Genomic DNA, 72,089 nt, shown 5'->3' with positions numbered 1-72,089 from the left:
CTTTTGACCTTCTGAGCCCTTTCTGAGCTCGTCTGCTCTTGGTGCATGCAACTCAAACAGATGCTTCCAGGGCTTGTGATCTTATAGTGAAAACTATAAAATCTGCTTGCATTTTGACTGATCTTGCCATTTGACCTTGAGCAGTGGCACACTGTTTTTGCAGTCTTACTCATTTATCCCAAATATTTTGAGGCTGGGTGAAGATTTAATCACAGCTACAATAGTACTCTTTCCTACGGTTCTTTACTATGCCTTCCTACATGCTGCTCTGTGGGTTTTTTTCCAGTGAAAGTCCTGGCTGTGCAAGATCAGGAGGCAGAGGGTAAAGTACACACAGAAGGAAACAGGCATACTTTAGACTTTTTAGACATAGTCCAATGAAGCCATACTAGTAATATGAAGGCTTGTAATTGATCAACTCCACATTGTTCATACTGCCTGCAAGAACTGGAGCACCAGAACCGCATTTGACAAGAAATTTCACCTATGTGCAAGAAACTGCCAAAAGCTTAAGCTAGATAAACAGAGAAACCTCTGAGAATGATTAGTAACTTTAACATCCTGTTGTTTGTTGTGAGATTAAGATTTTCCCACTTTGTCATGCCCATCCTTTCCTATGTAATGCCTACTCTGTTCTGTTTAACTTTCAGATTGAACAATTCAATAAAATACACAGTTATTGGCAGAATTCATTCTTCATTTGTGAGATAAAGTAAAAAAGCAATTTGCAAACAGCCTTTTCAAATTAAGCTTGTTCTGAATTTCTGGCAAATTGTTGACTCTCACAAACCCTGAGTAGTGCTTTGGAAATATGGAAGTTCTGTGAGTACAGAAGAAGAAGAAACAATATTTTACTGTAGCTCAGGATCACTTTCTTCTATAATCTTCTTTCCCAGTCACCTGTGGAGAGAATCTGAGCAGGAAGCTGTGATACAATATTGTCTTCTGTGACCTCTTTTGTTTTCAGCCTACAAAATATGTGCCAGCTGAAAAGGAAGAAGCACTCTGCAGATTCTATTATTAAGCTAATACATCACAAGATTATACATAGGAAAGGGAGGAGAGTATATTTTCCATTTGGACCTTAATCTGTAGCTCAATAGTGATAAACAGTTGTTCTAATTCTTGTGAGGTGCTTCCTCTTTCATAATTTTCATTCAGAATTTCATACTGAGCATAGGAAAGAAGGACTCACAAAAATCCAAGGCAAACATCCAGAGTGCAATGCAGGATTGTGGCCATTTCATAGAATCATAGAATCATAGAATCATAGAATCATAGAATCATAGAATCAACCAGGTTGGAAGAGACCTCCAAGATCATCCAGTCCAACCTATCCCCCAGCCCTAGCCAGTCAACTAGACCATGGCACTAAGTGTCTCATCCAGTCCCTTGAACACCTCAAGGAATGGTGCCTCCACCACCTCCCTGGGCATATAGATGTAGAGAATAAAAATCAACATCCAATATAACATAATACATTAACATTTAGCACTATGATGTTAACACTGACTTCACAGTAAAGTCTGCGGGGGCTTTTTTCGATCAAAAGCATTGAATATTGCTTGTACTGCCAAGCTCAACTTAGAAAGAGCATGTTGTGTAAGAACCAGCTGTAACTGATGGAGGAGGTGAGAGACAAGTTCATGTATATATGCAGACCTGATCTGCCTGCCTGGGGCTAGCACTGAAATGACTTTTTCAATGTGATGCAGGAATAGGTACAGGGCTAGGACTAAAGCCTCTCTCCCTTTCAGCCTATCATTGTGTAAATATTGTCTCTGTGCATTAACCAACAGGTCAGTTCACACACAGCCTTAAAAGTGAATACTGGGCTTCTGCGCTGCCTGAAGCACAGATGCCTCCTTAGGTGAGTGAATGTTGCAGGGACACTTAGCATAGGTAATATCTGGTGCCCTGTGGAGCACACCATATGCTCTGCACAGCAGCGATGGCACAGTGTTTTCCGTACTGCCCATTCTTTAATTTGCAATAGCAGGGGGAAAAGGATACTGCTCATACATAAGTAAAAAATATAAGGAATTTCACAGCAATGTTTTGCCTTTTTTGTTCCCCTTGTGTCAGCAACATCCAACTTAATGCATGTTTGGGTGTGTGCAGTGGGCTCAGCAAAGCTGAACCCTGCTGGGTCTGGAACAACACTTTTATTCCCAGACTGTTCCTAGGAGAAGGGAAAGTGATCTAAGTGACTCAAGTGGCAATTCAGATTCCATGACAATCACAAAAGCAAGTAAGGCGGTTTTTTCTTTTAGACAATTGACATTATTGTACACAATTGTTTTTTAAAATAGTTTCTTAAATTTCCCTGCAGTGTGCCTTCATCTCAGTCCAGAATTTGAAGACATACTACTGTGGAATTGTTAAACAGTGCTTTATTCTTTACTTAGAATCATAGAATCATAGAACCAGCCAGGTTGGAAGAGACCTCCAAGATCATCCTGTCCAACCTAGCACCCAGCCCTATCCAATCAACTAGACCATGGCACTAAGTGCCTCTTCCAGGCTTTTCTTGAACACCCCCAGGGACAGTGACTCCACCACCTCCCTGGGCAGCCCATTCCAATGCCAATCACTCTCTCTGGCAACAACTTCCTCCTAACATCCAGCCTATACTTCCCCCAGCACAACTTGAGACTGTGCCCCCTTGTTCTATTGCTGGTTGCCTGGGAGAAGAAACCAACTCCCACCTGGCTATAACCTCCCCTCAGGTAGTTGTAGACAGCAATGAGGACACCCCTGAGCCTCCTCTTCTCCAGGCTAAACAACCCCAGCTCCCTCAGCCTCTCCTCATAGGGTTTGTGTGCTTGATGCAGTGTATGCAGACATACACTGGGCCCAGCTGAGACTGGAGAAAGAAGGCTAGGAAGAGAAGCAAGACCTTAATTCTGTGAAAACATTAAGTAACCTCATATTTGCACTTTTGCTTTATTGCTGTAGGAGGGTATACTGTGGAAAGAAGAGGGAATATAGAGAAAGAGGGTTATACATTGGTTTGGAATATCTACTTCCTATGTATGTAGTTTATAAAGAAGTTTGTTACAGGAATAGCAGCAAAGAAGAGTTCTAAGCCTTCGATTTAGATCTACAAGGGTTTCAATGTAGTATCACAAAGTCACATTTGTCAGACTATTTGATGTCTTTATTCTCTTGCACAATATATGTTCTTTGGGTGTCTCCGATGCTATCCCATATCGCCTTGAGGTTATATCTATCCATTTCTCAGTATCTGGGCAAAAGGGCCTTCATTTTCAGTAGCAGGGAGCTACTTCTTTGCAGGCAAACTGATGAGTGACTTCATTCATATATGTCATTCATATAACTCAACCTAGACAACTATGCCTGTGTTAGCTGCTCTATACAATACAGTCAAGGATGGCAAATGGGAAATCAGTCCAAATTTCTGATGTGGGCACTTCAATTCCAGACCCTCATGTTAGTTTAGCTTCAAGGAAACTTAAATACAGTCTAAAAATCTGTATTAATCACTCAGAACAATTTAAGACTGCCAGATGAAGGCTGTTAGAGTAATCAAACTCCATCACATTAAAAACAAATTCCTTGGAGTGGTGTATTTGTACAACATTAGTGTATTAAACACTTAAACTGGTGTATTCTTAGTGTGTAGGTTCTCATCGAAGCTCACCATCTGTTAGGTTGTAAAGCTATTTGCTCTTCAACCAAATTACTCACTTGAGAGACTTTGTAATAGAAAAAGAACTATTTTTTCCATAAAATCATGTACCCTAATAGTGATAAAAAACAATTAGGGGTGTATTTAGCACAGAGAACTGTTGGGAAAAGCCACCATTTCTAGTTGCATGCTTTTTGTATATTCTAAATGTTTTACCTCACTTATTTTAAGGCCAGACTGGATGGGATTCTGAGCAACCTGATCTAATGTGAGGTGTCCCTGTCCATGGCAAGAGGGCTGGAACTAGATGATCCTCGAAGTCCCTTCCAGCCCTGAAAATTCTATTATTCTGTTATTTCCATTATAATTTCTCACAAAACATCATAACCAAAACATTCCTGTACAGGCCTTTTTCTGTCAGACATAAGCACTAGTTATGTATCTTTCCGTTTATCTTTGCTTATCTTCTTTCAGCTTCATTCATATATCAGATGCTTCCAATACAGTTCCAAATTATGAATTACCTGTGTGATTCATAATACTTGATAGATATCTGTGTTTTGGGTGGAGGTTGTTTGTGTTTCAGACACCTAGTTCCATAAATGACTGAAAATATCCTGCACTTCTATAAACTGAAAGCTGACTGTTGTGATCACTAATTTAAAGGGAAGTCTAAATCACAAGAGAAGAAATAAATGCATATATTTTCTCCCCATTTTTTGGAGAAAGTATGTGAATACTGCTGTCTCTGCTTTTATTGAGGAGGGGTATTCTCAGCACCTACGCCGGATTTGGCAGAGGAGAGAAATTAATTGGGGTGAGATAAATTTATATAAAAATATTATTTATTAGTCTCAATATTCTGAACTCTCGCCACCCCCAACCACTGTATATTAATATTAATATTTGTTTCATGGTTATGAAAACATTCTAGGATAAAATGTGTACAGGGACTTATTAATTAACTAGCAAACATTCAAACTATAAACAGAGAGATGAGTTTTCCCTGTGGCAAATACATTTTGCGGTCTATATGCTATCTGCCCAGGGCTGGGCTGAAACTGATTCTGCTCTATGGCAGAGGCAACAGTTATTTACAGAGGTTTTAAAGCATTTACTCACAACTCTTATTAATCATTAATCACCCTCCAGGCTATGTCACAGCCTGTGCCTAGTGTCCAAACTTCAGGGGATCTCTGTCCATGGACTTTGAGGCTGGAATCCTCCCAGCTTGAGGAGAAAGAATGAATCTTCCCAGCTTCTGGGGAAATGGTTGTCTCTGACCTTTTCTTCTGGCGAGGATGCAATCTCTGCCTTTGGGCTGCTGGCTTCTTCTGGATGCTTCTGACCAGGAATTCTGAGCTGGCAGGATCTCAGGTATAGGAAGAGAATATTGTACTGTCTCTGGCATGGTTCTTCACAGCTAGCAAGCCGTGTATGTGCGGACAATCCAGAGTCTGCTTCCTGGTTATCTCAGCGGCAGTGGCGCTTACCAGGCAATGATAGGCAGTGGGCATGCAGGATGTGCGCAGCTGCTGGGAGTCTGAGCTCTGTAGGTGAATGTAAGCAATGCAGGAACTGGTCCTGATAACATAGTGGTGTGCAGATGTGCACAGCTGGCTTAGAAGACTATAGGCTCCTCCTATATATATAAGCAGGCTTAAGTTAGCTCTGCAAGAAAGGTACGTAGACAGGTGAGCTGCAAGTGAGGTCAAAGAATGAGGGGCTGAGACTCTGAGCTATCAAGGTAGAATCTGAGTGTCTGAGTGTGGGTCTGAGCGGCTGAGCACTTTGTTTACCTGTGCACCCCTATTTATTGAATGTGGGCTGAGATTAATGGGCTCTTTGGCCACTAGAATGACCAATCAGGTTGGCAGTCTGCCAAACCTTACCATAATAGGCAAAAGGTACTTGCCTGGACTTCCCCAGATGTGGGGATCACATGGGATTACCCCAGGGAGACATGAGCCGGGTGTATGGGGCTTATACAACCTGTTTACAAACAGGGGTCCTGGCAGAAAACATGTCCAGGCAAGGCAAGGCATAAATAAGCCTCTTTTTGGGCCTATAGGCCCTCCACAACAACTTTTTTAGCAGGTGTATTTTTATAGAAAACTTTGCAGAGATATTGTACATAGGTAACAGTTCCAAGACATCTTCTGTGATAACTGTAGAGTGAATTCTGTCTGCGTAGAAACCCATTTAACAGAAAATGAGTTTGCAGTCCTAGCAAACTTGTAGCCAACAGACTGAAGGAAGAGGGCACTTCTCTCCACCCAGCACTCATTACATCACAGCTGGAATCTTTCATCAAGGTTCCCCTCTTTATGTAACAAAAAGTAATGAACTGGAGAGAAACCATTGCAGGGTCACCAAAACTATGAGGATAATGAAGTTCATTTTGTATTAGGAGAGGACAAGAAAGATGGGTTTGTTCAGACTGGAGAAAAAGACAATGAAGGATCCAATTTCAGTCTTTAATTACCAGAAAGGGACTATGGAGAAGATGAAGATGGACCTTTTTTAAGAGTGCATAGTACAAAGACTAGATGCAGTGGTTGCTAGCTGCAGCAAGAGAAATTTGAAATAGCCACAAACCATAAATATTTGCCATGAGGATAGCCAAACACTAGAATAGGTGACCAGAGAAATAATGGAACATCCATCATTGGTGATAACACAAAAATTGACCAAGAAAGGCCCTGAGCAATGGTAGTTTACTTTGAAGTGAGCCCTGCCTTGAGTTGAGGTCAAAGCTAGATGACTTCCTTTTTTTGCTTCTGGTCTGAATTACTTTACAGCTCAGAGCAACCCTAAGCTTGGCAAAAATAAGGAAATCTGGGAGAAATGGAAATCTCCAGGAGGAAACACAGTACTAATATACACAAATAAAGAAGGAAAGAAAGTTCCTGCAGTTTGACAGTGTTCCATTTAGCTTTGTTCCAGTCCTTCATTAGGAATGTCTGACAGATTGTAGTCCATTTGCTTGCCCTGCTGATGGAGATAAAATTCATGCGGTTTTATCACTGCATAAAGAAGCTTTTCATCAAAGGATAAGAACAAACCCTTTCACCAAATCAGGAAGAGAATCCACTATATGTCCTCAAAATTTGAGCTCAGAAGGTTATGAAGATCTCCCAGGAAGATGGTTTTGCAAAAGACCTTCTCTTTTCAATTCCTAGGAGTGGGACAGATCATTTTTCCTCTGTCTTCTGCCAAGCAGTTTACACCTAGTCTTTCACTGAACTTTTTCTTCCTTTGAATCTAGATTTACTTTTATTTTCCATGAAGCACTTTATTTTACTTTTTATTCATATATCAAAAAACATGTGAGCTTGGTGACACATTTGATTATCACGTCTGAACTTATTATTATTTAATACAATATAAAGATCATAGGCTCAGGAATTCTTTATTTCTTTTTAATTATCTCTGATCCTCCTGTTCCTTTATCAGTTTGAATTAGTTTTATCAGTTTCACACTAGCAATGAATAAAGCAGCAGTACATCTTAGAGATGAATCTAGTTATTAAAATACCCTGCAATATTATCTTTACCTAGAAAATCCATGTGCACCCTAAGGAAGCCCTAATATTTAAGGTAACTAATAAGAAGTTAGGGTCACAAGGATGGTCAGAGGGCTGGAGCACCCTTCCTATGAAGACAGACTGAGATAGATGGGGCTGTTCAGTCTGGAGAAGAGAAGGCTCCAAAGAGACCTCGTTGTGGCCTGCCGGTATCTGAAGGGGGCTGTCTACATTTTGTTTACAGAGCAGACAGATTTAGTTATATTACCTTTAAAAGGCAGTAAAGTAACAACACTCTTGCTGGATTGGAGAGGAATACAGAAAAGTGTATTTGAAGATGTACAGACAGAAAAATATACAGAATATACAAATCCTTAACACCTAATACAGATACAGGATACGTGATAATTTCCCCAAAAAACCTTATGTCCCACTCACCAAACCCCCAGTGTTTGTTTTCTCCCTCTCCATTGTCTCCCATTAGGCCCAAGCAGTCCTGATTGCACAGCTAGAAATTCACTGCAGCCTAGGAGGCCACAGGCAGGTTGCTGCCCCATTAGTTAGAATTTAGCTCAACCATAGAATCATAGAATCAACCAGGTTGGAAGAGACCTCCAAGAGCATCCAGTCCAACCTATCCCCGAGCCCTAGCCAGTCAAGTAGACCATATGTGCTAGTTTGAAGCAAGCTGGAATGTTTTGGTAAAAGAACTAGATAACGGGCAGTGAAATGAAAAACAATTGTGTCTCCTTCGCTCACAGTCACGCTGAGACCTCTGGGAAGAAGAAGTAAAACATTCTCCATTTTGTCACTCACTTTGCTTCTGGGCTTTGACGAAGCTACATCTCATTAACCTTGCTCCCACTAACCCTGCTCCCTAACCTCTTGGCTGCACCTCTCTTCTTCCTGAGAACTGGGGTAAGGTTGAGAGGGGCCGGGGAAGGTGTTGGGGTGGTTTGAGAGCCCTTCCTGGGGACTCAGGTTTCTGGGAGGGGAGTTGTGCTTCTGTATTGTTTATCCTTTGTATATTTCTGTCTATAACTGTATATAATGTAAATATCTGCTTGTATATTTGCTGATGCAAAATAAATAGCTTCATTTATATTCCCAGAGGCCATCTGAGTTAGCTGGGGCAAATCTCAAAAGTGTGGGGGAGCAGGTAAGAGCCCAAACCATCACACCATGGCACCAAATGCCTCATCCAGGCTTTTCTTGAACACCTCCAGGGACGGTGCCTCCACCACCTCCCTGGGCAGCCCATTCCAATGCCAATCACTCTCTCTGGCAAGAACTTCCTCCTAACATCGAGCCTAGACCTCCCTCGGAAGTAACCCAGATAAAACTCCCTCCAGAGAGTCAAAGATAGGGAGAGAAAAGAGAAAGATTTTACTTTGTTGCCTGCTTATAAAGTGATATCAGGATTATGGGATTGAAAAACAAAATTACTATTTCTGGACACAACCAGGTCTGTCTCCTGGGATGGGACTTTGTTGCTGTGGTCTTCTTAAAGGGAACCTGGGCCAACCTCCCCAGACTACCACAGGGGCCTACAAGAAAGTTGGTGAGTGAATTTTTAGGATGTTGGTCAGTGATAGGACGAGGGCAGAATGGAGCAAAATAAGAAGTAGGTAGATTCAGACTGGATGCTAAGAAGTTCTTCACCATGAGAGTGATGAGACACTGGGACAGGTTGTCCAGGGAGGTGGTGGAAGCCCAATCCCTGGAGGTTTTAAAGGCCAGGCTGGATGTCGCTCTGAGCAACCTGATGTAGTGTGAGGTGTCCCTGCCCACAGCAGGGAAGGAGAAGGTAGATGATCCTTGTGGCCCCTTCCAGCCCTGACAATTCTATGAATAGCCAGACAGAAAGGGACCTGGGGGTACTGGTAGATAGTAGGCTGAACATGAGCCAGCAGTGTGCCCAGGTGGCTAAGAGAGCCAATGGCATCCTGGCCTGTATCAGGAACAGTGTGGCCAGTAGGACAAGGGAGATTATTCCCTTGTACTCAACACTGGTCAGGCCACACCTTGAGTACTGTGTCCAGTTCTGGGCTCCTCAATTCAAGAGAGATGTTGAGATACTGGAACACGTCCAGAGAAGAGCGACAAAGCTGATGAGAGGCCTGGAACACAAACCCTATGAGGAGAGGCTGAAGGAGCTGGGGTTGTTTAGCCTGGCAAAGAGGAGGCTTAGGGGGGACCTCATTGCTGCCCACAACTACCTGAAGGGACACTGTAGCCAGGTGGGGGTTGGTCTCTTCTCCCAAGCAACCAGCAACAGAACAAGGGGACACAGTCTCAAGTTGTGCCAGGGGAGGTATAGGCTGGATGTTAGGAGGAAGTTCTTCCCAGAGAGAGTGATTGGCATTGGAATGGGCTGCCCAGGGAGGTGGTGGAGTCACTGTCTCTGGGGGTGTTCAAGAAGGGACGGGATGAGGCACTTAGTGCCATGGTCTAGTTGACTGGCTAGGGCTGGGTGCTAGGTTGGACTGGATGATCTTGGAGGTCTCTTCCAACCTGGTTGATTCTATGATTCTATGATTCTATTTAGATAACATTAAAACCTTTAGATATTTAGATATAGTTATGGATCCAGTTAGCCTAGGATCCTGACAATCTAGTGGCTATTTTATCTCTGTAAATGTCAAGCTTTTTAGATTTATTTAGAAAAACAGAAAGTATCTTCCCTTGTTCCTTCGTTTATTGTTTCCAAAAACTTTGTCATCTGCACACAATTTTACTCCCTTTTAGAGCATGAGTCACTATATATTATCCTTTCTTAGATGTGTGTATCATTTTCACTCTCCAGAAACCCCAAAGTAGGCACTGTATGGGAAGTGATGCCTACAGCAGGCCTTCTCAGAAGCGATAGAACTGTGGTGGTTGCAAACTCCTCTGCAGCCAATATCAACCAACACTAACAGGGTGGGAATCAAGAACCTCAATGAGCCATGAAAGGCCTTGCAGGTTTTATCCTCAGAGAATGCTGATTTTTTTTTTTTCAGGGAGCAGTAGAAGCTGCACATCCTTTAGAAAAATCATGAAATTTTAAAAAGCACTGTGAAAATCAGAGATTTTGTAAAGTGAAGTGAAAAATGGAGTGTTGAAACTCGGTATGCTGCCCCAGGCACAACAGAAATCCAGCTTGAGAGTCAGTTTCTGGATGTAGTGTTAGCTAATAAATATATGACTGATTTAATAATGACATAAAAAACAACACAAAACTTCATTTGACTTGCTTTTATCAAGTATTGAGTTTCACTACTGCCTATATAGACAGGCCAAGGATGGTAGGACTTGTCGATTCAAGAGGAATTACTCAGAGAGAGGGATCTGATGGAAGAAAGTAAAATCAGCAGGGAGTCTTCCACATGATTCTTCTCTTAGCAGCCTGTCCTACCTGTAGACTGCATGTCAAAACAATGAACGTGGGCTGGATACTGTTTAGATACTGACACAGGTAGAAAGAAATATTGGGTTTCTGGAAGCACTTTCCTATGCTTCCTAATTTCTAAACACTCTCATCTATGCTAACTACATTGTTGTTTCTAGATCACCCACATCTTATTATTTCTCCTGTGTTCTGTTTCTTGACAGTTAGATTAATACAGTATATGAGAAAGGTATTTTGGTTTTGGCACTTGTGAATGAACTTTTCCTAGGACACAGTTGCTTCCTTTCAAGATTTCCAAATCCCTCTCTGGGGAGACAGGATACTGTTCATGTTAAAGAAACTTTTTTCTTAGAAAACAAATAGTTGCTGTTATATGCTGAATGTTTGTATGCATAGATATTGTTATTATCTAGAGAGTCATAAACGTTAAAAAATACAGTTAACGTTATTGAGCACAGATACCCAAAAGAATACAAGTCTTTCCCTTTTCTAAGAACTTAACATACTGTTAACAGCAAATGTTAGTTAAATTCTCATTATAGTCACTTCTCAAGTCTGAGCCTTACAGCTCACACTCAAAATCAGGACCATATTGTGGTTGCAGCTGTTGAACTTTCGTATATCATTGTCACCACCACCCTGCAGTACGTATAGAATAAGTTTGCAAATTCCCTGAGACACAAATCAGTTTTTGCCATCTTGCTGTCTTTCAGACAAATTAATTAACTGTGATAGTTGCAGATTTTTTGAGACAGCTGTTCTTACACTTACAATTCCGCAGGCAGAAGCTGAAATGTTTATGAGCAGAATCCTAGAACCAGTAATTATGTAAATGTAATGTTTTTTAAATTGCAATCCACCTGCAAGGTGCCCAGTCACCAGCGGAGGTAGGTTGCTTTTTAAACAAAAGAAAGTCTACAAGCATTTTTCTTTTGTTTTAGAGATTTGTCTCCTGGCCTCAAAGGCTGCAAAACAAGGTGGCATGCTGTGATGCAGCATGTGAGAAAACAGCATATCAACAATGAGAATAAAACAGCTGTGCAGCTTTCTATCTCTGCGAAGACAATGAACATTCAGGTATTTTCCACTGACCTTCTCCAATTGTTTCAGGGCTTCCTCAAGAATATATATTTTATTATTTTTATTTTATTTGCCATTCATTTTCACATCTGTCAGTAGAAGAGCTTCCAGTATTATTGTATCGAGCACATGGCAGATCAGATCATGTATAGCAAAGCTGTAAATGTCAAAGAAAAACCTTTTAACATAATCAGATATCTCTGCTGATGTAGGGATCAGATTCACTAATTTCTTCTGTGCTATCTGTTGCACTTTATATAGTTGTGTCAGGGGAGGTATAGGCTGGATGTTAGGAGGGAATTCTTTACAGAGAGAGTGATTTGCCATTGGAATGGGCTGCCCAGGGAGGTGGTAGAGTTGCCATCCCTGGAGGTGTTCAGGCAAAGACTGGATGGGGCACTTAGTGCCATGGTCTAGTTGATTGGCTAGGGCTGGGCGCTAGGTTGGACTGGATGATCTTGGAGGTCTCTTTCCAACCGGGTTGATTCTATGATTAATCTTGAATTGTCATCCAAAATGGACTTCAAATATTAGCCTTTCCTAACTAAAGCATGTTGCCTGAGAGGTCATTGTAAAGATGTCTTCCTAATTGTTGGGTTTTGGGTTTGGGTTTTGGTTTTGGGTTTTTGGGGTTTTTTTGTGTTTTTTTTTTTTTCCCCTATGAACTTACCATGAATATGCTATTTCAAATCTCTTAATTAAGAAATACAAATTCTTGCAATGAAAATAGGAACTTTTAGCCATAATGGTATGCCAGTAATATGGAATATAAGGGCTCTGAAATTTTCTTCCCGAGAAATGTGTGTGTGCATTTAAACTAATTTAAATACACTTAACTAACATTTCATTGATGGACAAGTAAAACCACAGACATTTTAAAAACATTTTTAATGGCATTAAAATGAGTTTAAATACATTTAATGGGCAAAGTGAGGGAAAAAAAGATTAAAAATGAGTCCACTGTGTTTACAATGTTAAAGACTAATCTGTAAAAACAATTAACATTTCATGGTGAGCAGTCATAGAGAAAGGAGAGTGAAACTGTATAAAAAAATCCCAGACTAACATATTTTTTAAAAGCACATCATAAAAACCTTTTTAAAAGATCCTAGGAAGGGAAAGGAGCCTGAGGATTTTTTGACTGGGATAGCGCTCTTAGCCACAGCATGACAGGCAACAAAATAACTTCTGACACCTCCAGACGACAGACCCAGAAAATATTTCTTCTCATGAAAATTAAATAACTGCTAAAAGACACCAAGACATGAGAGAAATCACTGTCAGCCAAAGCCATGTGCAAAATGTTGCACACTATTGCTCTCCTGGATTCCATTTCTCCCTGTATTTGTGCAAAGTCATATGGCCAAAATCTAAGTTTCTTAATTGTGGAGGTAAAAATAATAATTAAAAAATATTAAGCTATTCCTAAAATATCACATGGAAGTTTGAGGGTCTTTTGAGTAAAAACTCACAGCAAATGCATGGAGTCCCTGTCAAACTCCATCCTATGTGTTTACCTGAAGAGTTTTCAAGCTATTTTGGAACACAAAATTACAGTCTATGTCATAGATCAGAAAGTTTCTAAGTTCATCTTCTACTTATTGCTTCTTTCATAATGCATAATGATTATAAAAATTAACACCTGCTCTTATGCTGGGCAGAATCTAAGCCCCAGCTTCCCATGGGGCACTTAGTGCCATGGTCTAGTTGACTGGATAGGGCTGGGTGATAGGTTGGACTGGATGATCTTGAACGTCTCTTCCAACCTGGTTGATTCTATGATTCTATGATTTCTCATTAGAAGAGAAAAATAATTTATCGGTCCCAACAGATTTCTTGTATCTTTAAATGGAAATAAAAAAGCTTTCTGTTGATTTAATAATTTTGTCTTCTTTCAACATATTGTTAGGGACAAAACTTACTGAGCAACTCTTAAAGATAAATTTTCTGGTGAATTTGCTTTTGATTTAATTATATAATTTATTTGATGAGGCTTTTTGTTAATATTATGTATATTAGTGGAAACTATCTTGCAAAACATCTGTTTAAACCTCAATCCATGATTCATCTGTAATCTATTCATAGAAAGTTTTCAGCTGATTTCTCTGTTAGTGATTTTCTAATTCATGAGACATTGTTGCTGTACTAAAAAAAACCCAACATAACTACATAAAGAAAATCGGTTTCTTTTTGAAACAAATCTGATATAGATACCATTTTAAGTTTTATCACAGGTACTCATTGATAGAACAAGAGGGAATGGCCTTAAGCTGCAACTGGGTAGGTTTAAACTTGGACATTAGGAACAATTTTTTTTTTTTTATGGAGTAGTCAGGCATTGGAATGAGCTGCCCAGAGAGGTTGTTGAGTCACCAACCCTGGATTGTTTAAAGGTCATTTGGATGTGATGCTTTGGGATATGGCTTAGGGTGAATCTTGTAAAGTAGGGTTATTGGTTGGACTTGGTGATCCCAAGGCTCTTTTCCAATCTGAATGTTTCTGAGATTCTGTGATTCTGTGTAATGTATTGTCTTCATTAAGTAAATACCTGCTATAGTCCTGAAATCTGCTTCCTATACACACTCATACTATCAGATCCAAGAAAGTTACAATGTGGGATCATAGAATGATTAGGAAATAACATTATAAAAAAAGGGAGAGAGAGAAAACAAACCACATTTGTTTCCTGCTGCCAAATTTTAGTGAGTTGTTTGTTGACATATCTCATTAAAGAGTGTCCCTACTTTAGAAATTATCAGAATTTCTCAGTTCAACAGAATAAAACTCTTTATCACTTCTGAGATTTACATGGGCAATTCAAGTGATCTCTTTTAAAGTGATCTTATTCTAGGTCTCATTTCCTGCATTGTAATTCTGAGGTGAAAGCTCTTGCCTGTAGTTCTTGGCATTGCCTGCTCCTACTGTTATTGTGTGGTTGCAATATTGCTGTCTGTGACCCTTACACTTCTCGCAGGCAGTCAGAGAACTGGACATGGGCAAATCAAAGTTTTATAAAATAATAAAGACAGGCAGTATCAAACAGACAGCCTGGCTCATAGCAGAAGGGCAGTTTATTCTAGTGGTTTTCAGAGACAAAAGTGAATTTCAGAGACAGACTGTACTTGTAATACAAAGAAGGAGAAAGAAAGTAACAGAAACCCAAAGATTACCCTGCTCCAAAGATGTCTCAAGGATACAATACTAGTGAGTGCAAATGCCACACTGCCACACATCAACAGAGGGTAAGGAATCACACAGAAAGCAGGCACATCTCATTGTTATTTTGCTGTCACTCTTCCCATCCCAATAGATAGTAAAATGTGATTGCATAACTGAATAAAAAAGAAGATGCAGTGTCTTTCACTGTTTTCTGCTCTAATAATCCCTATTTCAGTTATATATGAAGGAATAGGTAGAAAAAATGCGAACTGCTCTTTTTAACTTGAGAGTAACTTCATTCGGTAAAATAAAGAGGTTCCAACTAGCCAAGTCTGAATTATATTGCAGCTTTCGTATTATTTCTAACAATCAGAAGCCTTCTGCATGTGTCCAGCTGTCTTGCTAAATCTCAGCCTCAGTTACTGCAATGAGAGAGCGCTTTAGCTGCGGGATGTAGTGCCCTGTACTAAATATTTGCCTTCAGATGAAGTTACCATATGCGTGTAGTATATAGTGTGCCTGCTTTTGTAGCACAAGAGAACTTCTGGGTGTTTTATACCTTATAAGATTAGCTGTTAAAAGAGAAAGAGTAATAACAATTGTATAGTTGTACATGGTGAGTTATACCTATGGTCATATAGAAGTAGAGTTAGCAGAAATCAGTCAATAATGTTATGGATTTGGATGGTTGAGCACACCCCAATTTCCTGTCTGTCTAATTCAAGAATGACCTCTGATTCCTATAAATACTAACAAGGGAAATAATTATTTAGAATATAAACAGGGAAAATATATCCAGAAAAAAAACAGACATGTCAAATTTAGGCCACATATATGAAACTATTTCCTGATCTTGAATATCCTTTAGAATGTTTGGGTTTGGGGTTTGTGTTGGGTGTGTGCTATGGTGTTGGGTTTTTTTTTATATATTTGGTTGGTTGGAGTTTTGGGGAGGATTTGGGGGGTTATTTTGGGGTTTTTTTTAGAGGTTTTGTTTTTTTCCCTAAGGAAGGCAGAGGGATACCTGTCAGTGGAACTATTAAAATGTAAAAGGGCAACACATGGCAAAAAATGTCTAAGATGGATTCCTGCAGTGTGAGTGAGAAAAATAAATGCACCTGAGTGGGGAGGTTGGTTTTGCCACTGATTTTTTTTTTCCTTGTCATCTTCATATCCCACAACTTTTTCTGAAGAAAGCAACATAACTGTGGTCAACTAAGAAAATTATAGAAGTGAAAGTTACCATATACAGAGTCTGTTGCAGGCGTAGCACATAGTCTGTGGCACCAAGTAATTCGGTTCCTCAGTAAAGGAAATCAGTCTGTCCTTGTAAAATTTTGAGATCTTTGGATGAATTACAATGAAAATAATAAATGTATCAATTTGAAAATTTGTAGAAGCAGCTACTGATTTGTAGAGATGTTACATGGAGGTCATTTCTACCACTCTCTTGCTATTCTCAATCCTCATTTAATCCTCCTGTTTTAACTCAGTGGGGGGAATTCTGTCGAGTTGATTAGAATGAAGCTTCCTGGAATTTGTGAAGGATGTTTCAAAAAGATGCTTTAAAGTGATGTTGTTTGTGTGCTCATTCTTGTAGCTTTGAGATGACAGATTTGGATTGCTTCTTCATGCCTGCTGTGCCCATAACAGACAATAAATCTGGAGATAAAAATAAGGAAATATATTTGGGGTGTCAGAAGTTGAACAATGTTCTTTACTATGAGTTATACTATGTTGCAAGACATACTTTAAAAAAAAAGAAGTGAAAAATATGGATTCTCCATTAAAAACATCCTTTCTCTGTAAATATTAATGAGACTCTCTTGTCTACTGTTCTGTGTTCTTCTTCAGCCTTATCTTTGGTCAGAAAAGGTCAAAACATTGTGGTCAAAAATCCTTCTACATATTGTCTACATCTAACACTAATTGCTATAGCAAAAGGTAATTTTGTTTCTGTGTGAATGCTGTTGAAAGCTTCTAGGGACAAAATTAACAAGAAAGAATTTGTTTTTTTTGTCTAGTGTCATGTTACTAGCTATAGTTAATTCATCAATAATAACAGAATATCAAGAATTCAGTGTCCCTCTTTAGGTTTACCCATTAGGCATTACTCAAATCATGAAGATAACTCCATAGAAGTAGATCACAAAGGAGATAATTTGTTGTTTTCTTTCTGATTTAATTATCTCTTTCATTCAGTGCTGGGTTAAACCTAGGCCAGGTGACCACAAAAGCCACTCTATCACTCCTTTCCTCATCTGGGCAGGGAAGAGGACATATAATGAAATGCCCATGGGTCAATAAAAGGAGAGGCAGAAATCACTCACCAGCTACCATCACAGGCAAAACAGACTCAACTTGGGGAAATTAATTTAATTTAGAACCAATCAAATCCGAGAAAGATGAAAATAAATAAAACCAAATCTTGAAATACCTTCCCTCCATTCCTTCCTTCTTCATGGACTCAGCTTCACTCCCAATTTTCTCTACCTTCTTTCCCTCTCAGTGGCACAGGGGGGCAGGGAATGGGGGTTACCATCTGTTCATCACATATTGCCTATACTGGTCCTTGCTCCTCAGGGGAATGACTCCTCACACTTTTAGAATCATAGAACTGTTGAAGTTGGAAGAGACCTTTGAGACCAAGTCCAACCACCAACCAATAGTTTGCAATCCCACCACTACTTCTGAGTCTTCTCCATGAAGACACTTTGGGAAACTGTGTTGAATGCCTTTCTAAAGTCCAGGTAGACAACATCAACACCTTCGTCTTCTATTCCAGAGTGCAGTTCCTCCCATGGGAGACAGCTCTAAACAAACTTCAATGTGAGTCCTTCCCATGGGCTGCAGTTCTTCACAAGCTGCTTCAGAAGGGGTCCCTTCCATAGAGTGCAGTCCTTTGGGAACAGAGTATCCCAGCATAAATCCCCCATTGGGTCATATGTCCTGATAGTAAACTTGCTCCAGTTTGAAGTCCTATCTGCACAGGTCCACAGCTCCTGTCAGGAACCTGTTCCAGTGTGAGCTTCCCACAAGATCATAAACTTATTTGAACACATTCACCTGCTTCAGCATGGAGTCCTGCATAGGCAGCAGGTGCATATCTGTTCCATCTTTAACTCCATAGACTGCAAGGCAACAGCCTGCTTCACCATGTTCTGTACCACAGGCTGCAGGGGAATCTTTATTACAGTGCCTGTGATGTCTCCAACTCCTTTTTCACAAACCTCTGTGTCTGCAGATTTAATTCTTTCACATATTCTTGCTCCTTTCTTTAGCTGCAGTTACACAGGGGAGGTTTAACCCCTTCTTACATGTTCTTACAGGTGCACTTACAGAGGCACTGCTACCCCTACTGTTGGGCTTGTATTTTGGTCAGCAGTAAGTCAGTCTTGGCTCTATTAGACATGGAGGAAGCTTCTGTTATTTTCATGCAGAAGTTACCCCTGTAGCTCTTACACTAGCAAAACACAAATCTGCTCCATACCCACATGAAATGCTGTTAGGTCAAGCTTTTGACACAGTGAGGGGTCAGATCAGTAAGAAATAGCACAGTTTGCATCTAAGAGAGCAGTTGTTGTCAAGATAAAGGAGCTGACAATTGTAGAATCTCTCTCTTTTTATATATACAAAGAAAAGAAAAGAAGATAATATAGCACTGGTGGAATATTTTTAGGGAGAAAGGCATTCTTAAACATATTCAAGTTTAGGGACCATCTCTTTCCAAGAGATAGGAGACCCTAACTTTATGCAGTTACACTGAAACCATTCTGAACTCAACTACTATAAAGGAAAAAGCATTTATTTGCTAAGCTGAAACAAGTTAAAGAACAAACAAAGCATCTAAAGACACAGGTGTCTCAAAAGGAAGCAAACAAATCTGTTTCAATTAGCATTTAGATTAGGTTTAAAGTTTTCTTTAACTTCTGTGGCTCAGATCTTAGACTGGAGTATAATCCTTAATTGAGAATCCTCATTGTCACAAGAGCCTCACATTCTCATATGAAATACAAGTGATTTTTTTTTTCTTTTTATATCATAAGACTCTCTTTGGGATTTGCTCAAATTCAGGATTTTTTCCCATTCATTTTTCCTGTTCCTCACTGAGGTGTTTCTTAGGGTATGATTTCAGATTAAGCCGAATCAGATCTAACTGCTGTCTGTGATAAAAGAAATGAGGCTTTCCTTTTTAATCTGACCTGGGTCAATGTGTTTCTGCCCCTCCTTCACATTGGACTCAATATTTGTGCAGCTGCAAGAGTGGCTGGCTCAGCTAGCTGCTCTCAAAAAAACACTCTATTATTTTTTTACAGGATCTCCCAGCTCACTAGTTCATCATGCAGCTGCATTAATCTCTAGGCCTGACCAAAGCAACAGGCAAAAGTGTGTGTCTGGAGTCGAGGCAGTATTTGATGACTGCATGAAACATAACATGAAACTATACCTTTATTTCTTAAGCTGATCTTACAGGAGTTATGACCTGCTTGCTTTTCAGCCTGCAGCTTAGAAAATGCCTCTATTGCTGGCCACAGCCCTATTAAGGCTCTTGTATACCTAGATGAGCAAAAATACAAGGTTACTGATACCTAAATTAGGAAATAATTATATTTCTCTTGTTTTCCAGTCATTCAGCTCTCTTATGGTCCCAGAGGGTGCTCCCAAGGCTTGCCAGAGCCAGTGCAGAGTATTCACCAGACTATGCTGTAAAATGGTTGAATTCGCAGTCTGGCCAAGCTTTATTTGTGAAAAATCACTATTCTTTTTCATTACCAAGTTGAGTTACATTAAAGAAGAGTCTTAGGAACATCAAAGGTTTCACTTGAGGGAAGCAGTGAAAGAACTCACAGAGACAGATGCTACTTTTATCTGAAAGTTGTTGGTCATTGACTTCTCGACACTAGTTCCTGCCTTCAGAAGTTTGAATGACTAGGGGTGCTTTAAAATGGCATAACAGAAACGTTTAAATGAACTGCCTCATGGTTTCCAAAGCATTTGCCATGCTGGCCAAAATGGATCTTAACTTCAGTTCACATATGGTTTCATCTCCCCCTCAAGCTGTATTTTAGGGTTAAAAAAAAAAAAATTAGATAAAATCTGCACTCCTCCCAGAGCTTCAGACTATATATTTTACGCAATCTCTGCAAATAATTTCTCTAGAAGAGCATCTTAGTGTCTGTGGCTAGTTAAATGCAGGATTCCCAGTACAATAGCAGGCACTCTGCCTCTTGAAGGCCTTGTGTTTCCATAATTCAAGGGGACAGGATATTGTCCTTGACTTGCATACTTCATAATGGCAGTTAGCTTAACTTTACTAAAAAGACTCATTGCATGAATGTTAGATGTGCAAGCAAGACAAAGGACCATGTGAGTTCAACAGATTGTACTTGTCTAAATTCAGTAGTTTACCTAGGAATCTAGGAGTTGGCTAGTGTACAATATAATGTACAGAGCACAGGACAATGGAGAAATCAAGCCAAACAAAGTGCATAGAAAGTGCAAAACTACTCCTTTGTTCTTTTTAAGAACCCTGACTCACATAAATCACTGGCTATCCAACTGTGTCTGTAAAACTTTGCAGGTGGTTGAAATATTTTTGCTCACTACAGCAAGTTGCAATATAAACGTGAAGATAAATGCCTTGCTTGGTACAAAGCTTTAACGCTTTGGCAGCTCTTTAGCTTTTCAGAGTCCTGCAAAAACATTAACACAGCAGTATTGACTCCTGTGAAGCAGGCAAATATTATTACCTTCCTTTTTATACATGGGCAACTTGTGAGACAGTGGCTGCGGCTCACCCAAGACCACACAGCAAGCTGGTTGGAAGAGCCAGTACTAGAAATCCAGCATTCCTGGATCCCAGCCTAGCGCACAGTCCACTAGACAGCCTGTCTGAAGCCCTTTCCTAGTGCTGCCTGAAGTTACCCAGGTTCTGGCTTATTAATATCTGGCTGTGAAAAACTGAGGTGTTTTGCAAGTGTTTATGGGATTTCTCCAGGGAAAAGCTTCACTACTGCTGTCGGAAAATACAGATTACTCTAGCAAAAAACTTGGGGGAAGGGAAAGAAATGTTTGGACTAAAATTATAAATGTCTTGCAACCAGACATTAAGTAAATAACATGAAATAAAAGTTCCAGTCAAAACTTCTTTAGTTTTACTGACTCCAGAAGAAATTGTGAGGCTATTTTACTGTCATCGCCTGTAAGCACAGATTTACAAATTTCTTTACAAGATAATGAAATCACACAGTCTTAACTCACCTCAAAGTTCAGTTAAGGAAACAGAGGTACTAAACATTGTTTGCAATTGAAGAACAGCTTTGTGGCTGCCCCTGCAAAAAGTAGTTGCAGCCTGAGGAGTAGGGACAAGACACATCTCCGTGTGGAAGGGAGGGAACTGCATAGCTGCTTAACAGCAACGCAGCCATGTAACTAGAAGGTGTCTATACCTTTGCCATAGCTACCAGAAGATAAAGAGGGTGATGAAAAAAAAATCGAGCCTTGCTATCTTGCTCAGTAAATTAATATCTGTAATTAGAAGAAATGCTACAGGTATGGAAGAAATGCATTGATAAGGAAAGTTTTGTGAATGTAATTTTTTTTAAGCTGGAATTTGGCTATCAGAGCATGAAGGACTGCTTCAATGAAGGAGCTGCTGGAGCTTCAGTTACAGGACAGATTTCTTAATGCATGATGGTGGGCCATCCAGAACCCTCTAACAATTATGTTTGAGCATGATTTTTGCAGCAGCTCAGGAAGCAATGCTGCTTTGTGAATATTTAATATGGATTCTACTGCTACTTTTCAGCTTTAAAATAATTGCTCCCTATAACCGAGTTCTGGCTGATCCTGAGAAAATACTGCCAGGCATCATTGTGAATCCTATATCTGATAAATGGCCAACCCCACGTGATGTGCTAATCCAGTTTTGAGAGATTTGCCTTTGAAATAAGAACCCTTGTTTGCTGCAGTCTTAGTCTCACAGGTGTTTGCTGCCAGGCCCAGCCCAAGAAACCAGGCATATGTGGAAAAGCTTCCTGGGACATGAGGAGCAGACGAATAGTATCCAAGGTGAAGAAAAGCACAATTCTTCCTTAAGTTAGGAAGAAATGTAGGACCCACCATACAGCCTGTAACTCTTTTTTGGAACATTTCCCTCGGCAGCTGTAGAGGGATAGCATTTCTTACAACTCTTCTAAAAGGATTTAATAAATAGTGCTTTGTTATGTTGGCACCTACCTCCAGATGATACAGATAGTGCTGTATAGCCTGCAGTGTGATAGTAAAGACCTAGGTCTGAATTCCTGCCTTAGTAATATGCTGCAAACTCAGGTGAACTTTTTCTTCTGTTTTCATCTGAGTCTGTCCTCCTTTTTCTCATTTCTATTGCATCTTATTTTCTGTGAGTCGATATTGGCTATTACTCTACACTGTGGTTGTATATACATAAGAAGCCTGCATAGAGCTGGGGCATTGGCCTGTGACTATCCATACTGTGTAAGTGTGGGCATGCTTCCTCACTCATTTTTAACCCCTAAGCACTATTATGGTGACTTACAGGCATGCTTCAAATGATCATACAGGTAAGAATGTTTTCCAAAAGGCAGTAGGGGATAGGAGGGAGAGACAACCTGTCTAACGGTTGGCATACCAGCCGTGGAGTTATTTCTTACTACAAGTAATGTATGTAAGTGATATTTTTCCCACATCCTTTATCCTTTCTTTGGCCTCAAAGAAGAAAGGCAGATCTCAGCAAAGGCTTTTTTTCAGCAGAGTTTTTTTTATGTTCATGTCTGAGGTTATTCAGGATTTTTATTGTTTTGTTTTTATATAAAGTATTTACTGCTGATATGATTTTATAAGTTAGAGGACTCGAAGATTTAGAATTTGAAAAACAAAAGGTAGTGCAGCTGCAGGAGTTAAACTCAGAGATTTGTGCCAGTCCTGAAAAGGCTCATTTGGTAGGGAGATCTCATTGAGAAATGAAAATATTTTACCTTGCTCATTTTCCTTGAGCCATCAAGATGATATTAAAGATGATGTAACCTTAGCAGTGGGTTGCAAAATCATTTAAATAACGTGTCTTCGAGAACATCAAGAACCTTGAGGATCACAGCTAAAATGCTATACTCCCTAGGAACAACTGGTTGTTTCATTTATTGTCTAAAATGTAATCTCAGGAGTCAAAACTTGAGTTAACTTCACTGATGCTGAGTCAGAAAGATCAGGAAGCTTCCTAAAATGAATACAAATTGATTCAAAATATCATGTGGGGATGACAGTTCTTTCTTCAGAAGTAAAGGAGAGGCAGAGTGACTAAACTCGTGTTCAAGCTGCAGGTCAACACTCTAACATAACAAGGGAGCAGTCATGTTTGTTATAGTCATATAGATGTGGTGTTCCAAGAGCAGTAGCCAACATCCACATCTGTGTGCTGTCTGGTTGGCAGTTAAAAAAGTATAAATGTATTAACATTATAGACATCAAGCTCCTCCCTTTTAGGAAAGTCAGTAATTTAGATAATTAAGAAAACTCCCCATGTCTGATCCAGCATATCCCTTTTTCTCCAGTGGGCTGTGAATATTTAATTTCTACACATTTTTGATTGATAAGAATAGTGGTGAGAGTCAAAGAAAGGAAACTCAACATCATCCATTGTTCTTTTTTTTTGGTGTAGTCGTGCTGCAAACAATTGGGAGCTCAAGCTATATATATATGAAAACACTGCTAAAAAAACCAAAGTTTCCCCAAATTCAAAGAAGGTCTCTCTGACAATTTATCTAGTAAAGGGGCAATGGAATTTTCAGGCATAAACAACACTCAGAAGCATTTGAGAAAGCAATTTTTTTTTAAATCCATACATCTATTGCTGACTTTCCAGAAAGATTAGAACTTCATGAGATTCAGAATCAAAAACTTATGTGACCTACATGAAAGAATCATTCTGATTTCTTAATTAAACCAAGATGTAACTGCACACTCAGTTAACAGCTGCCAAAGAAATTATGCAATAAATCTTCTGACTGTCCTCCAAGAATGTGGAGAGGCAGACAGTGATGAAGAGGATGGAGGGAGGAAGAACAAGATGGGAATGTTCTATGTTATCCTCTTGAACATCCTCTTGAAGAGGGTCTGAGGCTTCCAGCACATAAGCCAAGCAACTGAAATGATCACATCTGTAACACTAGGCTGGAGGAAAAGCCAAAATGTTTTAATAGCTGCTTTTTTTCTTTCTTGGGTTTTTTTTTTTTTCCCTTTTATTTTTTTCTTTTCTTCCTTTACCTAGTTTACTTCAGGATCTCCTTTCTTTCTGAAGGGGTGGACTCAGTGTCTGCCAGGAGCCCAGCAGGGAATGTTTACTCTGAGACACGGAGAGATGTTTCCCTTTCCTCTCAAGTAATTTTTTTTCTTTCTCTTCTTTTTTTCTTTCTTTTTTTTTTTTTTTTTCTTACAGAGGAAGGGTGGAGAATCCTCTCCAGAAAGCTTCTCTTAAAGCAAACAGACCTTACAAAAAATGTGTTAATTTGGAGATTCTTTTCTGTCGTGTGAAAAATCCGTATGAAAAACAAATCAAAGCCAACCGCATTGCAGGTCACTGCTGCATAGCTGTCTTCTCTGTCTGCTGGAGCACTTTTTGCAACATTTCTGTCATTTGCAGTGACTCAGGCAAGGACTGTGGATTTCCTGTGATTTCAGCCTTTGCTTGCTCTCCACCAGAATAGCTGTATCACTGCCAGCCTCTAGAAGAGCCAGCCAAAGCTGCTCTGAGCTTTGATTTGCACCAATACAGCTTATTCCAGTTCCATGTAGATTTCTGTTATTAAAACTGGTCTGCTCAATAAACACTAGATGCAGCTGGACTTATGGAGAATTTACTGAATAGATAAACTCTCCCATGCCAAATTCTAAAATACTGAGTGTGGTTTATCAGAGATAATATGCAATGACAAAGGCCCACAATGTTTCTATTTTCTGGGACATTTCAAGCCAATGGATATACACACAGCTTACAGGGAACAAATAGGTTCAAGTCTTTGATGATAAATGAACTGCGTGACAAGAACAGTATCTTTCCCTCCTTTCCCAGGCTTCCACACAGGCCCACTGTTCACAGTCACATGGGAGAACAAAAATGCCTTTTTTTAATGGCAAAAATAAGGTTGCCAGCTTAATGCAGATACCCAAAATGGCATAGTAGAAGTAAAACAAACAAACAAAAAGAGATAAACACCAAGGAAATTTGGCTGACAGTAAGATAGTGGTGATTCCAACACAATTTTGTCTTGTTGCTTTAGACAGCAGAGTTACACGTTCATGTGTGGTCCCGGCATTCAGGGTGTGGTCACATCTTGAGCTCTGAAAAGGGATTTTGGAACAGTCCTTCTAATTTTGTTAAGCAGTCAGTGTTTTATCCCGCAAGAAATATTATGAACTCCCGGTATTTACCACTCTCAGTGCCTGCCAGTTCTCAAGGCAGTCATCAGTACGGAACAATTTTGTTTGCAATGCCCTACTTGTTAGGGATGAAGACAAATCTTTTCCTAGTTTATTGAATGATAGGTCTCTGATGACAGGGTTTTTTTTCCCTGTCTGTCTCCAGTTGAGAATATGGAGAGAAGTCTTTTTATTCCCCAGGATCACTTAAAGTCTAAACTATGCTTAGAAAATGTGTTTTGGTTTAGTCACCTGCTGACGAAGACCCATTTGCTTGACTTCACTGCATGGAATTTGAGAAATGGTAATCCAAGTAATCTTGTAACTTGCTTCTTAGAGGTTACTACCAAAAGGACAGAGGGAACAAAAGGGACACCAGTTATTTGACAACTGCACCAACTTCCTCAATTCCACATGCTCTACAAAGTGTTGGCTTTGATCTAAACAGCTCTTAGATGTTGCCAGCCAGGAGTTTGGAGAGGTGTCCATTCATCCCATGAACTAAGGCATCTCACTGTAGTGGATTCTCATCACATAGAGTGTTAGTCTAGCCTTCACTTCCCTGGGTGCTCTCTTACAGACCCAGTTTGTTTCTTGTAGATTGTCAGAATAGCCAGACATAAATGCATGTGTCTAGCATGGAAGGCAGTCTTGCCCCCGGTGTCACCTCTGCTGATGCATAACTTTCCTTCTATCCAAATTATGACTATGAAACCATGTAGTTGTTAAAAAAATCTCATCTGAAAACTGAGCTTAACAAATCCTAGTGAACACACAGAGGAAGAAATGGGGCTTCTGCTTTTGCATGGTAACATTGCCTCGGGCTAGAATCATAGAATCATGTGAGCAGGAAGGGACTTCAGGAGATTTTACAGTATCAACCCCTGAGCAGTGGCATTTGTAACCAATTGAACTATTGGCACCTACCCTTAGAGATGAAATGACACATTCATCTTTTCCTTCACCTTGTAATCTACCCATCTAGGCCCTATTTCCCTAATTTGGCTACAAAGACACCATGTCAGGAATTGTCACAAACTTGGCTAGTGTCAAGATAAATTATAAGGTTAACTCAGCCGCTGAAGTGTACTTTTAAGCTGCTTAGAGCATTTAATAAATGCTCTAAGTTAATATAAACTAGGACTGGCACTGAAAAGTGTTGCTCCTCTTAGCACTACCACTGGACCAGCAAAAATCTGTGTGGTGGGAATTTGGTGAGGGAAGCTGCTCTAGTTTGTAATGGACAAAAGACTAAATCTCTACCATACCATTTTCTGATTTGATTCCTTGTGAAGCTGCAGAAATGCTTTTGATAGAACAAAAGATGGAAAGGCTCAGAGAAAAAGACTAAGGACTTAATGAAGGTGAAAATGCTTCTACAAGCAGCAGTATTACTGCAAACTGAATTGAAATGTTTGTCTAATTGTAGACTAAAGCACTACATTAGGATCACAGGTTTTGGTCAGTCACTTGTTTGCTCCAACTAATAGTCATAGCTTTGTTACACACATTTATATTTCTAGATTTTGTGCCCTATTGACAATGGATCAAAGGTGTGAAAAAATCAGATAACTTCAGTGACATTCTTGCTGTCAGTTGTGTTCATCTTGCACCCATGGTAGTGACCAAAGAGCAAAAAAAAAAAAAAAAAAGCATGGTCTGTTTGGGTAAACTGCAAAGTGGCTTTTTATGTCAAACATCACCAATCAGCTCCTTGCCAATCTTGTAGCAACCACCAGCACTTTTCCACCTGATAGAGGTCAGTCTGAGTATTGAGTACTTGGGATACCTTACAGTTTTTGGTTAACTAAAGACTGCATGAGGTAAGTGCAGATGAGCTCCAAAGAGATACTGCCTGGACTGCCCTCTGCTTAGGAGAGTTAGTGCAGCTCTCATCCAGCCCTTTTCATGGTGGTTAAAACAGACAAGGACAGGGCTTGTCGCATGCTATCTTCTCTTTTAAGGAAAATGAGACAGATAAGATGCAGCTTAATATACAGACCTTGACCTATGGGCATACAAGAATAAATGAAGATGGAGGCATCTCCTCTTGACCCATAGGGTCCCAAGAGGGGCCCAGTAGCACAGAAGGGCAAAGGAAATTCCATTCAGCATGGTGTTAATGAATTATTGTATCCTTCTGTCCTTGAACAGAGCCTCAAAATAATTAGTTTTGTTTCACTTCCTAGCCTCCTCACACAGCCTGAGCTCTTAGTCAGTGAAGAGCCCTTTAAAGACAGACCTCTAGAAGCTCTGGGCCTTAGTCTCACTCTTAAGATTACATCCACACTGACTTCCTCAGCTGTACTGTGGAAGACACCAGCAGGTAAAACAATAGGGCATCGTGACATCTGGCTCCTCCCTTAGGATCAGGAAGCCATGAGCAGTGGGCAACCCTAGCATTGGCCGTGTCCTCACTCATGGTTTTTGTCCTACAAGAGCTGACTGCAGCAGGCAAAGCAAGGACTCATAATGGTGTCCATCAACAATGCCAGGTAGGCAAGCAGTACATCAGGGCTGAGTTCCAGCCATGAAGTGGAGTCAGGACACCTCCAAGGGGTTTGTCTCAGAAAGCAGATGCCTGCCTGACTGCCTGCCTACCTACCTACCGCAAGTACTGAGACCCATCTGGAAGGCAGGGGTGGAGATGAGGTCAAGAAAAAGGGATTTCTCAGGTGGGTAATCAAGGCCATACTGGCCAGCAGGTGCCCTCTGCCCCCTCCCCAACACTCAGGGAGGAAGAGGAAATCATTAGGCCACTCTCCATCATCTTTGGTAAGTTGGGGGACACAGAAGAGGTGACTGAGGGCTGGAGGAAAGCCAATGTCATTCCAGCCTTCAAAAAGGGCAAGAATGAGGATCTGGGTAGCTATAGACCGCTCAGCATCCCCACCAACCCTGAAAAGGTGACAGAGTAACTTCTCTTTGATGATTTCTCTAGGCATATCAAGTATAAAAAGGTCGTTGGGAAACAGCCAGAATAGTTTCACCAAAGAGAAGTCATGTTTAACCAAACCAGTAGCCTTTTATGAGGTGGATAGATGATAGTAGAGAAATAGATGTGGTCTATCTTGATCTCAGGAAAGAATTTGACGCTGTCTCCCACAGCATTCCTTGCAGAGGAAGTGTGGTCTAGACAATCAGGTAATGAGGTGGATGTGAACTGGTTGAAGGACAGAAGTCAGAGAGTTGTGGTCTATGGGACAGAGTTTAGTTGGAGACCTGTAACCAGTGGAGCCTCTCGGGTGTCAGTACTGGAACCAGTACTACTCAACATATTCATCAATGACCTGAATGAGAGAACACAGGGCACTGCCAGCAAGCTGGCTGATGACTCAAAACTGGGAGGAGTGGCTGACACACCTGAAGGCCATTCAGTGAAAGCTCTGTACAGGCTGGAGAGTTAGGCAGGAATAAATGTAATGAAATACATAGGCTGGATGTTAGGAGGAAGTTCTTCACAGAGAGAGTGATTGGCATTGGAATGGGCTGCCCAGGGAGGTGGTGGAGTCACCGTCCCTGGAGGTGTTCAAGAAAAGCCTGGATGAGGCACTTAGTGCCATGGTCTAGTTGACTGGATAGGTCTGGGGGATAGGTTGGACTGGATGATGTTGGAGGTCTCTACCAACCTGATTGATTCTATGATTCTGTGATTCTATGATTAAGGGCAAGTGCAGAGTCTTGCATCTGGGAAAAAACAATTACCTGTGCCGGTACAGTTTGGGGTCTCATCCATTGGAGAGCAGCTCTGGGGAAAAGCTCAACAAAAGACTCTTCATTGTCTTTTTCACTGTAATTTATAACTTCTTTGAACATGATTTTATGCAGAAAACCAAAATAACTAAAATAATTTTGGAATATTAAAAAGCAAAATGTTGTATTAGATGGATGAAAAATATATTGGTAGATGAATAATTAGATCTAAATTACACAGTCTTAGTGAACTGCCTTGGGATGAGATTTAACAAGGCCAAGTGCAGGGTTATGCACTTTGGCCACAACAACCCCAAGCAGCGCTATAGGCTGGGGACTGAGTGGCTGGAGAGCAGCCAGGAGGAAAGGGACCTGGGGGTACAGATAGACAGTAAGCTGAAGATGAGCCAGCAGTGTGCCCAGGTGGCCAAGAGAGCCAATGGAATCCTGGCCTGCATCAGGAACAGTGTGGCCAGTAGGACAAGGGAGGTTATTCTGCCCCTGTACTCAGCACTGGTCAGGCCACACCTTGAGTACTGTGTCCAGTTCTGGGCCCCTCAATTCAAGAAGGGTGTTGAGGTGCTGGAACATGTCCAGAGAAGGGCAACAAAGCTGGTGAAGGGCCTGGAGCACAAATCCTATGAAGAGAGGTTGAGGGAGCTGGGCCTGTTTAGCCTGGAGGAGGCTCAGGGGTGATCTTATTACTGTCTACAACTACCTGAAGGGACATTGTAGCCAGGTGGGGGGTGGCCTCTTCCCCCAGGCAACCAGCAATAGAACAAGGGGACACAGTCTCAAGTTGTGCCAGGGTAGGTATAGACTGGATATTAGGAGGAAGTTCTTGACAGAGAGAGTGATTGACATTGGAATGGGCTGCCCAGGGAGGTGGTGGAGGCACCGTCCCTGGGGGTCTTCAAGAAAAGCCTGGATGAGGCACTTAGTGCCATGGTCTAGTTGACTGGCTAAGGCTGGATGATAGGTTGGACTGGATGAGCTTGGAGGTCTCTTCCAACCTGATTGATTCTTAAAAAAAAAAAAAACCCCAACAACAACAACAAAAAAACCACAGTGGTGTCTGCAAGCCTGTTCCTACTGCTACTCTACAAAGAATTTGTTGATCTCAGCCAGTTCTGTGTATGCACAGGAATTTACTCTAACATGCTTGCCAACTTAAGATAGTGTAATACTTATTAAATCACCATGTTGTTACAGTAACTTATCAAAGAACAAAATGACATAATAATGCTGGTTTTAAGAAAGGAAAGATCTTCTCTCCCGTCACATTAACAGGCACGTTCTTCATTCTTCTCTATAGATAAAGAGTATATATAATCAGAACAGTTGCCACTTGTAATTAAGCTGAATAAGCCATTCAGCTTGTGAGAATAACTTTGAGCCATTCAGCTTGTGAGAAGATGCCTTGTGGAAATTGCTGCATTTTTAGTAAAATATTGTAATGAAAGGAAGGTTTGTAGCATCAAATCGCTCAATCATTTTGTTTGCTTTTATGTACAAGTGTTGCTGTGAAGAAAAGCCACACTGGTAATAGATATCTAGAAGCCTTTTATACCAGGGAGGAGCTAATGTTAGCTTTGCCTGCTAGAACCCATACACTTGGACCTTGAGTGTGTGTCACACACTGTCCCAGGTTGAGGCTATAGGGTTAAAAAATTTTCTGGGGACTAGAAGATTGTTATTCAATCCCATAATTCTGCTATCTCTTTATAGACTCACAACAAGGTCAGTCCATCCTCCTTTGCTCCTCCTCCTGCCCTGTGTGTGTTGCAGGAGCCACTTTATTGGGAAGAACATGTAAGCAGGAGGCCTCTTTGGATGGCAGAGGCGTTGGCGGGGGGGGGGGGGGGGGGGGGGGAAGACTGGAGCACTGGGGAGTGTAGATTTAGGTTTTTTGGGTTTTCCATGGATAGGGCATTATATCGCTGTATTTGGGCTGCCCAGGGAGGTGGTGGAGGCACCATCCCTGGAGGTGTTCAAGAAAAGCCTGGATGAGGCACTTAGTGCCATGGTCTGGTTGACTGGCTAGGGCTGGGTGCTAGGTTGGACTGGATGATCTTGGAGGTCTCTTCCAACCTGGTTGATTCTATGATTCTATGATTTCTCTTTAAATATAATTCTGTATTTTCTCTCCAATTTGATTTGAGAGTTCAGTTTCTGTCGGCTCTCTTTAAAAACCATGACACACACAGAGAAGAGAATTTCAATCCTGAAATATCAAAACATGGAAAATGGCCCTAGATGGTGTACAGCTAAGACCAGTTTGTCTGGGGGAAAAAAAAAAAAAAAAAGAAAAGAAAAACAAAAAAAAGACAAACAAAAGAAAGAAGAAAAATACATTTCTTTCTGAAGATATGTGTGGGATAATGTATAATTTCATCACTCCCAGACACTAACTGGAAAACTCCTGAAAAACTTGCAAGTGTGCAGATATGCTGAACCATCACTCAGCCTTCAGTTTTGATTACCCAGATGAATCTGAAATCAGTCAGATGCTGGTTTTATAGCTCATCATGCTTAGTCTGTATGACAAAGGAAAATTTGGGGCTGAGCGTTAATTAAATTTCTGCACTGCTATGGCTATCCTAGACATAACTGCACACAACAAAGTCTGCAGTGCAGAAGTTGGACCTCTGTATATTTAACAATTTGTGACAACACTGTGCTTCAAGTGACATAGCATGTTTCATACACTGCTGTGGAACCACATCATTTTATTATCTCACCATCTCTTCACAAAAGGCCAAAGAAAAATAGATCCTGCAGTAGTAAACTACAAAATCTGCATTCCTGAAAACAGTGCCTGTGAACAGTTTCATTATTTTGTTCTTTTTTGAATCTTCTTGCCAAGAATTTTTACTGGATTAAGTATTCAACACCAAAAGATTAAAGATGCATATATCTGTAGCTACCACTGCACATATCTCCACTTAATCACCAGGATTAGCTCTGTGAGGAAGTAGATCAAAGCTTTTTTTCCTTGTGGCTATCCAATAATAAAGGCTAAGAATAAACCGAACTCTCATCACTTTTGTATCTATCCTTCCACTACCAGATTACGACTAAATATGAAAGTGAATAAAGGTAAAGCAAGTGTAGAAAGCTGCAGTACTCTATAACAGCTATAATAGGAACTCAGCAGAGTAATAAAAAGGAAGCAGAAGGATGGTGAGTTAGCTAAAGGCTTTAAGGGTACATAAAAGAAGACAATATACTGCAGGACCTTTTGAAAATAACTGAATAAATATGCACATACTATTTGTGTACAGATCCATGAAATGTGTGGCCAGGAATTACAAAATCCTGTATTCATTACCATTTGTACTTTGAAAATAAAGTTTTATAAAAGCTATTCATACCTGCTAGAGAGCAAAGTGCTCATTCTAAGCAACAGCACCAGGGAGCTCCATTGCTAAATGCACAAGAAGCACATAATTCAAGTTGGCATATTGTGAAAAGGCAAGTGCACATTTGGTTGCTTTCTGGACAGTTCTGGCCCAATAAAAAGGCATATAATTGTACATAAGATCATTAATATCTGTAGGGATGCATGAAACTAAGTATTTTATCTAAGGGCCAAAAGCAAGACATACACAGAAGACTGCTAAATATTCTTCCTCCTTCTGCTTGGTTTATCTGAGAGCCTGTAGTGGGTTTGTGTCAAGTTAGAAGAATGGTAGGACTATTACAGATATGTGCATGGTACATGCTCGTTTTCAAAAGCCTTAGCTCAGATAATGCAATTGTAGCTCATATTGCCAGGTAGCTAAAGACGTCTACGCATATTCTGCCCTTCTTACTGCCGCTCTTGCACTCAAAGCCTACAGGTGATTGCTGTGCTTCTACTCTCTTTAGTAATCCTGCAGCTAAAACATTCCTTTTTGTCAGCAAAGCCACTGAAGGTCAAGGCTTCTTGTGACTTTGAAAAAAATCATTTATTCCTCATTTTGCCAACAAATACCTGCCTCGGACAAGTGTCGTGGAGCTCGGTGAATGGTTACAAAGCATTCTGATGTACCTGAAGGACAATACTGTAGAAAAAATATTCTCACTTTTTTTTTCTACTAGGAGGAATGTGTTTGAAATTCAGTATTTTTAGTAAAATACATAAGCTCTAACACATACATATTGTTCATTTACTAGAGGAAAATAATTTGCAGTCTGCAACTTGAGGATTAGTTTTGCTATTCTATCACTTAAGTTCCTATACTTGTGTTATTGTTTACCCTAAAAGTCTGTGAGTAGTACTGAAATACACAAAATCTTTTTGCAGACTGTAATGTTCTTTGCCTGTGAACAAATACATACAGACACATATATGTGTGTGCATGAGCACACACTCTTCATCCTTTGTCATAGAATCATAGAATCATAGAATCAACCAGGTTGGAAGAGACCTCCAAGATCATCCAGTCCAACCTAGCACCCAGCCCTATCCAATCAACCAGACCATGGCACTAAGTGCCTCATCCAGTCTTTTCCTGAACACCCCCAGGGATGGTGACTCCACCACCTCCCTGGGCAGCCCATTCCAATGGGAAATCACTCTCTCTGTGAAGAACTTCTTCCTAATATCCAGCCTATACCTACCCTGGCACAACTTGAGACTGTGTCCCCTTGTTCTATTGCTGGTTGCCTGGGAGAAGAGGCCACTCCCCACCTGGCTACAATGCCCTTTCAGGTAGTTGTAGACAGTAATAAGATCACCCCTGTGTATTTAAAGGTTATTTTCATAAGCTATGTAATGAAAGCACCATTTTTTTATTTAATAGGAAGAAATTCCTTCTTATAAAATTGTTTATAGAACTCTAAAATTCCTTCTTATAAAATTGTGGGTAGAATTCTATAAAATCTCTGTCCATGTAAATTTTAAATTATATCTTTCTTTAAAGAACAGGTTAAACTCCTGAATATTTTTTCCTACATTTCCTAGCATGTTAATCTAAGTTTAATTAAAAGATGAACAGAAACAATATATAGTTTCACTGGTGGTTTATTAGCACTTTAAATTTTAATATACTCATTGCATTGACAGACTGAGTATAAAGATTACTATTTGTTTGATACTCTTCTTCTTTTCACAAACCAAGCCATTTTACTTTGTCTTTCACTCTAAACCCAGTATTTTTTAACTTTCCATCATTATTGTTTACTTTTGGTCCTTTTTACAAGAAGTCACATGGAAAAGAAAAGGGGGGAAATTCTAATCATAATCCAGAAGAAAAATGTTCACAGTGAGGACAGTTGAGCATAGGAATAATCTCCCAAGAAAAGTAGTGGATTTCCCTACACTGGTCAGTTTTGAGTCTCAGCTTGACAGGATGCTGGGCTGTCTCATTTAAACTACACCATCTGGTCCCTGGGGTCCCTTCCAACCTGGCATTCTGTGATGTTGTGAACCTCAGTTCTATCTTAAGCACAACTCATTTGCTTAATACACATGTCCTTGTAGTGATTACTGCGCCATGTCTTTTTTCCCTTCTTGGTCCTTTGCCTTAGTCCAAACGTTGATGTATAGCTCTTGCAAACAGAACTATACACTAAAAGTGGACCTTCCCATTTTTAGGCTTGCACCTAAGTCATTCCTGTCATAGAAGTAACAAGATAGATAGCCAGCACAGCACTGTAGTTTCTCTCCAGGACTCCAGTGCAACATGTGAGTTGCAGGGAGCCTCAGGACAGGACTGTGGGAGTGCACAGCAGCCATCAACATCCCGCTCTTTTCAGCTTTGTGCTGTGCTGTCCTCACATGGGGTGTATGGGGAGGCATGGGATGCCACAGGACTCCATTGAAGTACAGAATGCCCACCCATGAGCACATCTTTAGCCTTCTGTGTAGGTTTTTTTCCAGAGCCATTTTATCGTCTTCAGCATATGAGATACCTTGAAAAATACTCATGTGAAGAAGACAAAAGAGGATTTCCAGTTATTTGGAAGCATACATGAACAAGTCTTATCAGGAGTGGCTGAGGGAACTGGAGTCACTCCAGGAGCCTGGAGATAAGGAGGATCAACAAAGACCTTACTGCTTTCTACAACTACTGTTGAAACAAAGTGGCTGTTGGTCTGTCTTCCCAAAAAGTGATAGGACAAGAGGAAAGGCCTCAGGTTGCACCAGAATAGATTTAAATTTGGTATTAAGAAAAATGTCCTCATGAGAAAGGCTGTAAAGCGTCGGAACAGGCTGCCCAGTGAAGTGACAGAGTCACTATCCCTGGAGATATTTAAAAGGCATGTATATATGATGCTTAAGGACCACCAGTGATTTAGTGGTAGATTTGGTAGTGCTGGGTTAACAGTTGGACTTGATGACCTTAAAGATCACCGTTTTGTACCTAAATAATTCTATGATTCTCTGTACCAGGTGTCACATGTCCAGCATTCAACAGTTCTGTCCTTACAGGTTTACTGTTAGGGTGATTTTCTACCACATCACCATTTGCCTAATCACATATAAGAAGAAAACTAATTATTCTATTTTTAAAATCATTGCTGGAATCATATTTTAAATATCAATGAGAATGTATCATGTGACAGATGCTTCATCTGAACCCAGGGACATTTATGCAGAGGCATACAAAACTTAGACAGAGAAGCCAAAGTCATAGTCAGGGCTTCATTTTAGGCTACTGTTAGACACTTGGATGCCATTTTTGAATGAATATTTCTTTAATTGCCATTTGTGATGCCTGGACATTTTAATCAGATGATATAGATAAAGATAATATAGACTTAGATATAGATATATTTAGGAAATATTTCTTCACAAAGAGGGTTACCAAACATTGAAATGGACTGCACAGGGCATTGGTGGAGTTGCCATCTCTGGAGGTGTTTAAGCAGCATGTAGATCTGGTGCATAGGGACATGGTTTAGTGTTGACCCTTCAGTGCTGGGCCCAGGGTTGGACTGGATGATCTTTGCTCTTTTCTGTGATTCTATACATAAGTTTGATGTTGGAAGTAGTACTGTAAAAATCTCCAAACTACATCTCTTCAAGGTTAGAAAGGCAAGCTATAAAGGATGCCCACTTAAAAAAATCCAGACTGAATATATGCCATACATTCAATCTGTTTTTGTCCTGAAGAAAAACTACCTTTCAGAAATACTATTATATAAGAAACTTTAAAGTGTTTTATTCAGTGTTTATTTTGTTGATTATTTTGTGAAGGATTAAGCCTTTGTGATTGGAATTGCTGACACTAGCTTGCATAGGTAAATTAAAAGAAAACATTTTTTTGTCAACTAAGGGAAATGCTGGTACTTTGTATGTATATGTTTACACTTGAAAGATTTCAATATTTCCAAAATAACTAGATATACAAAAGTCAGATGTAATTTTTACTTTGTTTCAATTACAAAGACAATACATTTATTTCTTACAAAGTAAAAGCTCCATTAAACACAAGACAGAGTTTGATAACTAATCAAAATGGTATAGCTAAGTAGCAACAATAAAATAACTGTGAGGATGACAAATGGTTTTTTTTTTTTCCCATCTTTGGTGCTCTGTTCCTAATCATGTTAAGCATTGTTATGTTTTTTCTAGCTTCTCCACAATCCCACATTCTAAAATTCTAACTTTGCCTTTTCTAAATTAAAAATTTAAATCATTATCTTAATACAATGAAAGCTACTTAATTTATTGGCAAACTTGATACTTGGCAGTATTTTTAAGTTCATTAGATTTTTCTGAACAGTTCAAGTGAATCTGAATGAAAGAAATCAAGAGACAAATAACAAGCAGAAGTGCAATGTACAGAAAACTGCTACTGACATCTTATGCCCAACCTGTTGCCACTGACTGTTGCACAAATTTTATCTTAAAATTGCTCACAAAAATTTAACAAATGTGGAATGATTAAGTTCCTGGGAGTTGAATATACAAGTTCCTCAGAGTAACGCTGGTGTATGACATGTTGGAGGGCAGGGATGCCATCCAGAGGGACCTTGACAGTCTGGAGAGGTGGGGCCAAGCCAACCTCAGGAAGTTCAACAAGACCAAGTGCAAAGTCCTGCATTTGGGTGAGGCAATTCCAAGCACCAATATAGGCTGGGCAGTGGCTGGCTTGAGAGTAGCCCTGAGGAGAGGGACCTGGGGGTGCTGGTGGACCAGAAGCTCAATATGAGCCATCAGTGTGCTCTTGCACCCCAGAAAGCCAACCAGATCCTGGGCTGCATCAAGAGAAGTGTGGCCAGCAGATTGAGGGATGTGATCCTCCCCCTCTACTGGTGAGACCCCATCTGGGGTACTGCATCCAGTTCTGGAGCCCCTATTACTAGAGAGATAGGGGTGTGCTGGAACATGTCCAGAGAAAGGCCACAAGGATGATCAGAGGTCTAGAGCACCTCTCCTGTGAGGAGAGATTGATTGAGTTGGGGCTGTTCAGTCTGGAGAGAAGGTTCTGAGGTGACCTTATTGTGGCCTTCCAGTATCTGAAGGAATTTTTTTAGGATGTCAGGCAGCAATAAGGCTAGGGGGAACTGAACAAAGCTAGAAATGGCTAGATTCAGACCAAATGTTAGGAAGAAGTTCTTCACCATGAGGGTGGTGAGACCTTGGAACAGTTTGCCCAAGGAGGTGGTGGAAGTCCCATCACTAGAGGTGTATAAGGCCAGGCTGGATGAGTCTCTAGGCAGCCTGATCTAGTATGAGGCATCCCTCCTCATGGCAAGGGGACTGGAATTAGATGACCCTTGTGGTCCTTTCCAACCCTGACTGATTCTATGATTCTATGTAAGTGGATTTCTTATCTTCATGAAACACAGAAATTCATAGTAAAAGAGCAGGCCAGACTTCTGTGATCCACTGGGACTAGTGAGGCAAACACAAAGGATGAATCACAGACACCTAAAATTCGGTGGGGTTTGCTGAATATTTTTATTCAGTGATGGCTCCTACCAGCAAAATCAAGATTAGACTGCTGTAATTTATTGTATCTAAAATCAGAAACCACCATTACTGTGGAAGAAGATTAAAATGAAACTAATTAAAAGACTCAGAGTTAAAACATTCCAAAGAGTGTATCATCACAGTTCTCCCTTCTCAGTATTGTTCTTGGTCATTACAGACTCCAGTTCAGATAAAGGTGATCATAGACCTCATTAACTCCATTGCTAAATTAATCTTCGCTTGTCCTCAAGATTATACTATACATACCTTGCTCGTGTGATCGTTGTAGCTTTGTAAAGGCATCCTGTTGTAGTCATACTTACCTACAAGATCAGTTTGCATAGTGCAAACTACAGAAACAGAAAACAGATACATAAAAAATCAAGTGATTTTTATCTTCACAGAAGAAGGAATGTAGAAAGCACTGTAATGACTCCTGATAGGATTTGTAGAAATTCTCTATTGGAAGGAAATACAATGAAGTAAATTGCTGAATTAGTTCCCCATTCATACACTACTTCATGTATTTCCAGCTAACAAACACATGAAAAGAGGAGGGCATGTTAGCACCATGTGGTTGTCTAGGACTGTGTACTACATATCGCCAGCAACAATGACCTGCAGTCTGAAAACAGACCTGCTGTTTGAAGTAGATCTTTTCTCATTACAGCTCATTTCATATGAGGTGTACAGATAGTTCATTTTTAATACCTAACACATCAGAATTTCCAACATTGCTTTCATATTGTCTGCTTGTGTCAGTGAAGTGTCAGCTTAGGCAATTTGGGTCTGATCTTCAAGGGCTTGAGTATTTGCAATCTGTATTGATTCCGGCTGGAGTCCCAGGTGTTCACCACTCCTCCTGCAGCTCTATAGGTGCCAGCTGGCAACAATGGCAGTTCTAATGCAGACAAGATGTTTGACTTTCTATTACCAACGTTCACTATACAGCAATAAATCTATACAGTGAAGCAAAGCAGCTGCCAAGAGGTTTTGCATTCTAGAGCTGAAGTCACCACTAGCAAGAGTGGAGCTGTGTTCATGTTAGTGTAACGGTGGGAAATCCTGCTAAAGCATTTGTTGTAGACACACTTCTCTGTACAGTACCTCTGCTCAATAGTTTATTCAGGAGCACCCTGCCCCCCCTCTGGAGAGCCAGTAGAGTCGGCTGTGAGCAGGAAGAGATGGAGACAAGGCTGAGTTTCTTACTTACAGCTCAGACTCAGAGCTGGTTTATTGTTGTCATGGCTACAGGCTCCACATGCCTCCAGTCCCTTCTTTATGAAAAGAATGATGCAGTGTCTAGCCTTACAGCTGAATATATAAACCAAATTAGTCTACCATGCCTCTACCTGTTTTGTGGCTCACAATGAAAGAAGTAATATATCATGCAATCAGTCTTGCAGCAGTTATATTCTGTAAACACTAAGTCATTACACTCAGACTGTTTTATTTGCTCTTTAGGGTCCCTTTTCAGCGTAATAAGCTGCAGATTCCAGTAAGAAAGCTAATTCAGAAGAGTCCTCTGTGACTTCTCAGAATTTCTGTAGCATGTAAGTTAAAAAGTGCATTTCAAATCCCTTTTTGCACTCCATTCATGCATAATCCCACTTCCTAAACGAGAAGAAGACATGATTAATGTCTATTCCAGGGCTGCAGTGCCAGGGTATTACTAGAATCAAACTATTCCTAACATAAGTAAAGAAGAGTTACATAGTCCCGCAGGGAACTCTTAACTTTTCCTGAATAGAGAAAGAGCCTCATCTGGTCCCATTTCTACTACAAGATTAAGTAAACTTTCAGTGGCATGGGGGTAAAGCGTTGAGCGAAAACATGTCCTGTAATACTGCTGTTGTCATTGTCATTTAGGAGAGGGGGAAGGAAAGAGAGTTCTCAGTTGAAAGATAAATGTATACAAGGGGGAAAAATGAGTATCAGAACAAAGATGTGTAAATTTCAGCATACAGCCTGCATCTGCATACCAACCAGCATGAGGGGTAGGGAAGGTGCAAACTGACTTTAATTTCCACCTCCTTACACATTCTTTTTTTTTTTTTTTTTTTTTTTGGGGTTTTGTTTTGTTTTGTTTTTTTTCTTCCTAACATAAATTCCATCAGTTTTGATTCTCTATAGGCTCATTTAGACTGTACATGTCAGTAAGTGGTGGTGTGTGGTCACATAGTTAACCATCATTTTACACCCTATCTCCGTTTAGGAAAATGGGCTTTATCCTCACTTATCTCCAAAATTCCATTAAAGTACTTTGGCAGTACCAGCTGTAAATGACATTTTGAGCCAAGGCAGTGTAAAGGGATCTCAGTGCAGAAAAAGGACAGAAAAAAACCAAAACATGTTATGTTTTAGAGATCTGAAATATTTCTTTTCAAATAAATAAGGACAGCTTTATTATCTATCAGGGAAGGAACAATGTAACAAACCATAAATTGAACATAGTCCCCCAAATAAAATTCACCTTGGCTACAGGAAATTGAATGTTTTGACTCATCAATACATTGCCAGCATTTCACGCTACAAAAAGTCTCCCATTCTATTTCTGGCTGCTGTGGAGGGAACTGAAAATAAAGAAGTGTGTTCAAACTAGTGTAACTGTGTGTTGTAGGATATTGCTATAAGTCTCATCAAGGCTGAGACATGCTCTGCAATCTCTCACTTGAAGGGTTTTAATGACTTGGCTATTTCAAAAATCGTTAAGATTGATAAAGCAAAACAAAACTCAGATGTTTTTCTTGTGATGGTGAAGCTTTTTCAATTTCATAACACAATTTTTTTTTTTTTTTTGGCATTCTGAATTCTTTCTTCCTAGCTCTGAAGTGATATGGAAAAGCCTGCCTTACTTTTTGAGAGGTTTTACTTACAAAAAATATTGGTTAAAACAAAATAGTCACTCAAGGAAGAACGTTTAACTAAGACTCTTTATGGCTATGTGCAGCTGCAGTATATTTGCTTCTTTAAGAGACGCCTACAGGAGCGAAAGAAGTTATAAACCCGATGGGAAAATATCCGTTATTACCATGAGTTACATTTGTGTGTGTTTGAATAGGTGTGAATATTCTCTATTATATATAGGTATAATATAGATACTGACACCTTTTGCAGAAATAAAAATAACTTTATTTCCATATTTATTGAGTGCCCAAATTCACATGTTACTTGGAAAGACACATTCAGTTCATACATTCTTAACCGGTGTTTTGTGTATCACACGGGTGGGTACTACACAGTACTTTCTGTACAGCCTCTAGAAGACAAGAAATACTTTGTAGAATTTATTCAGTGCCTTTTTCTTAGATGACATGAAACTTTTTCATGTCATTTTAATTATTAGAAATTGCTCAATCTTATTTACATTAAATTCATGGTATTGGGGAAAGCATTTAATGAATATGAGCAAATACAACATATGTTTTTTGGGGAAAGTGTTTAATAAAATGGACAAACGGACTCCACTGCACAAAATCTTATCCATGATCCTGATATTTTGGCCCTGGAGCAGGAAGTGATTTAGACTCCTAAACATGTGGTGAAGTTCCTGTTAAAGCCTCTCTTCTTTTGTTTATGTTTGATTTTTTTCTTAAAGATGTCTTACAGAATCGTAGAATGCATTGGAACACGCAAAGTCATCTTGTCCAACTCTCCTGCAGTGAGCAGGGACATCTCCAATGTTTTGACACCCTCATTGAAAAGAACTTCCTCATTATACCTAACCTAAATTTAGCCTGTTCTAGTTTAAAACCATTGTCCCTCATCCTATTTCTACAACTAGTCCTTCCTCAGGCTTCCTATAGGTCCCCTTCAGATACTGGAATGAAGTTATAAGGTTTCCCTAGAGCTTTCTCTTCTCCAATCTGAGCAGGCCCAATTATCTCAGCCTGTTCTTGTAGGAGAGGTGTCCCAGCCCTCTGACCATCTTTGTGGCCCTCCTCTGCACCATCTCCAACAGGTCCATGTCTTTCTTGTGTTGGAGGCTCCAGAGCTGGGCACAGTACTCCAGGTGAGGTCTCATCAGAGCAGAGTAGAGGTGCAGAATCACCTCTCAAACTGCTGGGTATGTTTTTTTTTATGCAGTCCAGAATAATGTTTGCCTTTGGGGCTGCAAGTGAGCATTGCTGGCTCATGTCCAGTTTCTCATCCACCAGTACCCCCAAGTCTTTTTCTGCAGGGCTGCCCTCAATCTATCATCCCTTAGCCTGTACTGATATCAAAGATTGCCCCAGCCCAGGTGCAAGACCTCGCACTTTGCCTTGTTGAACTTCACGAGGTTTTCCTGAGCCCACTACTACCCTTTTTCACAAAAATTTATGAAAGTATAATAACAAATTTAGTAACACACACATTTTCCAGGTAAATTTAATATAGGTAGTAGAGTGTAATATAAGTAAGCAACAAGAATGAATATTAAAATGTAGAATGGCACAACACAAATATTTTATAATGCATATGGTGTATAGTACAAAGTTGTGGATGAGACCAAGTTGATCTGTTTGAGGTCTGGGAAGCTTTATAGAGGCACTTGGACAGTGTGATAATTTGGGTGTTACCCACCCTCCCACACTTATGAAAATCACCCAGACTAGACTCAGTGGCTCTGGAAATGAAAGAATGAAGCTTTATATTTACAGCTTAGCACAATATACAAGCAGATATTTACAATATATACAGAAATATACAAGTTAAAAAGTAAAACAGAAACACAACAGCCCTCCCAGAAACCAGAGTCCCCAGGAGGGGCTCTCAACCACCCTTCGACCTTCCTCCCACCCCTCTACATACCCTAGAATTTGTGTTATACTCAAGGTAGTTTGGAGGGTTGGCCAGGAGTGTTAGGATGCAAATGGATTAGTCACACAGACAGCAGGTTAGGTTAGAGAGAAGTTCATGCAGCCCCAGACAGAGAGTGACTATGTTATCTATGTTTGTGTTCTTGTTCCTATACATGTCAGCAAGGCTATGAGTGAAGTAGACATCACCATTGTGACAGAGGTGATTGAGTCACTTCCCTGGATGTGTTCAAAAGCCATGTAGATGTGCCTGGGGATATGGCTTAGTGGTGGAGTTGCTTGAGTAGAGATAATGGTTGGACTCAATGACTTTGAAAGTCTTTTAACCTAAATGACTCTGTTCTAACATAAGGTGGAAGCAGGATGTCTGTTAGATTGCTGACTCATTTAGTCTGTGTCCTAAAGAATGTGAAACATTCTTTGATAGTCCTTATATTACCTATATTTTCAGAGCTTTCACATGCAGTGTATTTCATTATTGTTATTCTATTTAACAAAATAATTGAGGTACAACATAAATACAGAAAGAGGCATTTATAAGAGCAATTATACATACGCTAATGAGTTTCCTTGTCTGTAAATTTTAAAAGCAATTAAGAGCTTCAGATTATAAATTCCAATCTCCTATATTCCAAACCTCCCATTTCACTCAGACAGCTCAGAATAAGGTGAACAAATTGAGTGAAACAGCATTTTAACTTTTGAGAGCTGAAACAACTGTTCCCTCCCAACTGTGAGCAAGAAATACCCAGGTTCCACCAGAGCCTGAGGCTCTAAGTAGCAAGGAGCTTATTAATTAAGAGAAGTTCCAATGATCTGAGCAAGATGAATCATAACCCATTCTACAAAGGAAAGGAAAATCACAAGTAAATAAACAACCTCTTTTCCTCCATAACAAACACAAACCAGTGAAATAACAACAACAAAAGCCCATAATTTGGTCTCATCTGTGAAAAGAGAAGATATTTTTCATCTGAGAGATGACAACAAGTTTAACCTTTGGCATATGTATACATACCAACCCTGTCCAGTCAAATATGATTCCATGTGTCTTCTCTGAATTTTAATTCTGGACCTATCTTTTATGAATTGTCTGTTTACTGAAGCTTCAAACTCAGATCTGGCCAAGCAATAAAACTGAAAACTACATCTGTCACTTGTAAAAGGAATTTTTATTTAATATATTAATGTTCTATCGCATATAACTTTGTGAAATTCTCAGGCATGCTGTTTGATCATAGTCCCTTCTGTGTGTTTTCTGAGGGCAATGCAAAATATATGTCCCTTTTTGATTCATAGAAGAATAGAAAGCAGAGAAGAGTTTCCTGACATGCAGGGAACAATATTAAGGTCAAAAGGACCATTATAACCACAGCACTGCTCTATCCTCTGATATTCCCACTCACAGATTTTCTTCCACAAGTTTGACTTCTTGACCTTAAGAAAAAACTGCAGATTTATTCTAGTGATTGCAAGTGATCTTGTATTTGCTGTCTTTCTGCTGTGAGCTATTTGTACATTTAGCTACTACTATGAAGGCACATTTAACAGTCAGCTTGCCTGACTTGAGACGCATTCACTACGCCTTTTAACATTTTTCTTCTCATTCAGTATCTTAGCTTTCCTCTGTATCACCTGAACAAATCAGAATTTAACAGAATCTGAGCTCTTTTTAATTTACATTGTAAGCTCTTCAGCTACATTGTCAAGTATGTCTGAATTTTTAAATGTATCTACACTCCTTTTACAATCCTAGAATTATCTGGGTTGGAAGGGACCTCAAAGATCATCCAGTTCCAAACCCCCTGCCATGGGCAGGGACACCTCACACTAGATCAGGTTGCTCAGAGACACCTCCAGCCTGGTCTTAAAAACCTCCAGAGATGGTTTTAAGGAGGTTTTAAGTATAGATGATTACGTTGATCTGCTAATCTAGTGTAGTTGTGCTATGTATGGAAATAATATTGCTTTTCTCCTTTCACTGGTACCTTGGTTATCTCTTAAATAACTAAAATTCACATGGGTGTCTTTTACCATAGTCTTTCTTTAATAACTAACTCATACTGAGAGAAATTAATTGCTCTGGGTGCTCAATTCTTAAGTGCTTCACCTATTTCCAAGACAGGGCTTCCTGTCCTTTTATGCCTGTTTTCATTCTTGATTCCCAGCAATACATTCTTGCATTTCAAAACTGAGAAAAACTTTTGGCTGAAGGACTTCTATGTAAATTATACATAATTCTCTGTAATGATAACTTGCTCTCAATCCTCATTATTATTCCTCCCACAAACTCTTTTTCTTGTGATGAAAAATAGTATGATCTTCTTGATAACCAAAGAAGTGCTGCATGACCTTTACAGCAAAAATTGATCCCCTCAAGACCTACTACTGATCTCATTCGGAGAAATGCTTTTGTGGTAATCAGAATCTGGATCCAGTTGACTCCTTATTCTGCTTAAAAATCATTCTAAAATCTATAACTTAGCCAGGATTTTGTAAAAGCTTGTGTCTTCAAATTTTATCTTGGTATTTAAATGGGAAAATATCCCAATTATTTATAACCTGGCTCCAAATTTACATCACAACCTGTAGTCTGGAGTAATCTATGATTTATTCTGAATCACATTGGTATAAACACAGCATTACTTCACAGATATCAGTGACAATGATAAGAGCAGAATTTGGCACAAAATATGCACATGTGACTAATTGTAACCATAAAACTTTGAATGCAATGCAATCATCCTAAATTAGATGTCTAAACTAAGGTGCTGCCTCACTGAAAGTGTACTGGTCTACTATGGATTAGCATGTGTGGTAAGGGGTGGTAAAATGAGTTAGAGCAACTAAATTACCAAAGTTGTAAGTAAAATCAACAGATACATTCCTGAAAACACAAACAGAAAAATCCAGATAAATTAATTTAGGCTTGTCCAGATAGCCATGAGTCTGCTTAAGTAAAACAGCAAGAAGAAGTAGGAAAAAACACACAGGGCCCCCTGTCTGAAACTGAATGGTGACTGGAAATAACGTGGTAAAGACATAATTCAGCCACTGCAGAATGTGACTCAAAAACCACACTCATGGAAATGGGGGGTTGCAGTTCTTTTCAGACTGTATATGTGAAATTTTGGACACATGGCAAAGAGACGATCAGGCCATGCTCTTGTTCAGTGTGACTTTCATGGATTCATAGAATATCCTGATCCAGAAGCAATCCAAGAGGATCGCTGAATCCAACTCCTGACTCCACACAGAACGACAGAACATTTGAGGTTGGAAGAGACTGCCAGAGATTATTGAGTACAACCACCCCGCCAAAGCAGGACCATCTAGAATAGCCCACATAGGAGTGTATCCAGGGCAATCACATATCTAAGAGCATTGTTCAAATGCTTCTTGAATACTGACAGTCTTGGAGACACGACTATTTCCAGGGAGTTTGTTACAGTGCTTGACCACCCTCTCAGTGAAGAAACAAGTGAATCCGGTGTAAAGGAAGTACAATTCTGTGAGAATCAGAGATTGAGCCTCAGTTGAGAAAATTCAGCTTGAGTTCTTTCCCCATTTTCTTCTGTTACTTGAGAATGGATAGACATAGCTACAATCTAAGCATCCACTTGGCTAGGAGCAGTGTAACACCTCGGGGATGTGAGTTTAAAACCCAGTTTATCTCTTATGTGAGTGGGCTAATCTCTACAACATTTGCAGTACTTACTGATGGTAATTGAATTAGGATATAGTGGACAGTAAATGGACTAGATTTATGCCTGAACCTCCTTTGGGCTGTATCCCTGATACTTTAAGGAGTTTGTACATTTAAAATATTTTATCCTTGGAATCATGTTTGACTCAAAAACAGAGAATCATCTAAACTTACCTACATTTCATGTAAGTGTCATCCTAAATTTTTCAGTGCTCAGGCTCACATCCTTAATATCTCTCAAATAATGTTATACCTTTTTAACTATATTGATAAATCAAATATTACATCTAAAATATATGGGGAAAACTATTTGGCTCTGGAGTTTAAAATAGAAGCATGGGAGTACTTTGGTACCAGAGCACATATGAAATTGCTAAAACATTGTGATATAAGAAAAGTATTAACATTTAGAACTGTTAAATCATGGACTCTTTTCACTCCATAGAATAGATCAACAAACAGAAGGTAAATGCAAGGGGTTTGTGCTTGATTTAAAAAAAAAAAAAAAAGAGTAGGGGATTCTCTGGCAAGAAACTTAAATTTTCTCCAATATAAGGTTGTCTTCATGTGGGCACAGGACTATATAAACAAATACTCCAGACTTGAGATTCAAAAATAGAAAGTGAACTGTAATGAGGGAAAGGAAGGCAAAATCTTGATGTTTATTCAGGATCCAAAAGACACGTAGTATTCCAACTTCACAGTGTTCCAAGAGACACACAGTATCCCAACTTCACAGCAAAGACTATTATTATATTTGGAATATATAGAAAGCCAGCCAGAGCCTGGGCTGCATCAAGAGCACTGTAGCCAGCAGGTCAAGAGAGGTGATTCTGCCCCTCTACTCCACTCTGGCGAGACCCCATTTGGAGTATTGTGTCCAGTTCTGGAATCCCTATTACAAGAAAGATATGGACATGCTGGAGCATGTCCAGAGAAGGACCATGAGGATGATCAGAGGGCTGGAGCACCTGTCCTATAGAGACTGACTGAGAGAGTTGGGGCTGTTCAGTCTGAAGAAGAGAAGAGACCTTATTGTGGCCTTTCAATATCTGAAAGGGGTCTACAAGAAAGCTGGGGAGGAACTTTTTAGGGTGTCAGATAGGACTAGTGGGAGTGGAGAAAAACTAAAGTGGGTAGATTCAGATTGGATGTTAGGAAGAAGTTATTTCCCATGAGAGTGGTGAGACACTGCAACAGATTGCCCAGGTAGATCGTGGAAGCCCCATCCCTGGATATTTTTAAGGCCAGGCTGGATGTGGCTCTGAGCAATCTGATCTAGTGTGAAGTGTCCCTGCCCATGGCAGGGGGGTTGGAATTGGATCTTTGAGGTCCATTCCATCCCTGATAATTCTATGATACACTCACAGTTCTTGTAGCTCTTCACACTTTTTCACAGTTAGTTTTTCAAAAAATCAATGTCATTCAAAGAGCCTCTTTGTGACAGAGAAAATTATGCTAATGTTGGGGTTTTTTTTCATATGCTGCCCATTCTATTTCATTTTGCTTATTTTAGAAACATTTAAATACGTTTCCTCTTTTAGAAAAGGGAATGTGAAGGTTTGATGAATGTACATTGAACCTAACAATCTCCTGGTAGAACAAAATATATCACCTCAGTTTCCTGGGAATACACCTCAGGAACAGATGAAGATAACGTGGTTGCATATTGTGTGATAGCGATTGTTCTGACTGATATATTCACCCCAAGGTATACTACTAGAGCATTTGTTGTTTATTTTAAGCAGGACTCACCATTCCTATTTTTAAGATATTTAAGTGGGCAAACATATTGTCCCTTAAAGACTATCAAATGGGGTAAAAAACTAACAAGAGGCACATAGGATGCCATGGGATAGCACTTGATGCCATGGAACATTAATCGAGATGGGAAATGCACTTTATTCTACCACCCTTCATTGCCTTCAGAACTCAGGGTCTATATTTAAGGAAGATGTCAGTTTGTCTTTTATTGACTTTACAAAACAATGAAGTCAAATTAAAATCGAATGTTCTGGCCTTAAAGTCTTGCTCAGTGCTGTACATATTTAACAATAATGTTGATAAATCACTAGTAAAATACAGTAGATCATGGAGTGGCATCTCCTCTGTCATATGAAGCCTTCAAATCAGATTTTGATGATTTTCAAAGGTATTGTACTTCGACAAGAAATTATATGCTATATGGAGTAAATTATATGGTGAAAGTTTCTGTTCCACCTCACACAAAAACTGAGAGTGAGTGACATAATGGTCCTTTTTTATCCAAAAGTACAGGACTCCATGTGAGGTCTCACAAGTGCAGAGCAGAGTGGCGCTCTCACATTATTTGACCTGCTGGCCATGATACTTTTGGTGCAGCCCAAGATAGAGTTGGCTTTCCAGGCTATGAGCGCACATTGTCAATTCATGTCCTCCTTTTCATCCACCAATATGCCCAAGTCTGTCTCCACAGGCTGATCTTAATCTCTTGATCCCCTAGTCTGTACTGACAGCAGGGGCTGCCCTGAGATGGGTGCAGGGCCTTGCACTTGATCTTGTTAAACCTCACAAGGTTCACATGAGCCCACTTCTCGAGCTTGTCCAGATCCCTCTAGAAGGCACTCTGTTCCTCAGATATGCTAACTGCATCACTAAGCTTGGCATCACCTGCAAACTTAATCTCTCTCTGTGTCACTGATGAAGACATTAAACAGTAATGGTTCCAGTATGGACCCTTAGGGAACACAAATCTCAATCTGGACATCGAGCCACTGACCACTGGATGCAATCATCAATCAATTGTTCATCCACTGAAGCATCCGCCTCTTAAATCTATATCTCTCTAGAAAGAAAGATGTTGTGGGAGGCTATGTCAAAGGCCTTACAGAAGTCCAGATAGGTGACACCCATAGCTCTTCCCTCTCCCACTGTTTATTCCTAGTGCCTCCAGCTGACACATATTTTTGCCCAAAAGAAAGCATACAGTGCTGGAATAGAGCTCCCCACATTAACCATGAGGGGTTAACTTCTGCTGCAGTTCTTCACATATGCTGAGGCTTCAAGGAGTCACATAGGTGGCTGTTCTCTGTAATTTAAAGTGCTACTTTTCTTGCTTTCTAGTGACTCTCTTTTTCCAGCGGTAACTTGTCATCATTATTGGCAAGAGAGGATATGCCTGTATCAACTACTCCTCAAAGGTAAATGCTGAATCAGTACACCACTTCTAAATGAGCAGAAGACTGTCCATGCTCCCACGTGCACTATGAAAAAATATTAACAAAAAAAATCTGTTCAGCTTAAATGTATAAACAAATTTTATCAATAGCATTTTCAGAAGTATGTTCATATTAAATTACACATAAGCTCCACCTAAAGGGCAATGCTGTGTTCAGCAAAGGTCCAGTCTTGTAGTCTAAAAGTGTCTTGATTGATGTTGCTCCCACTAGAGCCTCTCTCTCATCCTACTTTGTATCTATCTGTCTGCTATATCCATTTTCATTCTCAGTTCTGTGGCCTTTCCCCTAATCCTTGTGAATATAGTATTTTCAGTTTTATTTCTTTTTCTGATGCTTTAGTTAATTGAAGATAACAGGGGAAGACTATAAGAAAAAGACAAATATACAGTGATTTTTATCTCGAGGAGAGTATAAATCCCTTTAGAATGACAGGGTTTGCACTTAGCATCTATATAACTTTATTCACACGTTAGTTGAAAGTTTTCTTGACACTTGCTCACAAATGTTTCACTTCCTTTATTCCTTCCATGATGCTCAAAGTAGCCCCAGGCATGGCCATTTGATTGCAAACATCTGGTCAGCTGCGAGAGGAAGCCCTTCAAATATTAAGTATATGTATGTAAAGCAAGAACAACAAACTCCAAAGAGACTGCGGTAGTGGCAACTGCTTGGGAAGCTGGAGATAATGAAGAACTCTGAGGAAGTCTGCAGCTGGCTAGAAAGATTTCTGTGAATCATTAGTTAAGAAAAGCACAAAAATTGCTTAGGAACCCTACAGAGTAAATTGCTAAAACCCAACTGCCAGATCAGTGCAGTTTATGCAGAGTGGACCATTCTCAGTGAAAACAAAGGTACTTTGAGATCACTTTGCAGCTGTGGGCACTAAGAATTTTTTCAAACTGAAGCCCAGATGAGAGAGAGCTTACTTATTTTGTTCTTTCCACCATTGTTCTTATTCAGCATATTTTGTCGCATTATAAACCATGTACTGATGAAAGCTGTTCAGTGGTGTCTGGCAAAGACTCAAGCATCCACACATCCAGAGCACTAAACACCTGACTCCTAGTATTTGCTGACACATTGGGTTTTAATACCTTGGGGCATTTCAACTGTATTTATGGATAGGTAGACAGGCCAAACAATGCAAGCCTGAATACACAGAAGCAGGCATTCCTTAAACAGGGGCATTCTCCTCCCACCCTCATTGCCTTTTCAGGCTCAGTTTTTTCTCTATCCTGTGATTTTTCAAGAAAATTAATGTCACCTACAAGGACATGGAAATAGTTTGTGGATAATTTAGTTTGCTTTATTGCATTCTGGAAAACACAGAGATATAATTTTCCTCACACCTTGTAAAAAAGGCAGAGCTCCTTAAAATCTCAATGGTATTTTTAGAACATTTTTTAAAAATTATTATTTAATTTCTATCCTAAATTCCTTTTAAAATTATGCTTCAGACCTATTAAAAGTCATTAATACTTTATTAGTTGTAGCTTTTAAAGTAAAGCACCGTACAAGCGTAACGATTATTGGTTAAAACAGAGCAAACTCTTATGGAGGTCATTACTATGATCTGTAATGTCACTGCAACAAACCACAGTTGGTAAGTTTGGTGAAATCCTTCTATGTTCTTTTTTCATACAGAGGAAGATAACAGAAATCATGTCTCTGCTAGCCCAGTTGAATATACTGCTTGAAAAAACAAACTACATGCAATATACAAGCAGGGTAATATGAACTAGATGAATATAATAAAACTCAGTCCAGATAAGTAAAACCAGAATTGCCAAGGCTCAGCATGCCTAGGCACAGAAACGGTATTCTTATGCCTCTAGGGAATAGCAAATAAATTATTTTCAAGTTAAAATGTCATGTTCATGCCAAGACAAGGAAGTAAGCCTAGTATTCATATTCAGGACTTACTCTTAATGAAGAAATTTCCTTCTCAGAGAAAATCTGGAGGTCAACATATTTGTGAAACTTAGAATAACATACTCATCATAAGCTCAGCCTCTGTTTAGGATCAGATTAAGTGTCCATTATATGAAGTTTAGACCTCGGCAAGCGTCTTTGTCACCCCGGTATATCAGTTGCTGGTTTTATAATACTGTTCACAATCCTACACTTACTTGAGATCGTGCAAGAACTGAGCTCTTTTGAAAAGCTTGGCTGAAGCAACTGCGAAATGCCTGTTAATGTTAACAGTTCTGAGGACCTTAGGTACTTGCTGTTGACAGTATTCAGAGCTTTGCTGCTCATTCCATTTGACGAATTGCCGAGGGGCCAAGAGCACTGTGCTCAGCCCTTTCCTCTCATGCATTTGGGCAAGGACAGAGATAGCTGGGGAAAACTGAAGTAATATATGACTAGCAGAAACTGAGCTTAGTTTTTGTTTATTTGTCCTTGGAAACAAAACTGACATCATTATATAAGGTAATTATTCTTTTGTTTGGTTGTTGTTGTGTATGTCTCCCCCCAAAGCAGGCAATTCTTGGATTCTAAAAGCTAAAAGTTTTTATTTAAACAACTCTATCAGATAACTTCAGCTTCTGGCTCAAGCCGAAATTAGTTTAAATGCTTAATAATGCAAAATTAGGAAGAAGACTTTGGGCATCGTTAATTAATTTCATAATTTTCAAAGTTGTTCGTGTTCATTAAGGGGAAGGAGGCAGAAGAATGTAAAAATTAATTGTAGTTTCTGTAGCCAAAATAAGTTAGGGGCTGTAGCCAACAGTCTACACCACGCATTCCCAGGCATGTTAAATCATACTTTCAGAGTGGAAAAACAAAGGTACTGTAATCAGAGGAGAAGGTTAAGGAGAACTGTTTTAGTGAAAACAAGGAAACATGGGTGACAAGAGGAAGCAAAAGAAGAATGAAAAGCCCAGACCTTTTACAATAAATAGTAAAATTCCTCTTGTATAACACTTCCATTGTTCACTCTTTTCTCAACATCTTCAAATGTATTTGTGCAGTATCAGTTGCAACATGCTTCAGCTCATTTGCCACATTATTGAGCTCTCTTTCGTTTGGCCTTGATCAGCCAAGCTCCCATAGTCATAAACTTTCTGACTGACTTTCACATATCATCCTTGTTTTTTTAGTTCAGGGACACCAAAGAACCAAATTCTAAGGTGATAATCTCTCCTCTTCATACTTACACATGAAACAAATTTTCTCTGTTCAGGTCTGAACTTCCTTTTGCCTTCTAAGATACATAAATGTCTGTTTAAAATCATCACATATAAATGTCCTTCTTAAACTAAGAGTTCCTGTCTTCACGTCAGGAACTCCTGATCACTGCCTAATTACCACTGAAAGCCTCAGAGGACTTAAAATGCTGGATGTCAGAAAGTGCTGCTGCTCTGCTTTTGTGCACTGGAGTGAAAGAACTTCATATTAGTGTAAGTTGCTTGATGTCTACACATATTTGCCAGAGAAAACTTTTACCCTGTGTTCCTTGTGGTCTCAGCATGAAATGAGGAAATGAGCACAAAAGGCAGACAGATGAAATGCATCTCCAGAGATTAAGGCCTCAATAGCATCATCTGTATTTCTCTGTAAAGATATCCACTACCACATTTTCTGCGCTGCATACTGATTACATCATTTGTAGCCATTGATTCTAAGACTCATGTTTACTCTGGACTTCCCGAGTCATCAAAGTAACTCTGCAAAGACTCGACCCTGGCCTTCTGGTCACCGATCACTTGTGATGTTAATGACTGGTTATCAGGACAGTAGCAATCAAACTGGTTTTATATGTGAAGCAGTACCAGCTTTATATAATCTCTTTTATATAATTAGATGCCTGTTTTCAACCACAAGCAAAGATTAATCTCTTTCCAATGATCTAAAGTAACTGGCATAGGTAAGCCTAAGAGATCAATGAAACTTTGGGCAATTTTGTTTAATTTTCTTTGTAGATGAATCATTTAAACTGCTGATAACACAACACTTCTACTGAATGACTTGGCTAAACAAAACTTCAAAATCAGGTTGGCTTGTCTCAGCACGAATGGTGGAAAAATGTCAACGGTATGGGTTCAGCAGTATTAGGAAAGATATGGAACACAAAGAGATACACACTGGGAAAGAGTCAGAATATTTTTTTTTCTCACTGACAAACACTTCAGAGTTTCAATAAAGCCTATTGATTTAAAGAATGATTCACACTTGGACTGGAAATGAAGGAGCTTTTAAAGTGCAATCACCAAACCCATAAAGTTTATTTCACAATATCTTACTGCTCAACTTTAAAACAAATATAACTCAAATCACAATACAATGATGATTGATGTTTTTCATCAGCACCCAATTATCATTCCATCATGGCACAAGACTTTAAAGCAGAGTTGTCTGAGCCAAGTAAAACACAAAGTGAGCATCTGAAAATCCAGATCTGTGCTCTTACAAAATGACTTACCAAACCTCATTTATTATCTTCTAACATGTTAGGTCATGTTAATTGCATATGGATATACAAGATGAAGCATATATTTTAATGTTATGCTCAGGTGGCTCACTTCACTAGCTAATAAGAATCACATCTGCAATGAGATTTTAGCCTTGAACTGGAATTCTTTGCATTGGTGAGATCAGTTCTTGGGTTTTCTTCCATTACACTGGACTATTCTAAATATTTGACACTGAGAATCCACAAGGCTACCCACTAATGTTACTTCCATGGGCATTTTATGCCTTAACAATTATACATCCTCTCAAATTCCCCCCTTTTTCCAGGCAGAATATTTTAGAACAATTTTGTGTGTTATTAAAAAATAAAAGAGTAGCTATAGATCCCCTACCACGTAACAGAGAAAGAAGTATCTCTTGCTGATTCTCTGCACTGTCTGACATGACTTGACACGATTTTAGTTGCAGAGTATGCTCCATAACTCAGAAGCAGGTTGTTTGGGGTTGGGTTTTTTCAGCATTACACAGTAACAGCAACAAAATGATGGGTGGTTATGGGAATAGTAGGAAGTGGCTTAAACATGCAAATCCCTTTAAAATGTACATGTTAAAGGACATACTACTAATCTATGCAAATTGTTACAATATCTAAGGTTCTACTTTTCTTTTAACCAAGGTGAGCATTACCTTATTTTCATACTATATATTATTCATAAACTTTACTTGGAGCACTGTACATATTTTGTCCTCAAGGACTGTAAAATAGCTAATATACAGTTTACATAATAAACACCTCATGATTTACTAAAATGCAGTCACCTCAGGTGGGCATGAAAGCAATTGTTTAGCAACGTTCCAAAATAATACATAGCAATTTTAAAAGCAGACCTTTATATTTATTTTTAAAACCCTCTGGAGCATTCACAGAATTAATCAGGTTGGAAAAGATCTTCAAGATTATCAAGTCCAACCTACTGCCAATATTATATAATCAACTGAATCATGGTACTAAGCACCACATTCAGTCTCTTTTTAAACACCTGCAGGGGCGATGACTCCACCACCTCCCTGGGCAGCCCATTCCAATGCCAATCACTCTCTCTGGGAAGAACTTCCTCCTAACATCCAGCCTATACCTCCCCTGGCACAGCTTGAGACTGTGTCCCCTTGTTCTGTCACTGGTTACCTGAGAGAAGAGAACTATCTCCACCTGGCCACAACCTCCTTTCAGGTAGTTGTAGACAGCAATAAGCTTCCCACTGAGCCTCCTCCTCTCCAAGCCGAACAACCTCAGCCCCCTCAGCCACTCCTCACAGGCTGTGCTCCAGCCCCCTCACCAGCCTTGCTGCCCTTCTCTGGACACCTTCAAGCACCTCAACATCTTTCTTAAATTGAGGGGCCCAGAGCTGGACACAGTACTCAAGGTGTGGCCTAACCACTGCTGAGTTCAGGGGCAGAATGACTTCCCTGGTCCTTCTGGCCACACTATTCCTGATGCAAGCCAGAATGCCATTGGCCCCTTGGCCACCAGGGTCAGCTTTCGACCACTACCCCCAGGTCCCATTTTTCTGCCTGGCTGCCCCTCCAGCCACTCTCTCCCCAGCCTGTAGCACTGCATGGGGGTTGTCTTGGTCAAAGTGACCCAACAACATCCGTCATTAGCCACTTAGCATGTTAGCTAAGTGCAAAATAATAACCAAAGATAAAATGATCTGACACATTTTGCCTGGCACAGCTATTTCAAAATGACAGATTTATTTTCATTTGTGGAAAGCATTTTAGTTTTATCCTGTAGCTAAGCTTATGTCACCTGTAATATACTTCCTAATTCTGAATCGGTGCTGTGATTCACTGCTACAGATGTTTGATGATTTACTGATGCCTGTGGGAAGAGAAAAGAGAAGCATTGCAATGGAGGGAAGTGCCTCTTTTTTTTTTTTTCAGTATCTGAGATAACAGTAACAAAAGGAGATAGAATCACAGAATCATAGAACAGTTTAGGGTGGAAGGGACCTCAAAGATCATCTAGTTTCAACCCTCTGTCCCCCTGCCATAGGCAGGGACATGTCCCACTAGAACAGGTCGCTCAAGGCCTCATCCAACCTGGCCTTGAACACCTCCAGGGAGGGAGCAGCCACAACCTCCCTGGGCAACCTGTGCCAGTGTCTCACTCACTGTAAATAACTTCTTCCTAACATCTAGTTTAAATCTCCCCTCTTCCAGTTCAAACCCATTACCCCTTGTTCTGTCACTACAAGACCTTGTAAATAGTCCCTTCTCAGCTCTTCTGTAGGTCCCCTTCAGATACTGGAAGGCCACTATAAGGTCTCCTCGAAGCCTTCTCTTCTCCAGGCTGCAGAGCCTCAACTCTCATAGCCTGTCCTCATAGCAAAAGTGCTCCAGCCCTCTGACCATCTTTGTGGCCCTCCTCTGGACTCACTCTAACAGTTCAATGTACTTCTTGCGTTGGGGACTCCAGTACTCCACACAGTACTCCAGGTGGGGTCTGAGGAGAGCAGAGTAATGGGGGAGAATTACCTCCCTTGCCCTGCTGCCACACTTTTGATGCAGCCCAGGACACAGTTGCTGTCTGGGCTGCTCATCCACACTGCTGGCTCATGTTGAGCTTTTCAGCAACTAAGACCCCCAGGTCCTTTTCCTCAGATGATAGGTAAGACTTAAAATGTAAGATCTAAATTATCCACGACACTGTAATTTACAGATAAAAGTTATAACAGGACCTGTTTCGTAATGTATATAGGTACAGTTTTAAATTTAAAAGTAATTAATAATTGTCTTTTTGTCCAAATGCAGAAAAGGAGCATTTGTCAAACACTGCTTATTGACTGCATAGTAGACAAACAAACAAAAATCTTCCTCCTCCTTATTGAATTTACTACAGTCCAAAAGAAAATTAGGTCTCGGTATACATCAGCTATGGTAAAGTCCTAGATAAATAATCACTGTCAGCAACTTTTAGTCCTGTTTCGTATCCTAGGTTTAATAGATGGATATAAGTAATGATTTTTTTCTGTATTGATTGTACAGAATTCAGAAATTCTAGAGCTATAATTACTGGTTAGTAATAACTGAAGCTTGCACAGAAAGACATCTCTGTAGGGCTGACAAAGCGCTACTGTTTTCCCTTAATAACAGGTATGGGGAGCAGCGGGGAGAAAGTTCAGCATTGTACAAGGGAGAAAAAAATGAAATCCCAATGACCATTATTCCTGTTTGGAGAGGTATGGTTCCTTCTTCCTTTGTGTTCAGACAAGCCCTTGCTAGCTTCAGCTTTGCTTTTTTTTTTTAATTATGTAATAATGGATTAAGTTCCCACAACTGCAGCACAGTTTTAACTAGATAGTTAGCTCAGCAGAACTGCTAAAATAACAGTACATTTACTGGATTTGTCCCTAAGTGACCTGGACTTCATAGTTTTCTGTAACTATTATCATCAGATTGTGACATGAAGTTCCCACCATGACAAATGCTGATAGGTTTATATGTGAACTTAAATAGAGTTTCGATGTTCTGGGGTTTTCCTGAAGAAAGAATTACCCAGCCAATTCCTTGTCCAGCAGTGCTCCACCCATCAAGTCTGTGTTTTTCCAGTTTGGTGACCAGGATGTCATGTGGGACAGAGTCAGATGCCTTACTCAGGTCCAGGTAGATGATGTCAGTTGTGCTTCCCTTGTGCACTGTTGCTGTGACTTCTACATAAAAAGCCACCGAATTTGTCAGGCATGATTTGCCCTTGGTGAAGCCATTGCTGGTTATCACTGATCACCTCTGCTTTGTTTTCCATTTGCCTCAGCAAAGCCTTCAGGAGGATCTGCTCCATGATCTTGGCAGGTGCAGAGGTGAGACTGACTGGTCTGTAGTTCCTGGGGCCATCCTTTTTTCCCTTCTTGAAGATGGGTGTTATGTTTGCCCTTTTCCTGTCAGCAGGAACTTCACCACTCTGCCATGACCTTTCAAATATGATGGGCAGTGGTTTAGCAACTTCATCTGCCAATTCCTTCAGGACCTGTGGATGGATCTCATCTGGCACATTCAGATTCCTTGGGTGCTCATGAACATGATCTTCAATTATAGTGGGCAGATCTTCCCACAACCACGTGTTTGAACCTTGTAAATGAGTTTTCTGGTGAAATTTAATGTTAATAGTTTTAATGCAATATTATTTTTCATCTGCATATTAATATAAATATTATATATATATTAATTTTGCATATACTATAAGAGTTAGAAAATAACAACACCTTTATTTAGTATCTTATGAATGAGGAATAAACCAGTTGCGAAAATCATTTGTAATTTAGGCATTCTGGTCAATATAGGTTTTTCAGGTGTTTGAATCCTTTCACTTTGATGGAGTGACTCTATAAGGTGTGACTCAATATTCCAGATGTTGGTTTCACTTGGCTGCCATGAATTAATACAAAAAATGTCCTATTACTCATGCTGCAAATGCTTAAATAGCAACGAATTATTTTTCAGAGTTGATGTTGTGTCCCTGATTACATCTGGATCATCTCCTATTAAATAACTGTATCACTGAAGTAACAAGCCCTTCTGGAGTAGCTTGGCTACTGCTCATTTCTCTAGAGCAGAGGTACTTTGAATGCAAATATGATACTATACTTGGCCTTATGCACAAATATGAAGCAGTCAAGTCCTGCCAACTCATTCCCAGCAGATATGCTGTAGAAACAGATCAGGACATTCATCCCAGCCCTGATTTAACCACGGGATAGAAGAAGCTTCACTCACTGTAGCAGTTCACTGCAAGGACAGCAGTTAAACTCTGCACCACGTGAATTCCACTTTCTTTAAAACACTTTGATAGCAGGTTGTCTGTATTCTGCCTCTGCCTGTCTCTTCTCAGCTACTTATAACTATCTCTTATTTACTTGTTCCTGTATATCCACTCCTTGTAGACCTGATTTTCATCCCACTCCAGTCAGGAAGAGCTAGGTTAGTTTGAGCAAGTTATGTAGTGACTTTTAGTCAACACTGATGGTTTTGACAGGTGATGTGGTGAGTACTGGTGGAAAAGCATGTGCGGATCAGCCAGTGTTGTTTCTGTCATGTGCTGGCCCAGATTTCCCCAAATGGACTTTAACCCATGGTTTTTATAAGCAAGCACAGGCGTTTCAACCAGCTCACTGATTATAGGTCCAAGGAGAAGGCAAAGGGACAGAAGTGTGCAGTCAGACAAATTCCAGTTGCAGCAAGGAAATCAGCACCTCACATACAGTCAGGGTGAGTGAGTATGTTGAAAAAAAAAGAAAACAACAGAGATTGAAGTATAAAACTGTTGAGTTACAAATTCATAACCAAAGAAGACATGATATCCATGACAACAATCATAGAATCACAGAATGGTTTAGGTTGGAAGGAACCTCAAGGATCATCCAGTTCCAACCCTCTGGTTGTGGGACACCTCTCACTAGAACAGGTTGCTCAAGGCCTCATCCAACCTGGCCTTGAACACATCCAACAAGACATCACATTTTACTATTGCAACACTGTTCCACCACTGTATTTACTTTAGTACATAATACAGGCTTTGTGAGCCATCCGAAATCTGGAATGAAATTAGTAAGAAAAGTAAATTCCTTTGTCTTCTTATCTCCTTAATTCATAGAAATTTATTCACATGTTGTTTCAAAGCAATCCAGACAGTGTGCAACAGCCTGCTTTACAGTATGTGCAACAGCCTGATTTTTTCTTCCCTTTTCCTAAGAAGAATTAGGTTTTCCCAAATGATCCAGGCTTAAGGAGCTCAAGTCAAGAGCTACATTTTTAGGTTCAAATAAAAAAATAAAAATATCTTCGCTGTTGTTGTTGGAGTTTCTTGGATTTAGGTTTTCTTTTTATCTGGGTTTGTGTGTCTGTGTGTTGTTGTTTGGTTTTGGTTTTGGTTTTGGTTTTGGTGGGGGGGGTGGTTATGTTTTGGGTTAGGGGTTGGTTTTTTTTTTTTTTGGGAGGGTGTCCCAGGTTGAGGCCATAGGGTTAAAAAAAAAATTCTGGGACTAGAAGATTGTTATTCAATCCCATAATTCTGCTCTCTCTTTATAGACTCACAACAAGGTCAGTTCGCTCCTCCTTTCCTCCTCCTCCTGCCCTGAGTGTGTGGAGGGAGCCAATTTATTGGGAGAATGTAAGCAGTAGGCCTCTTGGATGGCAGAGGATTTGGGGTTGGGGGGAGCATTGGAGCACTGGGGAGTGTAGATATAGTATTTTGGGAATGTGGGAAACTTCAAGGGGGTTTGCTATGGCAATTGCTTTTGTAATGTCTATTGCTGTTTTCTCTCTCCAAATAGAATCCTATATTTTCTCTCCAATTTGATTTGAGAGTTTAATCTCTGTCATGCTCTCTTTAAAAAACCCACAACAGGGGGTTTGGTTTTTTGGTTGGTTGCTTTGTTTGTTTGTGTCATTTGTCTAATAACACTACAGAAAAGAAACCCAAACAATCTTGTTGAAATGATTGTGCAAAATTTTGTGCAAAATTCAAAGCTTATTGCAGGAAACATCCTCTCTTCTGAAAGATGCACACATTCATGCAAAGGCAGAGCAAACTCCTCTGAGAAGGCACAGAGTTTCAATAAGACATTTTTTTTTTTTAGAGAGAGGAAAAAAGGATAAAACCAGTCAAATTTCTAAGTGATAACTTGCTAGAAGGGAAAATTTGGCTAGAGAATAATTGTCATTCGAGATTCATTGCCTGGCTACTGCCATTTTGGCCTGACCTGAAAAGCAATGAAACACATCTTTGAAGCTTTGCTTTATGTTCTTTAAAACAGAGGATTTGGGGGAAACTGCAAGCACATTGAAAAATACAGTACATGCAGTAAACTGGGCATGCAATTACTTTGAGGAAGGCACCACTGGTGTGGCAAAATGCTAGAAAAGGACATATCCTTTTCCTGCCCTACCTAGTGGTTTCTGTTTATGCTTTTAAGAAATAAATTTGACATCACAATAATAGGAGATCCTCAACTTTTGCTTCAGCTGATGATGGGGAAAAGCGATAACTGCAGAGTTAGGGACACTTTTTATATTTAGATATATTAAAGGGCAAATACATAAAATACAGTCAGGAAACCAGTCAATCAGTTTCTCATAAGGGCTTTATTTTCATGCTTTTGTGAAGTCACCTGGCCACTGGCTAGTCCAGTGTAATAGCAACACTGATTCAGTGCTGGGCCCCATCCTCTTTAACATCTTCATAGATGATCTGGATGAGGGCATGGAGTCAGTCATCAGCAAGTTTGCAGATGACACTAAGCTGGGGGCAGATGTGACTGAGTTGGAGGGCAGAAGGGCTCTGCAGCGGGACCTTGACCGCCTGCACAGATGGGCAGAGTCCAATGGGATGGGGTTCAATAGCTCCAAGTGCAGGGTGCTGCACTTTGGCCACAACAACCCCATGCAGAGATACAGCCTGGGGTCAGAGTGGCTGGAGAGCAGCCAGACAGAGAGGGATCTGGGGGTGCTGATTGATACCCGCCTGAACGTGAGCCAGCAGTGTGCCCAGGTGGCCAAGAGAGCCAGTGGCATCCTGGCCTGCATCAGGAATGGTGTGGTCAGCAGGAGCAGGGAGGTCATTCTGCCCCTGTACTCTGCACTGCTTAGACCACACCTTGAGTACTGTGTTCAGTTCTGGGCCCCCCAGTTTAGGAGGGACATTGAGATGCTTGAGCGTGTCCAGAGAAGGGCAACGAGGCTGGTGAGAGGCCTTGAGCACAGCCCTACGAGGAGAGGCTGAGGGAGCTGGGATTGGTTAGCCTGGAGAAGAGGAGGCTCAGGGGGGACTTTATTGCTGTCTACAACTACCTGAGGGGTGGTTGTAGCCAGGAGGAGGTTGCTTTCTTCTCTCAGGTGGCCAGCGCCAGAACAAGAGGACACAGCCTCAGGCTGCACCAGGGGAAATTTAGGCTCGAGGTGAGGAGAAAGTTCTTCACTGAGAGAGTCATTGGACACTGGAATGGGCTGCCCGGGGAGGTGGTGGAGTCACCGTCCCTGGGGCACTTCAAGGCAAGGTTGGATGTGGCACTTGGTGCCATGGTCTAGCCTTGAGCTCTGTGGTAAAGGGTTGGACTTGATGATCTGTGAGGTCTCTTCCAACCTTGGTGATACTGTGATACTGTGATACTGTAATAATCAGACTCAAAAGACCATGCCAGACATCCATCCTCTTATCTCAAAAGTCAACTAAATATTATTCCCTCATCTCAGGATTGTTTAATCTATTTGCCAATCATGTTAATTAAGGCAAAGTGTGATTATTTTCTTTTTCATTGAAGCCTTTGATATAGCTCCAGCTTCCTTAATTTTCATTCTTGGTTGGAAGAGCAACACTTTTAGTCCCAAAACTTTAAGTTACAAACCCAGAAGCACTGTACTTAGAAGTAGACTTACATATGGATTTAGTAATTGAAAAGTGTGGGGTGAGCATACATAATTGGATTTTCAATGCTAAACCCTTTTCCCATCAGCTTGCTCTAGCAAGCAGACACTAAAAATGCACAGAAGGGCATTTTATAGCCAGTGGAAAGAGAGATTTCTGTGGTCTTGCTAATAGTCTCCATTGACCATATTATGAGCTTGGACAGCTCACCCAATCTTGTTAGGTTCCTGCTTTTAAAAATATCAGCTTGAACACATTTCAAGACCATCATCTGATCTATATATACTGGAAAGTCTGGGCCTAAGTTAGTGACTTACACACTCTTTGTGGTTGCCTGCACCTTTAGAAGGTAAATACTTCTCAGACTCTGTATCCTTGTTTGAAAAGTCTGTGAATGTATCTAGAGACGTATTATACAAAAGTGAATTTGGAAATCATTTGATATTGGTAAACATTTTTGGGTTTTGGTTTTGTTTTTCCTCTGATGTTTTGCCAGTAGATCATCTTTTAATGAAACATATAATAATGTGAGTGCATGGGTTCACAGCAGGCACTCCAAGGCACCTTTATATGCAGTGATTCTCCCACTGCCAACCATCCTGGCATGTCCAGATATCAAACTGGCTCATCTTTTCTGGATGTTCCAGCCCATTTTCAGGTGTGAGATACTCAATGAGTTACTGACCTTGATGCTTTATCTTTCAATTCCAGCCTTTGTTGTTTTCTTGATGAATTGCTTGCTTAGTGTCTAGAAAAAATAAAGCCATCAATATCAATGCTAGTGCTAATGAACTGTGGCAAACTAAAGGATACAGTAGATTAATAATCATTGCATGTCAGAGGCTCATGATATGATGATTATTACAATATATATCTGTGTCTACAAGAAGTAATATTTTAACTAATTAGAACAAAGAACCACTTTAAATTATGTATAGCTTGCTCTATGCCTATCAGAGAATTAACAATAAAGTTATTGAGGAAAAAAACCCAAGATATTTTAATTATTTATGCTACAAAGGTGCAAGACAAAAACTAACTTAAACCACCTCCTGATATTCATGGGGATTGTGCATTTTAAGAGTTAGCATATTTGATGTGTAAGACATAGATTCAGCTTTAATTAAAACGAAGTTCGTGCAACTGATACTTACAAAAGACCAAGTTCAAGAAAATTTCTTGGTTTTGCTGTTATTTACCTTGGTTTACAGCTATTTCTCCAGTCTGGGAATGAATGCAATCTGTACTATACCAGTAGGCTCTATAAGGTAGACATTAAATACAGTCCTTTTTTTTTTTTTTTAATCTAAAGAAATTAGCCCAAATGATGTGATAAATACATTTTTATTCCTGCTACTGGTGTGAAGAAGGAAGTTGTCTATTTTGCCAAGTTCCACTTGTTCAGTATACAAAAGCTATTAAAAGATTTAAAAGTCAGTCCACATGGTTATATAGTCACTTTCCAGCCAAATGAAACCAAAGCCTAAAGCATGTATTAGCTCTCTCTTCTGCCACATAGTAATTGGCCTAACCTCTCAAATGAAATTAAATTTACCTTTCTTCTGATGACTCAAGTCTGAAAGGAAATAAGCTTATCCACATTTAAAGCTCGTATATACCTTTTCCTTTGTCTTCTTAACAGAGATAATCTGGAGCTTTGTCCTAGCAATACAGATGCTAATTTTACAATTTGGGAAAATCACCACCTGTGACTCTATCAGACCACATAGAAAACTGCTACTTTTCCACTGTTAACATCTAAGATATTCTGTGAATATTTTCCTCTTTTCTCTCTTTCTCTCTGACTTTTATACAATTCCTTTAGCAATGTTTTTCCATCTCAGTCCAGTAGAGAGAAATATGTGAAGGCTGACATGGCAGTAGGAATCTGGAAAAGCTGCTTTATCTCTACAAAATAAATGTGTATAAGGTGTCTTATAGCAAATAGGCTAAACGTTTTTATTAAGGAATCTATAACCTGGAGGTTACAAACCCCAAAATACACCCTTAGAATTTACTATAGGATATCTTCTTCTAAAACTGCTTAGCAAGTTGTGGACTCATGTCAGCAGTTACTTTACTTGCACACAAAACTGATGTTGCATTTTCCCTTCTTACCAAAATTAATTAAGCCTGGGCATAATATTTTGGCATCTCTTGCTTTTTTTACCCCAAGCTCCACCTTGTCTTACCATTACACCCTTCAGTTCCACCAGGATAAAATACTAATGTAATTAATTTATAGCTGGCTAACTGCTGGCTACTGCATTTCTGATGCATCCCAACCCATCCCCATTTCTCTTCTGTCTCTTCCTCAGTTTCCTGTAGCCCTGAAAGAACTGGTTGAATCAGAAAACAGCCCAGTGCAGGATCAGCCAAAGACCAGAGCCTGAATATATTTTTGTATATCAAGGATAAAATTAATAAAGTATTCTCTGGCATAAAGCATGGTTTCACCACCTTGGAGGACAGTAGTTGTATGACAGCTACCCTCTAAGTGCGCAGTTTCAGGGAGGGCAAGGTTAAGGGAAGATCTTGCTAGGGCAGTCCACCCTGCCCGTGGGGGCACTGACCGCACAGCTCCCATCTGCCTTGGTCCTTTTACCCTTCAAGGGCAGCACTTGAAGTTGCAATTACCAACACTAATCCTACCCTTTGGAGTTGGGGTTGTGTGTGAGCAGCCTGTTTACTAAATTTCCAGTACTGGGTTACTTTCTGCTGCCAGGAGTGGGGGCCTGTTTTCCACCAGCATTCATTAAGTTATCATGCAGCATGCCAACTTTCCATCAGCCCAGCAAAAACATTCTCAATTCCAAACACTGTTTTCCTGATGGCAGCACTCTATGCTGTAGACTTTCTGAGCTGCCTTGGCCAGAGAGATATGTTTATGCAGTTCACTTTTCCTGAGAAGCTGACAGGATAGTACATACTTAAATCAAGCAGATTACAGTGGCCACTGAGGCTAGCACTCCCTAAAATCAGAATATGAGGGGGAGGAGGGAAGGATACATGTGTGATGTGTGAAATTCCAAACTTCCAAACCTGTGTACATTAAAAGAAAAAAAAAAAAAAAAAGGTAGACATATGTATAATTTTGTTCAGAGATGGCCAAAATTTCTAGTTCTATACATCAGAATCCTAATCCTAACACTGTGACCCTGAAATTAGTTTGCTTTTCATAAGAACCAGTGACTCAAACCTCTTCAGGTTTTACTCAGAGGTGAAACAGGAATCAGTGGCAATAAATACAGCAAATAAAAATCTTGCCTAGTTGAAGACTGAAGATTTACTTTGGCAAATTTCAGTCCTTCTCAGCATATTTTGAGAGCATGCAGGTATCCAACTCCCAGTACGATTAAAGTGAGTCCTTAATTCCTGCCTACTGAAGTAAATAGAGGTGAAATCATTGAATCGGTTGGGTTCTCAGCTTGCCTCGGCTTACAGATTGCACCAATGTGACTGTAATGACTAACTGCATTACTAATACCTGATTGTTGCACTTGTGAAGGAAAAGCTGCTCAGTGGCTATTCTGTGGGACAATGGATCTGTCCTAAATTAAAACATAACTACATTAATACTTTTACATCTAGAAACCTGCATCTCATCTCAAATTACACAGCACACTTAAAGACACATCCATGTTTCTGCAAAGGGAGCTGGAATTCTATTAATAATTATGAAGAGCTAACATGTGACATGGTCTGAACTACAGAGTAATGAGAACTGATCAATGGAACCAAGATTTTTTTTAAACCTTCCAAAAGGGATGTAAGAAACTGCAGAGCAGGAAATCTTTTGTTCCTATTATGAAAGCCTGCAGCAGCTTGTAACTAAAATATCCCATCAGCTATTAAAAACTGCTAAACCTATTCTATAATAGGGAAGAGCAGACACTGTTTTTGCACAGATTATGCCTTACAAATTTAACCAGAGTTTTTGGTAGGTTCTCGAGAGCAGGCAGATGTGGGAAGCCCTGGTTATATAGTGAGTGTAGAGATTCAAACAATTTTACAGCATTTTATATGCAAGAAACTAAGTTGGCACAGAGGTCTTCATAATGTCAGGTGTGATGAAAAACACTCCTCAGATCTTATCTGAAACAAAGACCAGAAATAACCAGCTGATTTTACAGGGATACAAGATCACCAGCACCTGTGCTGCTCAATATACTATTAGTTGTTCAATATATTAATAAGTGATCTAGAAAAGGGAGAAGATTGTAAGGCAATGACATTTGCTGGTAATCCCAAGTTTTAAAAATGAGTATTTGCATTACTTACTGTCTGGGTAATGAACTGCTGGGGGAAATGTGACACTTATAAATCCAGGATCACAAACAAAATCAGCCCTATCTAGATCTATACAGTGGTGGGTTGTAAACTATTACTACTGTAGAAAGACTTAGTGAAGAAGTCTGTAAAAATCTGCTCAATGCTCAGTACTGGTTATGAGGGTAAATACAGAACAGCTTAGAACAGAGATCAGAAGCAAAATCATTATTATGCTGCTACTACAAATCTGCGATAGGTTATAATTGAGATTGTTAATTGCTATTCTGATTACATTCATGTCAATATAATAGGGTTACATAAGAATAGGTACAGAGGCAAACATTGTAATCAAAACTACAGTTTCCTTCCATATCAGCAGAGGTTAAGTACAGTAGAACTTGTAAGTCACTGGTCATATTTGTAAGTGAGAGCAGACAAAAGTAAATGGCGCCAAATTAAGTTATCAGACACTAGTTAGGAAGCAAAGAGGTGAACATTCACCATGTGCAACTAATTAAGTCACAGAGTTAACTATGAAAAATTGTATAGAAGCCAAAATCCAAAGCAGTTTAAAAGCAACAGGAACAAAAAGTTAGGAAAACAATGCATCCATGGCCTTAAATTACACAGAAGCAACTGATAGTTCAGGAAATCTATGGACTGGAGAAAATGCAGAAGAACAGAGCATGGTGTCTTTTCCTGAGGCATCCACCTCTCTCCCCAGGGAATGACATCATGCTTCTGCCTGACCTAATTAGGTGCATAATTATATCATGTCAAATCTCTGAGCTTTTGTGGGAAGCCCATAAAAAAAAAAAAAAACAAACTTCCTCCTGGCAGAAAAAAATCAATCTTCAGAATCACAAGAAATGCCTCAAGTTTGAAGATTTTTTTTTCTTGACCTTCTCATTGAGGCCACATCAGATAAGTTTCTTTCCAGGGAAGGCAGCTGGAATACTTCTAGTTATTCCAATGTAGACGTCACACTTTCTGCTTTAGTATTTCTATCATGTGTCCATCTGTGTATTTGGTTTGGCTGAGCTGGAGTTAATTCTCCTCAAAGCATCTTTGTAGTGCTGTGTTTTGTAGTACTGTAGCTGAGTGTTGATGACACAGCAGTGCTTTGGCTACTGCTGAACAAGCACCCAGGCAGGGCTTTCTAACATTTCCCTGCCACAAGAGTACGCTGAGCGATAGGCAAGATCTTGGGAGGGGAGACAGCCAAGCCAGCTGACCCAAACTGGCCAAAGAAGTATTCCATGCCATAAGACATTAGCTCACATATAAGAACTATGTGAAAGGAGGAAATGTGGGATATTCACTCTCCTTCAGAGCAACTGCTATGTGCAGAGCCCTGCTTCCTGAGGATGATGGGCAGTAGAGAATAACATCTTTCTTCACTTTTGCTTTCTGCCTGTGTCACCTTTTGCTTGTAATTATTATTATTACTAAACTGCCTCTATCTTATAACTGTATTTTGTTATATTTTCCCTCTCCCCTCTGCATCTAAGAAGATGAGCAATAGAGTGGCTTTGGTGGGCATTTGGCCCCCCCGACAGAGCCAAACCATCAGAGTCTTCATAACCAGCACAGAAGCTTGCATCTTAGCTAATGCAGGCATAGAGCAAAGCTGAAGTTATGTATAGTTTCCCATCTGATTCACCAAAATTCTATTGGAACTATTAGCTGTAAAAATGTCTCTTAAATGTTTTAAATGCTCCCCTTCTCAGATTTCTTGGGCTGGAGGAGCCAGGTGATACTACTGAAAGGCTGGCCTTGCTTGGGAAGGCTGTTCTTGGAGCTCTTTACAAGTAAGCGACAAAATTCTCATTGATTGCTTTTGGACCAAACATTGTTGACCCATTAGGAAGAGACTGGGCTTTTTGACATTTGATTTCAAGACAGGGAGCTTGAATATGCAGGTATTTTTACTTCACTGCTAGGTCTGGGCAGGCAATATCATAACATTTTACTACATTGCTTTCTTATTACCAACTGTGGTCAGAATTACAGGGTGCTTCAAAAGCTATGACACTTTTTCCTACTGATTACTGAGCTGATTACTCTGCTGAGTACATTCTGTACAGGGCTCTTATTAAACAAGGAGTAACCTGGAAGCTACCAGGCTTATTAGAATTATTGCTTCAGATTTATCATATCACCAGATTTATCAGATCAATGAAGAGGCCATCCCACATGGATACATTCTCATGAGTCAGTATAGATGAGACTACAGTATTTCCATGTTAGCTTTCTGTTAAAAGCATCAGACTTGAAGTTATACTAAATAACCTCTATTCAATTTCCTACCTAAACAAGACTTAATAGTAAAGAAAAATCAGATAAAGTAAAACTGCCCTTCCCATCATATGAGTGACAACTGCTTGCTCTATCGGATATGTCTTTCAAGCTGAGAGCTGCGGAGCAAAACTTCAATCCAGTCTTATATTTAAGCCCTGTAACTGAATGCCCATTGGGGACTGAACTTCTCTTAGCATCCCATAAACCCACCACCACTATGCCATACTTCTTTGTGAACCCTGGCATCTCATGCTACAACCAATAAAACACTGCACACCGCAACATCTGAATCATCTGGATTCAGTCAGGGTATCTGGTGTCTACTTACCAAGGTGTTGGTGTAAAGACTTCAAAGGTGATGTTGATGGAGATGATCCTGCAAGTTCACAGAAGAAACTTTGTGAGCATTTGGGGAAAGATTTATTGTCTTGTAAAATCATTTATGTCCCATTAAGTCTCAAAAATAATGATCCCTGTGACTTCATTTACATCCTCAGATATAGAAGATTTAGTAACAATTTCCTATACTGATCAGTGGGTTTAGAGTCAATAGACTTTATTTAGGTCTTTCACACAAGAAAGAGAATTATCCTATGCAAACTCTCAAATGCCACATGAATTGCCTGGGAGCTGCTTATATTACTGCACAGTGAACGTAACCACTACCTCGTAACCTCACAATATTTCTTTGGAGAGATATCGATGCTTCAGCTGAATGCATCATAAGCCAACAAAATGCATGTCAAACTGGGCAGGAAAATACTCTATGACCCCAGAAAAGATATCTGATTCATCAAAAGTCCTTCTTTGTAGAATCTTATTAAACATAAAGCTATTTACAAAGCAGTAAATCACACATATTATACAAAGACATGGTGATTTAGAAGACACTGAGGAATGAGCTGAAACAATAACTGTCTTTTGGCGAAAGTAATGGGGAGTTCAGACCAGGTTTTTCAAATGCTTCTGCAGACAGGCCAGGCTGTGAATACAATGTATTATATAAGATAGCAAATATCCAAAAGCCTTATGAATTTCAGAAAAGCAAACAGAGAGAGTGAATGGATCAAAAGTTTCTATCAGTTCCCATTGCAGCTGGTTAAAGTGTGGTTCCTGGCAGCCCTCTCCATTTCTCTGCTGCATGTTAAAATGGCTCTTTCTGTTCAGAGCAGGTTCTCACTTGTGTTTATAATCTAAGAAGCTCTGACTAAGTTCAGCAGAATTACTGTTCTTTTCCAGGGATCCAAAGTTTGTGAATTGGCCACAGAGCAGCTTTCATGCTGGAGAGTATCTCGTCTACTCGTGCACAGAGATATGGAGTAAACAGGCCATAAGACAGTCAACAGCCTGCACACATCTGAAGTTTACTGTGAGGTGTGCAAGTAGCTACTAATGTAATTTATGAAACTGCTCCAGTCTGACTCTTTGTCTGTCCCCGCCAATCCTCTAGTGCCTGGGGTCCTGTTTAGATACTGTCTCTTTAAAAAATAGCATACATTTATCTGGCTTTGTGAACTAGGGCAACTTCCCCAGAGCATGGTTGGTGCTTTCCCAGAGTTGTTTATGTGTTTGAGGAATTTGCATTAAACTCTCTCTCCACTGACTTGCGAATATATACCTCCTTTTTCCTGAATATATACCTCTTTTTCCCTTACTTTTTGTTTGTTTGTTTGTTTTGGGGGGTTGGATTTTTTTTTTTTTGTTTGTTTGGTTGATTTGGGGGGTTTTATTTGGTTGGTTTTGGTTTGGGTTGGCTTTTCTTTTTGTTGTTGTTTTTTATGTGGTTGGTTGGTTGTTTTTTTTTTTCATTTGTTTGTTTGTAAGGTTTGGTTTGGTTTGGGTTTGGAGTTGGTTTGTTTGTTTTAGCATTTACTGCTCTTCTAGCATCTATGACAGACCAGTATAACTGTTTCTGGATTTCCAAGTCCTCCCATCTGACATGAGTTACTACCACTTAGGATAGATTATACAGAAACACTTAAAGGCTGAGGAGAATTGGATGAGAGTTTCAGTTTCACTACCCAATAGTGTCTACTGTTTTACAAGGAAGAAAGCAATGAAAGCAGTGAACTAAATCCATACATCTATGAAGACCTAAAGCATATCAGAAACCTGAAGAAGGAATTAAGTTAAAAGAAATTACACAGCTCATACACATTTGTAAATATTGGAGGAAAAATATAATACTGTTAGTTTTTCCAGTGATTCTCTTAGTCTAAACAAGTTCCATCTAAAATGTGAAATGTATGTCCAAACTTCAGCACAGCCTCAGAAAGAAATACAGTATGCCTTACATTCCATAACTGTCTCGTGTATAGCTACATAAATTCATTAGGAGACTTCCTTTTTATCTTGAAAACTTTGGAGCTATTGAGCTATTTACTTTTAGTTTCCCACCCATGCTCAGAAGTGGAAAAATAGATGCTTATCTCCTACCTACACCTTTCATTTAATGGGTTAGTTGGACCGGCACTTGAACTCAGTTAAAAGTCCCTTGAGAAGACTGAAACGTTAGTTGTGGCCAGGACTTAGAACTAACCACATCTGATGCTATGGATGCATAATTGTTTAGTTGTTAGAATATTTACCTAGGAAGTGAGAGGCATAAAATTTAGTTCTTAATTATCCTAAGGGAGTAAACACACATCTCCAGCACACCAATGACTAGGTACTAAGCAACAGCATAACTTGGAGATCATATCCTCTGGGGAAGTTATACTGGGCAGCCACAAGTGCCAGAGATAGAAGAAGAGTAGATTGGAGGCACTCCTGCTGCAGCCTATGAGTCCACTCCGCAGTTTGGAAGGGTAGGGTTTGATGTCTAGCACCCACTTTCAACATTGCTTTTATGACAGTTCAGTATAAGACACCTGCACATTTCAAGGTACAGCTGCATAATACCAGTTCTGCCCTGACCACCTCTGATGCGATCATTTAGCCTCTGATGTGATCATTTTTCATCTGTCCTTAGTAATATGGAAGTAAGCAGACAAAACAGTTAATGGCCACTAAATTCAGTGGCAGAGCTTCAGTTTCAGTGAGATCAGAAAACAAACTTAAATGATGAACTCAGACCCACAGCATAAGTTAATGGCAAAAGTGAGATTAAAATAC

This window comes from Pogoniulus pusillus, chromosome 4 (assembly GCF_015220805.1).
Source record: "Pogoniulus pusillus isolate bPogPus1 chromosome 4, bPogPus1.pri, whole genome shotgun sequence".
Classification (NCBI taxonomy): domain Eukaryota; kingdom Metazoa; phylum Chordata; class Aves; order Piciformes; family Lybiidae; genus Pogoniulus; species Pogoniulus pusillus.
Note: the sequence above shows the minus strand (reverse complement) of the source record.